Here is a 72,089-nt window from a genome sequence, read left to right as displayed (position 1 = left end):
ACTATGTAATAAGTAAATATATTAAATATGTGATCGACTTAAGCTTGATGAATCTCTACTCGTAACAATTAAAAAGGTCCCCCTGCTCTTCCAACGAGAGAAGATTGGAGTCTCCTGCCATAACTTCAGATATCTGTCGGATCAAATGGAATGAACAGCCGAGGATTGCGGATCACTCTCGGAACGTTAATCCGATTGATTTGATTTTTTCCCCCGTCGAGCCCGAAAACTATCGCACATTCCCCTTCTTTCACTCGGGCACTAACTCGAAGAAGAGATGATATCCATTTCAGCGCGTGTTCTGGGCTCAAGGAGGGGGAAATGGAGGGTGGTGCGAGGACCCCCCATTCGGCTAGCAGGCCTCGTACGAATCTGTCAAGGGGGAGGAGAGCCCTGTCGGAGCTTGCGACCGGACCATCAATTCGGATCTTCATCGCAGCACAAGATGCCCGGCCCCATCTCTTCCGCCCCTCATATGTATAAATGGGGGGTGAGTCATTCAAATATCCATCCTTTCATCTTCTTTCTCCCCTCCTCGAGACGCCCTACTCCCCCTTAGGACTATTCGCCCCATTTTCCGAACCCTATTTCACCCACCCCTGCCCACCCCCCATTGTTCCGGGGCACTTGCATCTAGTCCACAACTGCAATAGGGGGTGGTTTTCCGCTTCTCCCACGCCAACAACACCTCCCCCGCCCCATTTAAATTGGAACGGAGGAGGGACAGAGAACGGAGGAGGACTGTTCCGTGAATGCGGGAGGGGTGTGAGCCGGCTGATTCCCCAACCCCCCCCCACACCGTCCCCCGGCACGAGCCGGCCCTTGTTTTGGAAGTGCAAGTTTCCCCACCCCCTCGGAATGGATGCTAAACGGAGCGCGGTGACGAATGGGATTAAGTAATGAGAGGGAGTTACGGAATGGGATGGAGGCGGACCCTTTTGAGCGGTGTCTTCGAGATATTTGGGGAAATAAATACCCTTCGGAGAGCTCCAAATGTCATCAAGGGAGAGGAAGGAGTGTGGAGTGGGCTTGTACTTACCATGCTTGCCGTGGGTCGAATGTGCACCTGCCACATAGGTGCAGTGGTGCCTCATATAGGGGACATTCTCACTGGCGTGCGCCATCAAATAAAACTAGTAAGTACCTTTCCCGAACTGAGCCTCTCAGGAACTTAAATGAATTTACCACTGATAAATTCTCAACAGCGGCCAAGGTCAGTCAGTTCCCACACTCATCAATGCCCAATACCTCCCATTAGCGGTCATTAACGGAGTTTTCTAACTGAATTGTGTGTAACATGGTTAACGGTATTAAAGAACTCTTATGTTAGATTTTGGTGCAAATATCAACGAGGAAGATGTGCTAGAGATTGTGGGAATTTAACGATGGAAATAAATGGATTTTCAAATGTTGCAAAGATTCTCTCTAAGTAGAACGAAAGTGAAAGCACTTGTATTGAATGATACAGTCACGAATCGCCTGAACTATCTAGGTAAGCGAAAACAAATCCAAACAACGAAATGGTACTATATACATATTTGGTAGTCTACCGTTTAAAGTAGGATTTTGAACGAATACAGAATTAACATTTACCTTAACTTAATTTCTGAAGCTCACCTGACAAGACAAAACCTTGACACACCACACTATCTTACAATAAACTGTTCTTTAATTCCTCACACATTCTCTTCCTTGATTCAATTCAATGTATCTAACATTTTCCTACCTTTACCTGCCTTGCCTTACGTCCTCCCTCCGTCAAAGCCTTCAGCATCTCATCTTCGATGAAAAATGCTATGCAAATGCTTTCCTGACTTCTATGAATTTCTACCCACAGCATAAGCTGCAGAAAACTTCTTCTTCTTCGCCTTCTCTACATCTACATAATACCCCGCAAACCGCCGCAAGGGCGTGTGGCGGGGGTGTTAGGTCACCAACCGTAAATTACCGTATGCCTCTTCGTGTCGTCAACCTTGCACGCCTCAACAGCTTTTTTACGAGACACCATCAAACTGGCCCACAGGAGTCATACTTTGCAGCCGCCTCATTGACGAGCGCACGCTTGCGAAGTATTTACTCTCTCTTGCCTGACTCTTATCAGATCCAAAACTGATCAATGTGGCATGGATAAATATTCCAGATGCAATTACCATTGGTATCGAACACGTACCCAATGAGTGAAATTGAACAAATTGAAATCAAAGAAACGTGGATTTGATATAAATCCGCACAAAGGAATTAAGAGTTGAAAAAATGTGAGAAGAGACCATAAATGTTCTTCTCCATGGAATGTATAAAAGAATCAAAATTACAAAATTAAATCAGAATGGAATTCTTTGAAAATGTGTTAGTTTTCTCGGCTTTCTTAAATTTCGGCTGATTAATGAATGTTGAATTACAGAAATGTGAAGCTCGTCACCTCTTGCTTACAAATATAAGTTCAGATTGTAGCTACTTAGGCTCAATAGCATTATTCAAATTACTACACTCAAATAAATTGCGACGAGATTTCTTTTCAGTTACCCTCAATTTAATTCAATCTGGGTATTTTCGAGAATATCAGATTTTTTAGTTTTACATTCTCTATTAGCTGATATCATACTAAAATTTCAATTTCCTCTATCAAAAAATGCCATCGAATAGAACTGCACGACCAAATGGGGATTTGAATACAGGTCAATTGAGTTACCCCAAAAGTAATAGTAAAAGAAACCAATAAATGACTTACTTGAAAAAATTATGACTCACTAACTGGATAGGAATATTTTCTTCCAAATTGTATTCCGACAATTTTTAGCTGTAGTAGGCCAAGTTGTAACTGGAAATTTGGAATGTCAATAATAAATATATAATAGAATCATGCTGCTCTAGGCTTTCAAATATGCGAATTATAATTTTATTTTATAATCTACTTGAAGTCCTGCAAAATGTACAACCATTTGGGGCACCAAATTACAATAAATTTTCAACGAATAGTGTGAAAATATCAATATTTCACGACTGATTTTCGAACTTCCTAATATATTTAAACCTGAGTTTTTGCGCGTTAAAGACTTCATGGTCATGGAACTCTCATCTATGCTCATCAAAGGGACTCACATCTATGCTCATCAAAAAGTCTATGTAATAAATTCGACCAAATTGATTATCATTAAAATTCCTCAAGGAAACACTTTCAAAGAATAAAACTAATTTGCGATCACGATGCGACTCGGATCTCTCGATATCCGGCCGAGTGCTTTAACCAGTTGAGATACCGAGGCGCCCTCTTACACATCAGTGAAGGTAAATGATTTTTACATTTCGAAAGCGTTGCATTGTAATGCGCATTAGCGGATAGCTCCGTAAAAGTTACTGTTGCGGCTTCTCCCGCCATTTCTTAGAATTCGATAAAGACAAGGTTGGCTCGTCACAGCGAGTTAAACGTAACAGAATTATGGACAAGTTAGATGTTTAACGTTCGTTGACTTAACTTGTGACTTCCGGCGTTTTGATAATCGAGTTTTTTAGACGTGACCATGTGCCCGAAGTCAGCATAAAACGAGGGCTAAGTTGGTGAATTGCTTGTTGGGAAACAACTTACTTCAACCCAAATACCCTAGGCTTACTTTTCCAGTCATAAAACTAATCCAGCATTACTGACGCACGACACGGAAATGAATTCTGCCTGCATGCGTGAGAATAGCAATTCTGAGTTCTGTGGGCAAGGGAGTGATGCTATGGGTGTAGGGAGGGGTGGGGTAGGGTCTCGCACCCCCCCCTCCCATTCAATGCTATTTGATCTGCCATACCACACCAAGTTTGGTCCTCTTGACATACTGGGGAGGGAAGTGGGATGGGTAACGTCATCTCTCAGTCGTAGAACCCATTCGAACAGCAATACTTGGGCGTCGTAATCTTGGAAATATATAAATTCCTCATCCAATGGCCCGAGGGGAGCGTTATTATCCGAATTCCTGATTTTGCAATGAAAGCCATATGTACCTACTCAAACTGAACAAGCAAGAAGCTCTACGCAATTAAAATTATTTCAAATGTTCGCTGGAGAAAGTAACATTATTTATGCTTGTATGAATCGTCAAAAAAATTATATATTTTCTCTAATTTCTCCCTTTGCCACCAATTTAGCAAACTTTCCCACCACGAAGTTGGCCTCTCTCAATTTTCGGCTTATAAGCTCTCCATGAGGCCATTCATAATTGATGAATAACTCAACTGATGAATAAATATAATTATTTCCGTGAAAAAGAACACGTCAAAAATATTTTAGATTTTAACCGAGGAGACAGTTTTAAACGTCATTAAAATATTTCCGTCGTATCGAACAGGTTTCATTTTTTGCGGGTCGATCATTCATCCATAAAAATATACTAAAAGTAAATTTAACGATCCATAATAATTATTTCACTTTCATATCCATTCGCTATAAATATATTCGAAAGAAAGAAATATACTCGTCCTCCATGTACAAGCAACCTAAAAATTTTGATTTTGGAAATTCTGAATGAAATGATGACACTGAAAGCAAAATATAACACCAGATTGCGAAGTCAACCGTTGTGGGATTTCTGGAGACATTTCGACATTCAAGGTTGGAGGGCCCCCCGACATACAAGAAGTTTGGAAGAGAAAATGGATGTGGACGAAGGCTCGGCGCGGCTCTAATAGAAGATCAGTCAACAGTGACGTTGCCTTCCCAGGGGTCCAGAGTTGTGGCCGCGTGGGCTCTGGAGAATATTGTAGGCAAGGAAAAAAGAGAACGAAGACGGGACTTTGGAGATCGAATTGGAAACATCTACATCTTAAAGTGAAAGTCACCAGAACAGAGTGTGGCGTGGGGTGTTCCGGCAATACCTGTGAAATGTTTGCTCAATGTCATTGAAGTTTTATATCACATAGAATACCTACATTTACTCTTAAATACCTATAGACTTCTGTTATTCGAAACATATCGGTTCAAGGCCTTTCTGTATTATTTCATCGCAAATTACCAGCTATCTCGGAGCAAGACTAGATCAGAAATTCGTTTTTCCTAGCGCAGCCCTTTCGTTCGCGACGGAGGCGATCCAATCTTAATCATGGAAATTTTGCCAAACAACGGCTTTGAGGAAAACCAAAAATCATTATACCAAATGAGATATTAAATAATTCTGTATTCAATCGGTATACGGATGAAAGCAATCTCCGAAACGATACCATCGCAACTCTATCGCCCACAGTTCCACAAACTGTGGGAGGATGGGAAGAAGCCCGCGGGCTGCTGGGAAGGGCACTGGCACATGAAAGGGGAAGGAGTAAGATGAAGAAAGATGCAGAGATAGAAGGGTTAGTGGGAGTAGGGTGAGGGCTGTGGGCTGGAGGGTTGGATGGGGCGAAGGTCCGTGGGTCGGGGGGTCCCGAAGTTTTTTCCTCGTGTCATATAAGAAAGAGGGGGAAACCCAAGGGGAACTAACACGACGGGTAATGTGTCCAGCACATGTGTGAAAGACGCTGCAACTCTCAATTAACTTTTGGGAATCTGGAAGTCCAAGCTGTGACCCCTCTGTGTGATGGATGGCCGCGTAATTCCTCTTCTCGTTTAAAGAAGTGACCTTTCATCGAATGGGTTCTCTTTGAAAAATGCACGTGGGCACAAGGGGCTAAGGGAATCGGAAGAGAAACGCATTTTCTTTGACGACTGACAGCGGAGAGTAGCGATAATCAAACAATTGTCTTTAACTATCCTTACCCCCCTAACTCAGAATTAAAATAGTGCTAAATATGTTGTACATGATTCTTCCTCCACATAAATTAGTTGAAAAAAGGACGAATACAGTTCTTATTTCATATCTTTTAGTAGGAATTAACATACAGTGCACGCGGGATTTGTAACCATATGGAGAGTAATACATGTATGTTCAAGCGTCAATTAAAATCAATAACGGTCCATTATTCCGTAACCATTCATTAATACCAATCAGCATTAATCTAATGACAAGAGATTAACCGGGGGAATAACATGGGGCCAAAATTGAATGAGCTAAGCGATTAAATAAATTTCGGCGGCCGCTAACTCTCATACAGTCAGCGGCAACTAATTGATCATTATTAATTAGAGAAGTTTGGCGTTATTACTTGCGAGTTGCAAAAGCTTCATAATTATCTGTAGGAGCTTAATTATAATATAACATATCATTACGTGTACTTACTAGGGTAGAAACACGAGCCCATTTTCAAATAAAAAGCACAAATAATACTCGTGGAAACGAAGTGTAAAAATTTGAAGCCGTAATTCATGCATGAAAAAGTTTCAAACAGCTGTAGTCCATAAATCATGAAGTATTTAGTCACTAAAGTAATTAAAACTCGTCACCACTCCCAGTATTTAAAGCTTAATTCGGCCCAATTAGCATGTAAGCAAAGGTGATGCCAGTTTAATGGGAATTGATAGGTTTTTAATGTAAATTCATCTATTAAACTCCTCACAAGTCGTTGAATTACTTGGAATACCATTATATCCGATTTTACTCTGTACCCAGCAGTCTACCACTAGAGTGTCTGGCAGGGAATGTAATGAAACCAGCAATGAAATAGCAGAGGATGAAATCTGTAGAGGAAACATCTGATTTAATATGAAATTAATTGCCGCAACCGCAGGGTAAGAGGCAAAATGAAGCCTTGACGCTATTAACAATCATTTTCTCACCAATATCTAATTTCGCCTATCATATCCAATGCAGCAAGTTGAAATGAGTTAAATTTACATATATCCACAAGGGTATCAGATATGAAGTCTTCTGGTGAGTATATTATTAAGCAATAAACACAAATAGTACTTACAGAAATGCATATTCAACTTTTACAGAGGGAAAGTTTTTAATATTTCAACGTGAAATGAGAAGCGATTCGGTTATTCAGTAACTGAAACATTTCAAACTATTATAAACACCAGAAACAGATACGCTATTTCTCCATCTAATGCTTCAGGCAACGTGAAATCATGCTTTTTAAGTTTAAGATCGTCAAACAAATCCCTTTTAAATATTATATCTTTTCTGCCTCGACGACTTTCTGTACCATTAGTCTCGAAGCTGTCTTGATGATCATTCTGCATAAAAATTCATCGGGTGGAAAGTGATTTAAATACTGATCTTAGATTTAACAAGCCTGATTTCATATTCATGTATTAACTTTTCTCTTTTCATTCCATGTCATCTGCAGAATATCCAATAATCCACCGCATGGACATACTTGAACTGCATAGGGGCTTGAGAACTCAATAATGAAATATGTAAAATGAGAAAGCTTCAGCAAAGGAAAGCTATGTTCAATGTGTACTCGTTTCTCTCTCTTCCCGTTGTGACAGTGCGAGATATGGCATATCACTTCTGTAATCAGATGTGATTTCACGTTAACTAGGTAACCTAGGGACGTTTAAAAACGATATTAAGAGCAAGTCAGCGAACACTTTGAAATGAAGCATAGCTTTTGCAGCACGGAAACTTGATCGTTGCGACAAGACGAAGAGCCGTGAGTTGGATACTTTTGAGATATGGGTGTGGAGAGGCATAGAAAAAGTACAAACGGTGGAAAGGAAAACAAAGGAAAAAGTAGTATGGATGATGTGGGAGGAAAGGGGATTGTTAGAGAAATCCAAAGGAAGCAGGAAATTTGGATGCACAGCGTATTGATTGGTGATGGAATGGTGAAGACCGTGATAGAGGCGAGAACGTTAGACAGCAGAGGTAGGGGAAGAAAAAGGTTAGGCATATTGGTCTGAATGAAGGGAGGGTGTTTTTCAGTGGAATAAAAGGGTTTTTAAGTGTACGGTGTCCGTTTGTGTTTTGTCATGCGAGGCTTGGAAAGGTAACGGTGCTTTGTCAACCGAAAACCTACTTTAAACCGTAGGCTACTAAATAATAAGATATACCCAAACAACTGGCAAAACCTTTTCGAAGACGAACTAATGTGCGAAATAAAAAAAGTCAAGTACCACACCCGTGGTTGTATACACCAAGGGCACACAACCTATGCCGGCAATAATGTCAAAATAATCCTGGTCATCCTGTTGGCTCCGGTTCATATACATATTTTGTCCAGGGGTGTCAGCGCGGGCAGCGTGGGAGAGGACGGAAAAGAGCAACAAGAGAAGCATGGCATCACATCCATCGAATTTTGTGCTGCTCTCGAAGTGTCGTCAACACCACAATAATCAATGGCTGGAATATTACTAAAAAAATTCCGCTGATCCGCAACTATTTATTCAAGAACGGTTTACGACATTTACCTTCGCGTCATCGGTCTTCATATTGTGTGGCTTTTAAAATGATTTAACCTTTAGAAAACATGACAAAGAAAAAAGTAATATTTCGATAGCCATTTATCACCAGCTTTCAATTTTGCCCATCGAATAAGCTACCCCATTACAAAGCAATGGGTTAAGTACTAAACCGCAATTCAGATTCTCATCCAACTCCCATGTTCTACGCATATTATTCGACGGAATGTTCCAACTAAACAACCATCGTTTCACTCAAATATCGGTATTATTACCGTTCCACTATTCAAAGGGAGACATTTGCAAAACTACCCTTATAGAAGAAGTCACTGAAATGCTTCATTTTCCGCTTTGATGTCTTTCCAAACGCGTGATGACCCCGGATTTTCATTGAGCCCGTATTTTTGAGTTCCCTTTGCCTCATCCATTCCATTCATATTCTCTCGCTCTTTGCCGTTCACAAATTCTCTTTATTTTTACCTGGCATGTTTACTCTGCAGTCTACCGGAAGGTTTCTGGTTTGTGAAAGCGATTCATGGCGAATTAATACACTACACACACACACACACACACACACTCTTATATCCACATGAAATAACGTTTAATGTAAAAATGAAATGAAATCATGAAAAAAATGAAATTATGATAAAAATGGAATCATGTTAAATCTAACTCTTAACGTAGAAATACTGTGTTTTGATTCGCCACTGCTTATTAAGAGTTTGTAATTCGTAAGAGTTATCTTTGACCAAACTTGACCGTTGCCACCAGGAAAATCGCCCAATTGCAACGTAATTCTAAAATAATAATAATAAATAATAATAATAATATTAGGTCATAGAGTTACTTTCAATTCCTTCTAATTCCAATATTTTAATAGACTTTTTAATTAATAAGACAGTTTCTGGCGTGACTTGGTGGAAATCCTTCATGATGAAAGAAGACATTTCGATTTTCCAAAAAATGTTTCTATGTGAAAAAGCAAATACTAATTATTTATGGTTGATGGTTTCTCTCGTGCCATCGTCGTAGCCAAATTTGACAGAAATTGAAATATTTGAGCCTAACGACTGAATTCCTCGGGTGCTCCCTTTCATTGGCTTATGAATTATGCGATTAGAATTATATATGCATTATCAAAATTATGTATATCCAATTCAGGTCAGGATCTGAGTTCAAAATGTAAAAAATCTCAGTTGAATACCAAAGGAGTGATTTAACGAAGAGAAAATATGACTCCGGCCATACGGCTCATAACATGAATGTAACTGGATTCTTTTCATTGGAAACCAAGAACGGCGCCGTCTTTTGAAAATTGTTTTCTTAAAGAAGCATTTGGGAATGAAGCCGATCAAAGGATTCCGACTTCCAGGAAGGACGGAACAACCCTTTCGGCTTCCTGTGACGAGGAATTTCGAGGAAAAATGACTCACTAAGCGATCGCTGAAAATATTCGAAACCCTAAAAAAAAGGAGAAATACCAAAGGAAGAGATTTGGAGGTGAATATATTTTTACAAGGCTGTTGCAAGAGGTCTTATGGCATGAGACGACGGACTTAGGCTTAGAATGGGACGTCACAGAAGAACGGAAACATTTCGGGAGAACTAGATCTGATAAAATAAAAAGTGGACAGATATTGCCGACAAAATCTTACGTTTAACGAATTCATGACGTTGTGATGAGAAAAAAAATCAAAATGTATTCAATGAGCTTCCTTTGAAAAATGTATGCAGTTCATCAGCACGAAATAAATTAAAGCAAAGACCAAAGAGTACTGAATGAACTGATGAGTTGTCTTTGAAATTCTTACCTCATACTTTACTTAATGCAGAAAATATGAAAAATAATTTTTAAGAGAACATCCGGTGACAAAGACTTGACCACTATCATTATGTTCATTTTCAAAAGGCAATTCCCGAATGAAAAATTTTTTTCTTTAAATAATATACTCAGAAGTGATTTCTCTTTAACTTGGTGGAAATCCTTTTAGTCTAATTTTAGGTTATCAATTAGTATTAAATAAAAGTAGGGTGCATATGCATGCACTTCGTGAGCATCCGATATTTTCCATCAACTCTTCCGGTAAACATAAACTTCACCAACATTGACATGAAGCAATCTTGTTCATTATTAGAATAATTAAATACGATATTAAATATTTTTCATGTGTTTTAACGCCCCATTGCCAATCACCACATATTTGCTTTGAATCCATTTTTCCTGTCTCCTTTTGATTTCTAGCAAAACTCCCCTCTCCTCCTCCACCATACCCAGCAGTTCTTCATTTGTTTTGCATTCTGCCTACACCACCTTCTCCATCCTTCTCCACATCCACATTTCAAAAGTTCCATTCTACACCTATGATCCTGCTTCAATGACCACGTTTCCGCGCCGTATATCACCACGCTCCATATCAAAGTTTTAACAAGCCTTTTCTTTACATCATTCCTCAATGTCCCTGTCATCAATGCTCTACTCCTTATTAAAGCTTCTTTGCCTAACGCAATTCTTTTACTCAGGTTCCAATTACTATAGATATTATAATCTATATATATACACATATGTATAATTTTGACCTCCTCTTATATACATTATAATTGTGCAACATTGTCCCGATTAAAACAGTTAAAAATCTATGGTAATGAGAGGTGACCGTAACCAAAAATGTAATACCTAGATGAGATACCGAAAGGACGTAACTCATCTAAACATAGTGAGGGATTCGTTCCCATTTCTCTGGGGTGAAATTTCCGCCCTCCCGCGCCCGGCCACCGCACATTTCCTGGCCGAGTGTCAGGGCTAGCAGTAAAATTCGAGCGGAGAAGACACCCTTCTCGAGTGAGAGGAAACCTCGCTCGACTTGCGAGGGTCACCGCCGTACCGGACTCCAGAAAAAGTGCTCAATAATAAACATCCGGGACAACCACCAACCCTCCCCCACCTATTTCCCCGCCGTAACTTGAAACGTCTCTGATGGATTCCCCCCCCCCCACGTCGGCCTCCGCGAAAGAATAAAAGATGTGAAGTTAAAGAAAAAAGCCCACCCAGAATCATAAAGGCATCACTTATGCGGTCGTTAATGTCTCCGGAAGAGATAATAAGTCATGGTGAAAACATTTACCATGGTGAAAACGTTTACGCGTTTCAAGCCTTTCTTTGTGCCCGAGCCGAAAACCGAGAGAGACACTCCATTCAAGGAGTGACGATCCTTCCACGCATTGAAAGACACACTTTCGGATAATGCCGAAAGATAGTTTTTTCCCTCGTAGGACTTGCAAGTGAATTGTAACTTTTTCCAAAACATCGGTTCTTTCATTTAAAAGTTGCAGCTGTGTTGGAACGTTGACGCCATAACCCGGGTAACTCAACTTCAGGCCCAGCTGCCGACATTCTAACCGTTCCTATCGAACATTATTTCTGTTTAAGAAAGCCATAAACGCCTCGTCACTAGAAGGCCTAAAAAAAAGTGAAATAAAAGTAGGGAAGTGCAATATGCGCCGTGTGCAATTGGAAATGGGAAAGCGGTATATTGTATGTTGGATACTAAAATCTTTTCAAGGCCCCCATTTGGAAAGTCTGGTAGCAGATATACCAGCAGCCAGAGGAACAAAATTATGCCTAAATATAAAAACCCATGGATAATCATGTATTAATCCTTAGTGCCGGATAATGGAAGTTGGATAAAAAATCTCAATGAAACTGCGGAAAAAAAATTAATTACGTCAATAATATCAGCATTTCACTAAGAAAAAATACAACACAATGCGATACGCGACGTATTTTCAAAGTTATAATTTTTAACTTTTATCAATTAATGAAGTGGTCATGGGAAAATTAATTTAGTCTCTAAATGGAATAAGGGCGCTGAAAATGTATCATGTTATTTCATTCGTCGACACTTATGCGTGGAATTATTGAAAAGTAGAGAAATAATTAAGCGGGATTGTTAATTTTTACGAATATCCACACAGCCATTTGCTACGGTGATATGAAGAATTAATATTGACTTCATCCACACCAAGGAAAAGTTAGATGAACCGACTTTCTGCGTTTTATTCGAAAATTTTGTTTAAATTTCATTTCGTGTCCCAGCCAAACGCTTAGGAAGTTTGTATCAATTAGTTTTTTAACCGTTCGAGATAGATTCTGAAATCTGAATTGTTATATTTTAGCTCAAATCCCAAGAAACTGCGGGAGATGCCGCAACAGTATCTTTTAACAGAGTCATTCGTTAAGTGTGCCTTACAATGCCACAATTTCAGGGTAAAAACCATCCCGCTCAAGGCGAATGATTTTTACACTCTGAAATGCGGCCCATCTTAGCTCGTTCGTTCTGTCACTAGTACTACACGCTGGAACTTGACTGCATACGACTCGATCGATCAGCAAATCTATCCCTCCTCCCTCTAACATCTCCTCTTAGTGGATGATTCGTACTTACGGCATTTGGATAAAGCGGTATGCACGAAACTACAAGACTAGAGGTCAGTGGCTGGCACATGAAATATAATTCTTTAAAGATCGCAATCCTCAAAAGTGATTGCAAACAATACCTTGAAGTTTTGTTTCTCTTGGTTTTCGTAAAGACAATGTTCGTCGCATATTTTTTAATATGTAACTGCTAAACTATAATTCCTCATTGAAATCCCTCCACATATTATGTCATGCCCAAAGTGATGGCCCATTATAAATGCTTCGAATGGGGATGGAGAAGACGTAGGAAGCATGACTTAATGCGGAAAGTACCCCAAACATGTTCGATAAACATAGCCGGATAACAAGTTGTTTTAACCCACCATCACGAGGCACTGACTTCCAAATTTTCCCCTCGACACTACAGATTCTAATTTTCAATACCGGAAATATGTGAAAGGGTAGTATAATGGGAGGCGACCGACTGCTTAGGTCTTTTACGCCATAGGGGATGGACAGGAAAGGATGAAGGGTGGAGAGAAACCCGGCGTCGGCATTACCCTACTCTTATCGAAAGGCACCAAGGAGTCCGCACTATACGCCCCATCCGACGGACGGCGTACTCACTCAAAGTGCCACCCATAAAGCACCTCATTCAGGGATCGAGATACCTCTGAAAAACACCGCCGGGATTTGAACCCGGGCCCTCTGAGTGGGAAGCCAGTACGTTAGCCCCCGCACCAACTCGATTCCCAAAATGTGAAAGGATTCACGTAATATTAGGTGGGAGTTGTAAATAATGTGAACAAGCATAAAATGAGGGTGGACGCGCATTCCATATACAAAATAAACTACAACAGAGAGCATTAGCCCGAACTTGAATTTTCAATTTTAAATATAATTTTTTATAACCTAAAATATCAACGGATTACGAAAAACCTCTTTTAGTATAGGAAGCTCAAAAACACAAACACGAGGTGACCGAAGCCTTAAAAATGATGAAAAATACGAAAGATGATAAATATAATGAATAAATATAAGTTCCGATCGATTGAAATATTTTAGCTTTTAATTGGGGGACCAATTTTTCTTCCAACACGTGAGTAAAAAATTGATATTGTGTCAATGATCAATAGCTACCAACACATACCGGTTAATTAAATGGTTTAAATCCAAGGAAAAAATATTGATTTAGCCTTGTGCTCCAAATCACTCACCTCGTCATGTATTTTTCATCGTATCTCCTTCAGTAAGACCTTGATGTACAAACCATGGAACAGGCAACGTTGGTGTCCCATTCCATCTACTGAGCTTCGGGTTGTCCATTAATCACTCCTTCCTGTTAATTTAAAATGTGTCTCAATTATTCTAAATATACCAATAATCATCCCCAACTCCTAAGCACCAATCTCCTAAACTTTCATTGATACGAACCACCGCTACATGTCTACGCTTGGACTGCATTCTTCGAAGTGGTGGGTCATAACAATTCCCGAGGGAGGGGCAGAAGAGGATCGAAGTTCTTTCTGAGAATCCTACCTTCCCCTTCAACCCTCGAATTGCTTCTGCACCTTTCTAATATCCAAGACCATACCTTTTACCACGGATATTTTCGAGTGCAATGACTTACGTTAAAAGTTGAAATCGTAAACGCTTATCTGCTCCTCGAGACAACAGCTATGATAAGCGGCATTTGACAACAAAATCGCCATTTTTCCCTTGAAACCTATTAATCAAAAAGGTTCACGATATATGAGGGGCTCGTAAGGGGCTCCAAAGCTGAAATTCGAATGGTGCTGTCGAAATAATAGATCGGCGTTGGCGTCTCCACTCTATGTATATGGATAGGCCAACCCTGAATTCTTACACATGCGATTTCCTTCATAATCGTTATCATCTATCCCATTAGATTCTGAAATTTCATCTTATTAGAATGTATTAATCATTACAGCGTCGCCGTGAAAAAATCGTCCTCGGGTCAGCGAATTTTGGACCAATGTCTAGAGCATCGTCAGCAGTTTCCTAACGACTCTACGGTGAATCTTGTTCGATCGAAAGCACGGTCACACGTAGTTTGGTATCACTGAATTATTTATCATCTCATTGGTGAATGGCCAATTGGCATATTTGCCAAATATTGGCATCTTTGCCAAATATAGGTCATGTCTTAGCTACAAATATTCTTGTGATGGTTCCAAAGGTGACAGACCAGTAATAGTGTTTTTTTTAATAAAAATATATATCTTTGAGGATATATCTATTTAATTATATCTATTGTCTTTCCAAAACTAAGGAAATTGCTCTGCTTAATGGTTTGTATCCACTAATTCATTTGTATTCATTCAGCCATCGATTATCCATTGGACCTTGAATACTGATATTATCTATCCTTGCAAATGCAATGATTTTTCTTAAAATTCATGATGATAAATAGTGAAAGCAGACAAAATTATACCGCATTTACTTAACCTAAAATATTTTTAACCAAGAATTTAGGTGAATATCAGGGAATGTCACTTCAAGCCCGTTCTCCACATATTTTTACCATTTTTCTCCATGTCGCAAGCCCTCAGTCAACTCTAACGAGGGAAAAGTTCCCAATTCAATCATCATTTAATATGGGATCTTCCCATTGCATAACGCATAAAGCAGTACATGCTGTCTTTCCTCCTTTTTACCTCATTATCTTCATTTCCTTATTATTCAACGTCCATCTCCAGTTTACCAGAGAAATGTGTTAATTAATACATACAATGTCTTAGATTTTTTACTGACTGGTGCATTATCATCCACAAATCCATCTGATTTCATTATCTTACCTCATACTTCCATTGCCATCTCCGGTCTTCATCGTGCCTCTCTTATAACACGCTTGATTATCTTAGAGAGAAAAGAGAATGCAACATGGGAATAAAAACACCTACTTTCCCAACCAATTCCGATTCATTCTGATCCTCTCTCATCAGTACAATCTGGTCTATGAAAGGTTTCCATAAAAAATACCTATTTCTTGACTATACCTCCCACTATCTACTTTAACGTTTTCAGTAATGCTGCTAAACCCTATAATTATCGAGTCTTGTCAATAGCTACGACGTGAACGAACGCATTTCCATCAGTCTACATCATAGGAATCTCGGAATCTTTTTTCTTTCCTGGACTGAATGTCCCCTTTTCCGCTTCACATTCCCTATCAATTAATCGTATAAAATATTTCTGCAATTTACATTTCGTTGAAAATTTATGGATCGCGGTTTCCTTCCTCTGAAAGCCTGCCACTCAAATATGGCTCAGCCAATGGGCGAGCTGAAATATAGTATTCATTCACAAAAAAAGCAAATTCTCACTCAAGCATTAACTCCTTCTCCATGACACAAATAACAATTAACATAAATCCAATTCTACAGTTACATAGCTCTCTTTATTTTCAATGATCCATTATTCCTATACACTGGAATTACACCGGAAATACACTGATACATGCACGCACACATACACACACACATATGTGTGTGTGTGTATATATATTTCCGGTGTAATTCCAGTGTATAAATATACATTATACATATGCATATATATATATATATATATATATATATATATATATATATATGCATATATATATATGCATATATATATATATGCATATATATATATATATATATATATATATATATATATATATATATATATATATATATATATACATATATATACGTAGATCGCGGTAGTCCAGGGGGTAGAGCGTTGGACTGCTGACCGGAGGGGCCCGGGTTCGATTCCTGTGCAAGGCACTCTGGGCACCTGCAGCTCCACCCAAACTATGTGATTTGTCTGGTACCAGATCTACCTGGGAAACCATAACCGGCACAGGGAAAGGAACTGGCCTGATGTGTGAATTTCACACGCCGTCGGGCTAAGTACTGGGTGAACTCTACCGTCACCTACCAAACCGACCTTCGGGCTGATTACTGTGTTTTTGGTTTATATATAAACCTCAAATACTTCTTTGACGCGGTGCAAGCATCTCGACTGTTGCCAGACCTACTAAATCTAAATTTACGTAAAATGTGATCGAAGAAATACTAGAAAGATAATATGATTTTGATTTGATGATTTTGAACGCCTCTGCTTAATGTATAGAAAATAATCAACCAAAATATTGGTATAATGGGCGAGAACAGAGCTTAACTCGTGATAAGCTCTTATAGGGCATGTGAAAAACATAATAGGGAATACCAGAAGGTGTCTTTTCCTATGCCGCCTCGGGTTTTCCAGGAAGATCTAGCACCAGAAAATCCCCACTGCTTTAGTGGATCTGAGTGCACCCAGAGTCACTTGGATTTCATTCCGTATCTACAGGTCAGTAACCAAACGCTCTGCCCGCAAGATTACTACGCAAAATCATATTGAAATCATACTAAATCATTGAGCGAAAAATCACCATGGTATTGCATTTGATTAACAATGAATGATATTTCAAATCAACAACGCCAATTTCGTAATTCCGGACGAGCGTGATTTTCTCCTTTCGTTAACCCTCCGTTAGGCTTCAGTGTCCCAATCACTTGGATATAATCCTCACACGATGCAGCGCGTCCCCGCTCCCTTCGTATCGACAAAGGGGACTCACACACGGCAGAGGAACCGTCATCCTCGGGTAAACTCCCTCCAGAGTTTTTCTTTTAAAATGATTTCGAGGCCCCTGACTCCAGAGCGTCCCTAACATTGACTCCGCGTCCGGAGACGAGGAGTCAATATTTAAACCCTGTCCACTTGGCCCCACAAAACCCTCTCCGTCCTCTAAACGCGCCGTTCTGATTGGACACCCAGGGAACCAAGCCGAGGCAACTAACCCTTTCGGAAGCCTGAGACTACTCGCGGGTCGCACCAACTGCGTCCGGTCCGAAGGGGTGCGAGCAGTGTTGGAGGGGGGGAGGGAGGAGTACAGGGGGAAGGGGGAGTGAGCGCTAAAGCGAAAGCCTTCACTTGTCCAAGCGAACGTAAACAAACAAACAAAAGGGGATGCAAGACGAAGTCCCAGCCATCCCCCCGGCCCCTCAGACCAACCCATTATCCCGTCTCCCTTCTTGCTCTGTTCCAAATCCGAGAGCGCGGTGGCAGGATCTTCCGTTTGGGGTCTTCCCACACGGAGGTGGGCACATTGTTGAGTTTAGGACTAACAGGGGCAGAGGCACAAAGTAAAAGGTTTTTTTCTATAACGCGTTCGAAAGCTTTATCAAAGTCCGATGCTTCGCCTTACAATCATTCAGAAGTATAGTAAGAGGTACGTAATGAGGATTAATTTTTTTATGTGAAGCATGACAACTAGTCTGAGAACAAACCATACCCTAAAAAAGAAAAATTAGGAACTATGGCTATGAATATATTCAAAATTAAATAACAAGCTCCACAAAATATTTCACAGCAATAGCATTGCCTATACCAATTAAAATATGCTTAATAATCCTGCTATTTAAGACAGGCTATGGATGGGCACAAACACAGCCACGTCTTGTCCTCACATGATCTGACACCTTACAATACACCCTTTTTCAATTCCGTATACCTTCTACCTCCCTTCATTCCGTCCATCATGCCTATTCACTTCCTCTCTCCTACCCACTTTCCCAACATTCTCACCACCTCACTTCTTGTCACGACTACTTTCAGCATCTTGGTTCATAACACTCCCAAGATTGTTAACTTTTAAACTAATAATAATGAAATTCAAATTCCGTGACATTAGGTTCAAGTTCTCCCAGTTGACTTGTTGGAGAAATTGCACAAGAAAAAGGAAACAGTTTCTATGTACTAGGGGCTGATGCAAAAAAGTATAGTACAAAAGTTTTAAAATTATGATATATGCACAGGCTCAGTTAATGATTGTTCTAGTTCTTCCCACGATTCATCAGCTTTAACTTGATGATATGTTAACTATATCTATATGTGTCCATCTAGTCAACTGAATATATTTTCAACCAGGCTCTGTGGTATGCATATATGCTGACTATCAAGATGAAATAGAGATCCAAAAGGTTCTAGATGAACTTCCAGAAGTATTCTTAAAGACTGCTACCACCAAAACTGCACACCGCCAATAAAAGCTAGCAAGATTCAATGCATCAATTGTCAGATTAATAATAAAATCAGACCTTATTTTTTCAGTTTGGATCCTGGAGGCATCACCCAGTCTTGAACCAGGGACCTATCAGTCAATGGGAGAATTCTCCAACAAATAGCCCACCGGATTTGGTCCGGGTAGACTGAGGAGGCAAAATAACAAAGAAAGACTCATTAGTCACTTTCAAAAAGTCATAGGAGATAAGAGTTCTGTAATGAAAAGAATTTGGCATTGGCTATATGTTGGCAAAGACATAAATAGTAACCAAAACCAAATGGCCATGGAGAGTCATCTGAGACTCAAGAAGACAGAGAGGGTAAGACAGAAGTAGTAGTAATGATGGGAGATGACCAATAGCTGAGGTCACCAGGGGATAGTTGGATTTTTGGTAAAGATAGGATATCCACAGAATGGGGGAAGGGTGGAAAGAAACCCAACACCGGTATTAGACTAATATTAATCAAAGATTGCAAGGGATCAAGAAGTTAACGCTCCATTCAATGGGTGACATACTGCACTTGAGTTTACCCCATATTGCTACTAAGTATAGATAGATTATGTGAAAGTTATAGATAGGATAAGTGAAAAAATTTCCATCATCAGGATTTGAACCTAGTCCTTAAGCCATTGCGCAAGCCACTGGACCAACCCAATTACCGTGGCAAAACAGGAATTATTTTAAATGAAATGCAAGAACAGTGTAGGAAAATCAGGAAAGAAAATCATTTCAATGCATTGCAACAGCATAAATGTGAATGGAAACATGAAAGCAGAAAGTAGAGACCTAAGAAATAGATGAAATGTGTCAAAATAATTTTCCAAAGATCAAAGCCTTTGGAAGGGGACTTAATGGAATAGATATAGATGAAATCATTAAAACTAGCTTCTTTGAAACATTGTGGCAATTCATTCATTGAAGCCCAACTTATATAAACAACAATTAAAGTCACACAAACTGGGTTTCAATTCTTCGGCATCATAATTAAATGATGCAAAGGAAACAGCAAAAAATTTTTATAATCAACAAGAAGGGGAGGGAAAGGGGGAGGAAAATAAGGAGAGAGGAGGGACTCTAGTATGTAGCATTGCCAGGATATGGGAAAAGGCAGAATACAAGTATTCAGTCCTCATGTACATTTCCCTTTTTTCAGATGGAACTAACACTAATATGACAAAATCTTTCAGCCAAATTCCTCTCACAAAGATGCTACAATAGATCCATAAAATCTCTTCCTCTCATGTTCTCCAAAACCTATAAGTAGTTCTGCAGGAATTTTATCAAACCGCACAGCCTTATTTGAATTCAATTCCCTTAGCATCCTTTCCATCTCACCATAAAGTATGTCCAGACCTAAGCCATTCCTATCCACATATTCCTATGCCTAAGCTTGCTAGCCTGATATCTTTACCATATAGATACTTCATGTATTCATTCCATCTCTCCCGAGGCTTCCTGGTTTAATAAATTATTTTATTGACTTATCTTTGATTGTTTGCATGAATTTTCCCTTCTCACTTCCTGATAGTGCTTAAACCTTCCTGTACAATGCGCCAATGTCACCTATCCTTGGTATATGTCTGTATAATTGCACCACATTCTTCATCACAATTCTTTCTACCCATCTTTTTCATGCCTCAGTTTATTATAAAGCTCTTTATCATTCCTTCTACCTGTTTATATTCTTCCATTTTATTCTATCTTATATATTCCTAATTATCTAATCTGTAATCCATGATTTCCTTGTCCTTTTTTATATACCAGTGAGACACCTCAATATTCAAGGATTATTGATGAAAAACCAGCATGATTTCCAAACGGGTAATTCCTGCAAGATGCAAGTTGAGCTTTTTGTCCATGAAATATTTGGCCTGGGAGATAGCTTTGTTCATTTGGAGATTTAAAAAAGCTTCCAACAAAGTACCACATAGTAAACTACTCACAGAACTAGAACCCTGTGGTGTTGATACAATATCCTGAGCTGCATTAAAAACGTGAATGGCCAGGTAAAAAGGATAAGTATATGCAAGTATGGCAGTTTATCAGACCTCTTTTATTCCTTCTTCATGTTAACAACATTAACTTCATGGTCAATAGTAACACAGGTTTATTTGCCAACGATTTAGCAATTTACAGAGGTGTTCATAGTCCTGAGGAGAAAGCAGCTTTAGCAGAGAACATTAATGCTATAAAATTCTGGTGCGACACTGGGAAATTAGATTTTAACTTAAAAAGTGCATAGTGATGAATTTTTGGAATTAGAGCAGTTCCTGAAAGCCTACTGCATCATGAACACGGAAATAGAAAGTGTCGACTTGATTAAATACTTAGGTATTACCCTCACTCACTTCTCCTGGATGAAACACCAATGCGGAATGTGTGGACAAGCTAAGAAAATATTAGGATTTATTCAAAGTGTCCTAGGTAAATGTGATGGAAAGGTCAAAGAGAAGCGTTATATTTTGCTTGTTGGGCTTCATTAAGAATCTGCTCCTAGTATATGGGATCCTCATGAAGTTGGATTGATTGCCAAATTGGATTGCATGCAGTGTAAAGGAGCTAAATTTGTAAAACCTTTTCATGACAAACTAAGTAGCAGATCAAAATTAACAGAGGAGCTAGGTTGGAAATCACTCGCAGATTGAAGGTTAAATTACAGATTAAATCTGTTGAATTAAGTGGAAGTATGTCTCTCCAGTGCTGATGTTGAAAATGTATTATTAGCCCATCGTACTATGGTAATTCGTACTAATCTCTTCATCTCCATTCCTACACTCCACACAATAGTCACATATTCCTTTACATCAGCCAGAAGTAATCTCCGCTATTTGCAATCTGATATTTTCCCTATCCACAGCCCTTACCTCCCACACATATACACATTGTTCCCATAATCATTTCATTACTTTACAAATTGCATACTATTATATGATTTTATATGAAACAAAATGAAATGTCATGTGACCAAAAACCTATTTACTATGAATGACTCTACATAATTAGGTATTATATGCTGATACTTTTAAAAATCCTAATACTTTTTGATATTATAACTGAGCTTTTAAAAAATAAGAATTGAAATCAAAATAGACTGTAGAACTATATACAGATACACGATAGCTGTATTGGAAGAAATATGACAGACAGTAAACCTTAATCAAGAAAGGTGAAAAAATAATTATACTAAGTTTCACTAATTCTTATTGCAATACACATCATAATATACTATTATATTTCATTGATTAGTTTCATTTTGGATAAAGTTAAAAATTAACCATTTTTGAAAGTTGATTTTTCATTTGAATTATAGTTCCCTTTGTTAAAATGATGGATTTCTATAGAACCACTCATTGAAAAAAAAATCAATCACAAAAGGGTCATAATGTAAATGAGTTAATCAATTAACAGTAAGGAATATTTAATGGAATAATTAGGGCATATCTGTTGATTACTTGAACCACATTCCTACTACAAACCACTGGAATGTCGGTCAGCCAAGGGGTGCTAAGCATTGCTGAGTGAATTGGAAACCCAGTGCGATTCTCATACCAAGCATGGTATGAGAATCACTTTAAAGAAAACAAAGGTTAAGCGGTTTTCCATTAAGAAAAAGGCTAAGCTTAAAATTAAAATAGGAGGTAAAATACTAGAGCAGATGCAACAGGTTACTTATCTTGGAAGTGTTTTGGATCAAAATGGTCCCGTAGAAGGAACGTAAGGAGAAGAATTGCACTAGGCAAAGAGGCTTCCACTAGAATAGAATTGATGACTGAGATGCTGAATAAGAATGTTAAGAAAAGGCTTGATATAACTTTGATATAGAGCATAGTTATGCACGGCGTGGAAACATGGTCACTGAAGCAGGATGATAGATGTAGATTGGAGGCTTTTGAAATGTGGGTGTGGAGAAGGATAGATAGATAGATAGAAAGTCATATTTATTTTGGGGTAAGATTGTGACTATGGAGTCTCTTCTACCATCTAATACCTAAGGATGGAAAAGGTGAAGTGGGGAGAAAGGAAAACAAATGAGGAAGTGCTAGGGTATGGTGGAGGAGGAGAGGGGATTTTTGGGAGAAATCAAAATAAGATAGGAAAAATGAATGGAAATATATTCATAAAATACTGATACAGATGCTGTGGACTGTGGTAGAGAGGAGAATGTTCAGCATACTAGGAAAGGGTAGGAAGAGGATAAGGATGTTGGAGGGGATGAAGGAAGTATAGAGAGATGAAGAGGGGCCTGTAGTAGAGAAAGATGTTGGGTTGTGTTTTGTTCAGGAGAAACAACATATTTGTTAGGTAGTTATGTCCATCCAAAACCTACCTTAACTGGTAGATTACCTTATAATAATAAAATCAATATGTTAGATGTATATTGAAAGCCTTTGAGACAAGAGTATGGAGAAGGACGGAAAAGGTATAATTGATGGAAAGGAAAATAAACATAGAGTGCTATGCAAGGAGATGGAAAAGAGAGAATTGTTGGAAGAAATCCAAAGGAAGCAGAAAAGGTGGATGCAGAGCATTTTGATAGGCAATGGAAGACTGAGATAGATGGAAGAGCATCAACTAGGCAAGCTAGGGGAAGGAAAAGGATAGATTAACTGAGTCAACAATTACAATCCACACACATCCACCAAACCCAGATCTTAGCTTATATGCTATTCTGCTTTCAATGCTGAAAACCTTAAAGTCTACTGGTTGTACAAAAAAAAATAATATCCTTCTCAAAAAAACCGGTTGCCTTAGACTAGCTAATAAATAGTAAATATAACAAAAATTCATATATTTAAAATGGATAAATAACATGAATACACATACAATTTGTAATTTTGCACAATAATAACAAAAATTAACAACATTAGTAATCTCCTTTGTAATAAGAAATCCAAAATTCAAACTTGACACAAGTATGATATTAGATTGCCCAGGAAAGTCCCAAGTAGGCGTTGCAGTGGATCTCAAGAATATTAGTACGATGGAGCATGATTCTGAGGAAGTAAAAAAATAAAAACTTATCTAACTATATGAGAAAATAAATAATATTCTTCAAAAGTAAAGATTCTGAAGAACATAGATCACAGTTAAATGCAGCAATATAGTTCCAGATTATCAACTGTACACACAATTGCATTACCCGATGACCATGTGTATACGTCTTCTCCAATTTTTTTTCTTTTGCAATGAGACGGAATCATTAATTCTTCATTCGCACTGAACAACACAACATCCAAAATGGTATATAATCTGTAAATACGAGCTGTTATATGATAGACAATTTACTCGACATGAGTAAATGTTTATAGTTGTATATATGTACAAGAATGTCCTCAATTTCTTTTTCTTCTCTCAAATATTCCAGCTAGCAAAAATAATATTATATTTTATGCCAACACAAAATCAGTTCTTCCATCTGATGCTCTGAAATTAAAACATAAAACTTTTAGTTTTTTTTCCTGGAAAAAAGTAACTACAAAATGGTACAATGGCTTAGAGATATTGATGCATAACATTTACCATCATTAAGCAAAAAATTAATTTCCCCTGAAATGACTGAAGGTGGCATGAAGGTGAACTTACCTTGGACGATTTTACCAGCTGTGGTTCACAGTGGTATGGAAACAAGGGATTGAAAAAGTATCAGTGATTAATGGCCACAGGGAAGAAAATTTGTGAGCAATATGTCAATTATAACAAGGGTACATGACTGAATCAATGCCACCTCATTAACAATCACAACAGCAATAAAATTAGCAAAATATTTCATAAACCAAAACTGCAGAGGTTGGCGGCTTATGGATGGCATAGAAAACAAATCTCTTTATATTCAACCACTTTGTTGATCATTTCAGACATTATTTTATTTTAAGCTAGGAACATTTTCCAATTCACCTGATTAATTATATTTAACACTGAGGACTGCTCCAAATTGTGTCCAAATAGATGCATTTTAAAGAAGGGTATCCTAAATTTTGACCAATAAAAAAAAATCATTTTGTACCCTATTTTAATTTACCAAGATGCATTTTTCTATACCATCTGTTTTTTATATTGAGTAGTCCTTTGTGATTAGATGACACTAATAATAATGGTACTCCCTGGTCCTTGTTCTATACCAAGAAGAGATATTATGCGGTGATTTGGGATGTCATCATAGAATTTACTCAGAGCAGATCAGAACCAAAGACTTTCTTCAGATCATTATTTGTCCCATCATAAAATAGAATAATGTAGGTATTCTCAAGAAAAATATGACCATACATTTAATTATGAACATGGTAAAGGGAATGGTAAGAGTCATAAAAAAATTTAAAAAGTTCAAGAGGAGAGATAACAGGAACTTGCAAAAATATTTATCCTATCTATTTTGAGAATTCTATTCAACACCAATGACCCAAATTATTTCTGGACATATTTTGGCACCTGGACAAGTAACTCATTGCAAAATCTCACAATTAATTTAGATTGATATCTTTCCTTACTTCTACTTCTTAAACATTTAACTTTTGTTGGTAAATACAAGTTCAATATCGCCTGTAATTATGGACTATTGTAGTAAACCAGAGAGAGTAGGTTTTCATCTTTCAGATCCATAACCACCATACCTCCAGGGGTCATTTTAATGGTCATATTTTTTTATGCTATATACATGTACAATACCCTCAAACAAAAAAATACTCATCATCTGCCCTTTATCATAAATGAGAGGATTTTATGCCATGAAGAAAACTCTCATTTCTTATTAAAACTTACACATGGGTGGAAAAAATATTTTTTTTCAATTCAGCACCCTGGTAATTGCAAGAAACTTTTCTAGGCGTTATCAGAATACTAGAAGGTATTGCCAAAATTAACTTACAGAACTTTTAAGAGCATTTTCCGCATACAACTGCTCTTCGGAACGTGGAGGAAGTCTGTCTTTTAGCCTGCATATTCCCAGTCTATCACCCTGTGACTTCATTATCTGCAACAATGAGCAAAAATAAAGAGCCATAAAGTCATCAATGTCCTAAACAATATCATATACAATAACAGTAATTTTTATTGAGTCAGGTTCCCATTTAAAAATGATGGCAGAGATACTTACATCAATAGCAGCTGTGTGGCATTGCAATCTGTTGGCTAGGGATATTCTTTCCTCAACACCTTCCACAAGTTTAATGTACTTCACAACAATGTCCTCAGGAGCACCCAGAGCATGCAATTCCGTGGCCACATCAGCCATTGGAATGCTATTTGAGCCGCCAATCAAGCGTATTCCCTGGAACCAGCCCTGCACATGAAATTGGTCACAAGGTTGAGAGCTGTTTAAGGGTTTTTTATGTTTTAATAATCAAAGTTTAATACCTTAAAGTTGATTCATACATTGAGAATAAATCAAATAAACTTATATTACAATACATATGATCACATAAGCAGCTAATTGATGCCTCAAACACAAACACACAACAATGAAATAAGCATCACGGCTATGATATCACAGTCACATCAGCATATTTTTTTACAGGTTTCTCAAGTAAAAGTTAATTTTAATTGAGGGTCACTTGATAATTTTAATGAAAATACATATTAAAAACAATTAGCATAACTGTAATTTCAATCCTTTTAAGTTAAAGCCAGTGAAGTTGTTCACACAGCAATCTACAACTGAAGATTCAAGAGAAATGGCAAGGAAAACTTCATCAATGGCTCTTGCTCCTAAAGTGCAGCATGCAAATGTTCCCTCTTTATCAGAAACTACTTTATGTTTTTATGAAAAAAATTCAAGGTCTATCGAAAAAGAAGAAACAGCGAAAATTGAGCTATTGTCCAATGGCCTAAGCTCACGAAATCAGTGCAACTAATGTTTTTTAAACAGATTCTGAAATGACAGCCTTTTCTCAGCTTCCTCTTTCTCCTGCTACTCTTGCTCAAGTTGAAGTGGGTCAAGTGACCTATTTTCTTGTCCCACAGCAAGATTCTAATTCATTTACACTCACAGAAAGGAACCCTCTGCTAAGTCGGCATTGACTTTCGTATCTCCTTTAAGCATTCCACCAGACATCATGTACATTTGATATTTATGCAAAACAATGCCAAATTTGGATGAAAATCAGATGCACATGTGTTGGAGAATACTGAAGCGAAGTATGGAAGCACCAAAATTAATGTTGACAGTTGTTTCATATTGACCACATTGTATTGATCTAATTAAGGGGTGATGGATATGGGAGTTCCAGAATGGGGCTAAGGGCAGAACATGGTCATCAATACTGTCATTCATGGAAATGAGTCATACAAGGTTCCTCAACATGAATGATGAATTTCATCAACGTATTTTAAGTTTCGTCCAAGTTGCTACATAACCTCTTTACTTTCCAATAAAGCATTCAACTTCCCAAATAACATGACAGACAAAGACCTATTAGAGACAAGCTAACATCACAGGTGTTTCCCTCACCTTAGAAATAAAAAGCCCGTCCACAGCCTCCCAGGCTTGTTCCTGAGCTTTTGTTCTCAGTGCTGTCCATTGGTAAGCACGTTGGTTGATACCTAGACTGAAAGTTTTTAAAAAAATCTATTATTACCATTTACTGGTACCTAGATAAATAAAAATTTTCTAAAAAACCATTTCTGCAATGAAAGTAGCAATTTAATGTCTGCATTTAACATATATTTTTTTTACTTTTACAACTGTTTCCTATTTCTTTTGTGCACGAATGGAGGTCTATTCATAGGTACTGCATTGAATTTGTTCAAAACACACAGCCATGCCCATTTGGAAATCTGAATTCAATTGATGATATCAGGTGAAATTCACTCAAATTTATAGTTCTTATTTAAAGATAAAATGTATCCTCCAGGTCAATTATTAAAGGATGCCCATAAATCAATACTATTCACTAACCTTTGACAGAGAACAGAAGGGGCCAGTGGATCAGGTACGGTATTCTTGGATTTAGGATTTTCCCAGTGGTATCTACAAGCATGAGCAACAGACAACAATGCAGGTGCCCCAATAATGTTCTCACCTACTTCTTGCACTGAGTTCAGGGATCTAAACTTCTCATCAGCAGCAATCTGCCATTCTGTATAAGAATACAATAAATTAGACCAAATTAAAATATACCCACTTAAAAGCCAAACATATTTTCATCTAGCATTAAACTGACACATATTTCATTTCAAATATTTGAGATCATATTCAATAAGTGTTGTAATATATAATTTAGATTAGATCAGCCAGTGCAGCATGATTTGAAAAAATGAAAGATAATGATACTGAAATACTCAGTGGAACCTTGAACATTATTCATCCAGCTATTCTGAAAATTTGATTTTTTTAAATAGAACCGAATGAAGTTGATTTATAGACATTTCAAAAACCACTTACATCCTTTACATGCACTTCAGGACAATCTGATTTAAAACAGGACACATAAGAAAAATACTACCTAAATTTAATCCATATTATTACCATTTTTGTTATTGGTATCATACTAATTAAGGTTTCGGATGTGGTATCTCAGGGGTAGCGTGTTGGACTACTGACTGGAGGCCCAGGCACAACTCTCTGGACACCCTCAGCTTCACCAAACCTGTGTATTTTTTGGCTACAAGAGCTTCCTAGGAAACCATAGGCGGCACAGGGAAAGGATTTGGTAGGTCTATGGATGATGACATAGTGATCGAAAAATCAGCAGTTGAAACCTTGGCCCCAAGGAAAGCCCACAAAGGTAAGCCCACCCTAATCATCTGCTGGAAAAGCACCAAATCTTGAAATATTTTATCACTTACTTACTCTATGTTTACTATGCTTCTTCCTACCTTCCTTCCTTTCATGGTAATGAAGTAAAAACTAGGACAATCCTCTCACATCTTTCTGACCATAATCCTACCTCATAGTTGCTACTTTTCTAATGAATGCTAACACTACTTTGGAGGTTATGCCACTCGATTTTTCAATAGCTCTAAAATTCATCATTTTATAAATCTCTTGTGGCTTGAGGAGTGGTACAATGTATATAACACTGCCTCTTTTGATGAAAGCTTTGATAATTTTTATACTAAATTTCTGCACTATTTTAAATTGTCATTTCCAGTTCAGTACAAAAAAAGGACCAAGTCTCCTATGTGCAAACCTTGGATAAGTCATGAAATACATTTCATGGCTCAATATGTTAAAGAGTTGGCCATCTATAGTAAAAATAATAGTAAACTTAATACTGAATATGTAGAAAGGAAAAAGCATTACTGTCAAAAGTCAGCTAAATGTTCTTATAATGACCATAGGATCATTACCTCTGACAATAAATCTAAGGAAATCTGGAAAATTATTAATACCTCCAGAAACAAACCCAGGAAGCAGTCTCAAATTCAAATTAATTGCTCATCAGTAATTATCATATTGGACTTTTCCAAACTTGCCCGTAACTTTGCAGATCGCTTTAAACCATCTTCTATTGCTAAGCAAAGCAACTCTCCTAATTTAGAAGCCATTTCTGCTACCCACTCCCTACTTCTCTATCCCCTTACAAAATCTGAACTGAAAAATATAGTGAAGAATCTAGCAACAAAATGAAGCTCAGGTTTTGATGGAATTCCCAGTTCCATTATTAAGTAATCTATCGACTTCATTATGCAGCCTCTTCATTTTCTCATAAATGGATCTTTCCGATAAGGAGTGTTTTCATCCCCTTCGAAGGTGCCAAAAGTCATTCCACTTTTCCAAAGCAAGGGGGAGAGACATGATATTAACCCCTAATGTCCAAATTCTCTGCTGAACCAATTCAGCAAAATATTTGAGAAGGTATTCTATGTTAGGTTAATTTATTAACAAGAGGTTTCTAATCTCCTTTCACCATCTCAGCATGGTTTTAGAGAATATAAATCTGCATCTTATGCTAACTATCAGTTAATAACACAGACTTTAAACTCTCAAGATAAAAATGGAAGTCACCGCAATTTTTTCAATTTCTAGAAAGCTTTCGACAGTGTTGATTACCAATTAATTCTCAAGAAACTCCACAGGATTAAATCCTACCTATTTGATAGAATACAACACGTGGTTATTTCTAAAAATGGTGCATCTTTTGTTTCCCCAAGTAAGGTCCTAAATCGAGGTGCTCCTCAAGTCTCTGTCCTCAGACCTGTCTTGTTTCTTTCTTATATAAATGACCTCGTAGATAGTTTTCAACACAGAAACGGTGCTACCTCTTGTTATTTGCTGATGACACCACCTTATATGGCCTACTTTTGATGAATTAACAGTTGAGTGTAAACAGATTAGTCACACCTTACTTTCCTGGTATCATAATAATTTCCTAGATTTGAATATAGAAAAGTCTCACCTAATATACTTAGCAAACAAAAATAAAGCAAGCAAAATACTTTCTATTGAAGTTGATTGGAAGGTGATCCCACAGGCAGAAAATACCAAATTTTTGAGTTTCCACATCAATTTTCAAATCTCTTGGGATGAACACATAAGTACTTTAACTAGAAAGTTAAACTCAGGCTGCTTCTCAATAATGTCTATTAGATCCACTGTTTTAGTAGCTGTTCTCTGTGCAGTATACTATGGAGAATTTCTTTACTGGGGTCATCATCTAAAGCCTTGGCCATTTTCAGGTTCCAAAAATGGGTTTTAAGGGTCCATGTTTTATATGTACGCACAAAAAATACATGTGCTGGTCCAAATTTTATTTGCAGGAGCTGGTTCAACTTTATAATAAACCTCCAGCTGAGATTAAGACCCAAAAAAGTGTGGCTGCATTCAAAGTCACTTAGATCCTTAAAATTAAAAATGTTTTATTCAATAGAATAGTTTCAGGCATCAGTTTGTGGAAGCGATTCATTTCAGAAATTAATACATGGCTATTCCACATATATTTTTTATTAAACACGACCCGGGTTTCGACTTACAAATGACCTGATGATGACTTTGTAAGTCGAATCCTGGGTCGTGTTTAATAAAAAATATATGTGGAATAACCAAGAATGAATTTCTGAAAAGTTTTATTCAATCACTGAATTTCTTAATAATGCCTGATTTGTGTATTGTATCCATTGTATGTGTGATTATTTTGTTAATTGACCCTGACGTGTCCTATACCAAGTGTAACAGTTGTAACAACTTGATCTCTGGACAAATAAAATATATCATTATTATTAACTTTTTTTCAATACTATTGCACCCACTTGGCTTTCTTCCCCTCTGTTGTATATCACTCTGCATTTAGCAGTCCAATAATCCAGGCTATCCCTCAACTTAACCTCACTGAGCCCTAAAATATCTATACATCCTCTCTCTTTCTCTCGCTTTATATTTTCTAATATCCATCTTCAAAATCACCCTTACATTCCGAGCCCTTTCTCTAACTGGTTCATTCCTCTTTTGTGTCTGCTGTGCTGCTGATATTGATTTCACTTTGCAAAGGTTTTGTGAGATAATAAACGTGGAAACCTTGCCTCTTCCACTGTCAAGCATGACACACAGCCCATCCGGCCAAATCCCATATTTTCCAGGACTGATACTGTGAGATATGCCCACCGTAGTAGCATGTGATATTTCATTGAGGCGGTTTCCCACTGCATTCCTCAAGTGTTTTTTACCTGACATCATCAATTAAATGGGTCAGGGCTCCACAGGGGTCAGATGCCTTTGTAACTGCCACACTGAAGAAAAGCTGCTGTGTGGACTACCTTTCATCAGACTTATGCCCTTCCATCTATCTGTCATTGGTAACCCTACACAGAGAAATTATCATTGCTACTAACAGAATAGCTCTAAGGGTCATCAGAACACACAAGCCCAACCACCACATTAAGTTTGTAGTCCATGGGAAGGGTATTCAATATTTAAGTCATGAGTTAACTGGGGATCGAGATGGTGCGGGGGCTAACGTACTGGCTTCCCACCCTGAGGGCGCTGGTTCAAATCCCGGCGGTGTTGAATATTTTTCAGAGGTATCTCGATCCCTACTTGAGGTGCTTTGTGGAGGGCACTTTGAGTGAGTACGCCGTCCGTCGGATGGGACGTTAAGCCGCGGACCCCTTGGCGCCTTTCGTAAAGAGTAGGCTAATGCCGACGCCGGGTTTCTCTCCACCCTTCATCCTTTCCTGTCCTTCCCCTATGGCGCAAATGACCTTAGCTGTCGGTCGCCTCCCCTCAAAACTACTACTACTATGAGTTAACTCATCCATGAAGCTTAACCAATAAAGAGCATTTTATGGGGAACCTAACAGGCAAATAAACTGATTAGATATATTGAATATTCATTGATATCATCACAATTCATTGAATAAACTTCCTATTTCACACACCCCTGACTAAACTTACTTATATAACCAGATATAGCCAATCACATTGAATTACCTATTCAGTGCAAATGTAGATTAGGGTATAATTTCCTGTACTGCAGTGTTTAATAATTGTTTCACATCAATGAATCCCCAAAATGTTTTAAAGCTGCTCCACATCTTTGCTCAAACTTTCAAATGCATTGTCTTGAATATTAAATCTGTTGAATCAACAACTGATGTGTTTTGCAACAGATGTAAAAGTTTGAACTAAAAGTTTATTTTTGTCAACCATGGTAGTCTCCTTTCAAATAAATGACTATTCTTTTATTGCTCATCCAAAAGGTTACAGTGAAACATTTGATGAATAAACTGAAATAACATTACTCCCATATCAAACTAGCACATCCGTATTAGATATTCATTGCTGTAGTTTTATCTTTTCATAGCATACCAAATTTAATCATAACTAACATGATTTTACAATCAAATGATCACACAGGGTTCGTTAAATAAGTATCGTGACTGGTTTGCTGTAGCCCCAACGGAGCAGTGGATGGGGTTGCAACCCGTTGGCTCGGTAGAGGGGTGCCCCACCACTCAGGCGCACTTTAGCCTGGGCATGCGTTGAGACATGGGGTAGATTTTCATGAGGTGTGATTGTTTGTGGTGTCATTGCACCAGCATGGAGCGCACTATCGAGCAATGCTACGCTGTGAAGTTTTGCTCTAAACTCGGGAAATCCATGTCGGAGACCCTTGAACTCATTAAACGGGCTTATGGGGATGATGCCTTAAGCCACACAAGAGTTTTAGAGTGGCACAAAATGTTAAAGGAAGACCGGGAACTCATCGAAGATGAGCACCGTGTCGTGTAGGATGCCCGACGACCACTTGAACTGATGCTCAGGTGGTCAAAGTGACAAAAGTTTTGGACAGGCATTTAACCATTGCCCTTATCAGTATGGAGAACAGCTTTTCAGTCGTAACTGTCCACACCATTATAACAGAGGATCTTGTGATGGAATTGGAATCGGAGAATTGGAAACTTCACCATGACAACGTGCTGTGCCACAGTGTGATTGTTGTGCGGCAGCTGCTAATGAAATTTGGCGTGGCAACATTGCTTCACCCCCCCTACAGCCCCGACCTGGCTCCACCTGACTTTTTCTTGTTTTCGCAAATAAAAAGGGAGCTCAAAGGATATCGGTTTGACTCCATCGAGGCAGTTCAAGCAGCGACAACAGAGGCTCTCAACAGTATTCCACAAACCGACTTCCAGCGGGCTTTTGATGAGTGGCAGACGCACCGAACTAAGCATATCGATGCAGGAGGAATGTATTTTGAAGATTATTTTTAAGACTAAGTACTTTTAATGATAATTGCAATAAATTTTGATTTTTGGAACCAGTCCTGATACTTATTGCACTGACCCTTTATGTTTGGAAAATAACAGCTGGTTACAGTATGCCAATAAAGGAGCAAATTAGCTGAAAAGTCTCTTTCATTAAATGATGTGATTTTTTACATTAAGGCCATGATGGTCACTTACCTAGAAGTTTAATTGCATGTATTACAAATGGTCGGTCCATTTCTGCAGCCCCACTTGAGAAATGAGAAGCCAAACAATTTCTGAGAGTTTGCAAAGTTCGCTGACATCTCGAGGGGCTGTCAATATTTCCAATAGCTAATCCAAACTGCTTTATCTGTGGAAGACAAACAAGGATGAAAACATTAGTTCCTTAAAAATGACGCTTCTGATTTTGATAAAACCAATTTTTTTACATCGTAGACAAAGGAGTTCAATTATGTAAAACATTTAAAAGTTTCTAAATTTATAATAAAATGTTTCAACCATCAACAACCTTAGCAAAACTAACTAACCTAACATAAAATTACATGATAGCAATGTCATAACTTTAATGGACAACAAATTTTCGAACATTGAAATGGTTTAACTTCTCTGAGCTTCAGAGTAACTGAATCTATAAATGCAAAGAATTGCAGGAGACGATGCAACAGTTAATCTTATGAGTCATTTGCTGATGTGCACCAAAATGCAGAAATTTAACGGTGCAAAAATCATTTGTCAATCCTGGTCCCAATCCCCTAGCATCAAAAAACTCCAATCAGGGTGAATTATTTTCACACCGTGGAATTCCAACGAAATTCATTCCATAATACTTAAAGAAATGCCTAAAATACCATGGCATGAAATATAACTAATCAAGAAGGGCACTTAAGTTTACAATACAAGGTAGATTCAAGTCTTACATTTTTATATGAATTAAATATATTTAATTAGCCTTAAGGAGTTAAAATATCTTATACATGGGGCACAAATTAATTTACATATGTGAAATAAATTTAATCATGCTCTTTTTTCAATGATGTTTTTATTAATCTTCAGGAAAGGAAACCTAAGCTAATTTAATGCACCTAAAATTTCTCCAAATAAATAAAGGGATCGGAACAACTTTAACTAACACTAAAAATCAATTCCTTATTGTGCATGAAACAGATATTACATTTTATGGCATATAAGACATTCTTAATTTAAAATATTAACAAAAGTTTACCAGAGGATAAAATGTACGATTGCAGTTGTTGTGAGTTGTTGAGCATGACTATTTTGCAGCAGATTAATTTTCCATTTCTACGTAGTACATTCTACCTTATCTACATTTATATTGAAAAATTCCTCCTTTAACACACAATATTATTACTTCAGATATTTTTTTAACCAACACATATGAGAACATTTAATTGGATTGCTTCTTAATAAGATACTTAAAGGGAATATCTCTTTCCTAAATTTTCCCTTCCATCATACAAAAGGATGGAATATGTCTGTGTCTATATGCTGCAAAATAAGAGGGAAAAGATGAAAATGTTTTGGGAAGGAGTGAGACAAAAACTAAGGAAATATACGGCTTCATTCCCTTGAAGCTTAAAAGAGACCAAATATTTAACAGTAATAAATCCTGAGCCAGTCAAGGGTACCTGATCTAAAATAATCTAACTGAAGATTATTTTGTGAGATTACTGTCAAGCAATAAAATTGTTAAGCCATGCCAATTCAGAATGAATCCTACCATATCACAAATGCAGTCAATTATACATAAATTACCATAGGAAAAAAATAAATGAGATTGGTAGATCATTACCTCCCTACTTTTCATTTTGCAAGCTTTGATTTTAAGGGTTTCTTACAGAGGTTATCATTTAGTTTTAAACTGTTTCTTCATATAAGTGGTACTCAAACAATTGGAAAGTGATAAGCTGGTCTGTTTAAGGGTGTTTATTTTTAAACAGATAGATATTTCTTTGGTGGAATTTGAGATGAGAAAGTTTTTAGAAAATAATTACTAAAAACGCTGCAGAGGATGAGAAATAATCTCTAGAGATGTAATCTAAAGATTCCAAACAGTAAGCTTGAAAGCTAAATTACTAATTCATACTTAACAGAAGTCTCAGGTACTATGTGGCTGTCATTATTTGCCTTCATAATGGGAATGTTTTTTTAAAAATTAAGTTTATATAATATATAATTTTTATTCAAGCATACCAGCAATATTATTAAATAGATTGAAAACATGCTAGGGTCAATAAACAACTTAGTTCACTACTCATTTACTTTGCTGAGTGCTTTTGCTTGTTTCACCATGAAAATCAATATCATTTTAATAGCATAGTAACTCAATGAAGATAAAATATGGCAACTCACAGAGGCATCTCGGCTTTTTCCAAGACTCCTGAAAAAATAAAATGATAAATTTATTGTAGCCTTTTAAAAAATATGAACCACCAAATTGCTATTAATAAGCACATAAAAAAGCAGCTCTGATATTCAGCTATTTCATGTATTACACATACACAACATAAAGTCAATCAGGAACTTTATACTTTTTCCATATGTCATATGGGGAAAACATTGTTTACATTAAAAACTTTGACCTTGAGATTTCAATGGAAATACACATTTTGAATATATTTTTAACATTTTCTGAATAATGCCATTTGTGGGTAAGTATAGATTTTCTACAGAAACAATAACTCAAATAATACTACCTGAAGAGCAAAATATATTACATTTAACTTTTTTATTATGAGTATATGAACTAATTACACGATGGACACAACTGACCCATCTGAGTGGTTAATCCAAGACTCCCAATTTCCCAATTGAAAATGGCATCAGTAGTTATTCTGTAAAAGCCCCCAGCATCAGCATCGGTAAATGGCTTCCATGATGGCCAATGCCTTTTATGGTGCCATGGAAGCTTGCAAGAAGAGTGAAGTAAAAAACCTAATGTACGACTTAACAAGTTGATGAAAGGTGGACGAAAGAAAAATGTTTTCTTCCAATCAATGTCATCGGTTGAAATTAGTTCCACGCAATTGAAAAATGGCAAGTGTGGATTATTAATGTTCACAAAAGGAATATAGGGAGCTCTCTCTATATTCATGGGTACACGATATAACTCAAAGTAAATCAAAAAGTAATTGTAACACTAAAGGTAAAATTGAAGTTTGGTCATTTATTTGATGAAGTTTTTAAAAACTGTTTTTCGGTCTAACTGGCTCTAACTTATTTATGAATGAAGATAACTGGCACTAATCTGTGCCAGTTACTTTCATCCATGGGCAAAGGCTGTTTTTAACTTAATGCAATTCTGTTGAATGTGTAGAACTACAATGAAATTCTATTTCCATTCCAAAAAAAAGGAACCTATATTACAGAGCCATATTTCATCACATATAAATAATTGATTTCCTTCCATTTGTCAAATAATAATGGCATATAGTGATAATGTTACATATTATCATGTGCCATAAATACCTTTGTAAGCTTAAACACATTTATGTGCCAAAAATTGGTGATAGGAGGCTTGTGATTAAGGTAAATCTCATCTAAGCTCATTTAAGGAAAACCTCAAATTTCTGAAATAGGCAAATATAGGTATTCAGAGCAATACTCATATGTAATTCAAAAATAGTGGACTAAATCTCTGTCACAAACTTAAAAATGATTTGATTGATTCCATAACCTTCTCTTTTGAATTACTACTGCCCATCATTTTACATCCTGTAGCAGAGTAAAAAAATAAACTGCATCAACTCCCTGCATTCTTGTACAATTTCATGTTTAAAGTATATATTGTACTACAATAAAGACAAATTATGACCACTGAGCAAAGAGCCTGTCAACACTTTTCAGAAATTGCATTATTTTACAGCCTCAGTAGCCTGATACTCAGATAGTACCCAGAAATGACACTGGGGACTTTTATGACATACCTACTGATTCTATCCCATTTAGCTGATGCCAAATCATTAAGCAACAGCAATGGGCACTATCATTAAGAGAATAACCTTTATAATTAACCATGAAATTAATTTCAATATATGAGAGAGGCATTACCACATTAATGACCTTCTACCAATTAGGTCAACTGGACATCATTCTGTTGCATAGAATGGAAAGACATCATGAGATCCACAGCCAATCACAAGCATTCATTAGTTTTACACTTGGCTTCTGAAGAAATTTGAATTAGCAGGGCATTTCCAAGATTTTTATGATATGAGCCAACAGGTAAGTAAGTTAGTGTTTGCGTACACATTAATTAATTACCTTAGAAATATTTTTTTATGCTCAATGATTTTGTTGAATCAATGAAACAGACAATGGTTGGTAAATAAATGAAGGAAACATCAGGTTCTATTTTGCTTTACCTGTATGGCAATAAGTGTGTGTTCCTGATATAAATCTAAAACTTATTAAATTAAACTTGTAACTTTCCTAAGCACACATTTACTCTTTTATATAGGTATTCTGATATTTGAAAATCAAAAGAAATGGCAAAAAGAAAAGCAACTATCACTCTTTCAGCTAATGAAAATGTGTGAAGATGAAAAATCAAAGATGGAGCAGGCCATTAAGTGGGAGAAGATATGAGATGAACAGGCAAGTAACTTCCTACGGAAATTAGCTGAGAATATTCTACTGGCTTTAGGTAAATATGAAAAAACTGAATCTATTTTCACTGTGATAGTTTATTCCCATGTTTTTACACTTAAAAATAAATTTCCCCCTTGTGATTTAAGAAACATGATTTCGCCTTAAAGAAAAGCAATACCAGGATCTATCATCTATTATGGTTCCCAAAATCACCAAAAAATGTGATGCACCAAGCTATATTACCTGGTAAAAAGCTGGCCATTGTATTAAAGTATTTGGAAACTGGGGAAAGATTCCAGTCAATGGAGTTTTCTCTTCTTAGTCAGCCAAATTTCCAATTCCAAAATAATTAAAGTAACAAACCAGGCAACTCATAATTCCCTAAGGGAATAATATTTAAATATTCCATCATCAGCAGAAGAATAAGAATGGACTGCTAGGCAATTCCGAAATCACTGGGATGCCCTAAATGGCAAGCATATTACCATCTCTCCACCATCAAATTTAAGAGCCTTCTATTACAAATGATTCAAATCCATAGTCACCATGGCATTTGCACATGCATAACACTTCATTCTCTGAAAATAAAACTATTCACAGCAAATCAACAAAACAATAATGGTACAGCATCAAATATAGGTGCACCACTTTTGACAATTTATTATTTAGGGAATTCAAAAATAAAGATTAATGCATTCTTCTCTAGAGGAACATTCCATTGTGCTACAACTGAATGCCATTTTGTTCCTTAATTTCTAATTTCTACTGTGAAGTAGGCTCTGTATTTCATAGGGATTAAGCAACTGGTCACATGACAAATAGACACTTCATGATTGGTGATTGAGCATGATGAATGAGTGGAAGTTCAGCTCTCTCAAGTTTGCTCGAGACGTTGCATGATAATCGAGTTCAGGTTTTCTTCAATTATTTACTAACAATTGTCTATTGCAGTGATTCAACCAAAACATTTTGCATATATTAATATATTTCTGAGGTATATGCATGCATGCATGCAAAAATCAGCTCACTTATTGGCTCAAATCCCAATCCTGGCAATGCCCCACTCATGCAGATTTTTCCACAGAGCCAAGAGCTGAACTGATAAAGACTTGTGATTGGCTATGGATATAGAGATGTATTTCCATTTGATTAAACAAGAAAGATATCAAGTTGATCTAATCAGTAGGAGGTTGAGTCATCTTTCATGGGTAGAGAGCAATCTCCATGAACAAGGTCACTTATCACACTTCACGGGATTGTATGTAAATCGTGTTACACGGGCTAACGGTGGATTTTAAAATTTCTAATGTTTTATGACATTTAACTGCGGTCACCATAAATAACCCATTGCTGCCACAGTCTCATTTTCCTTAATAGGTAAAATGCCATATCCATTCCACTCCAGAAGGAAAGAGACTTTTTTAAACTACTCATTTCAGAATAAACAGCAACGAAATTATTTTATTCCTATTTCATGTGCTAGGGGCAAAATGAAAAACTTTTAACAGATCTGAGTATGCAACAATTTACCACCATTATCAATTAGCAACGTGGTCTTTATCATGGTCCATATAAAAGAAAACTGTGTGGAGAAAGAAATGTACTGACCACATTGGATTTTTCTACTAATATGCATGCTTGTGATTTGCATGATACTATTAAGGGAGGTGATTATATATTAAGTTCATTAGTAATTAATAAGAATTGGTGATTAATTTGGGAAAAAATTTAAATGATAGATATTCCACCTCATCAAATGATGATGATGGCAAATTATAAATTTAAAAATAAAATCAAATAATACTTCAAATACTTAAAACCTCAGCAATAATTTTATGTTTTCTTAATGAACTAGAAAACTGCATTCTTTTGATGCCAATAATACGTCCATCCCAATCCCTGGACCTTCCAAAACCAAAGGAACAGCATAAAAATGAGCATTTTCTGATTTAATTTCACTACACTTTTACAGAAAGCTTTCCTGCATCCTATAAGCTCGACTGTGGAGATTTTTGGAAATAAATCAAAAACCTTATTCACACATTCATCTCATACATGGCATTGTTAGTCAAAGCCCACTCAAGAAATTTCTTAATTACAAACAATGTTAATGTCAATGCAAGAGTAAATATATTTATCAATGATTTGATTTATTCATCAATGTCAATTCAAGAGTCAAAAGAATCACAATACAAGATATAATCTATTATGCGACAAAAGAAATTATGGACAGAATGCATGCAATGGGTTATCAAGGAAGTACATTTATCATTAACAGCAGAGCCACTTCACAGAGCCAGGGATAAAGTCAATCATTAATCCATTAATGTTTTTCATTTACAGTAGAGAAGCTAAGAAGCAAACACTGATTGGTTATCTATAACTGGATCAGAAATAATTTGATTGTTAATAATGTATATACAAGTTTGTATTTCATACACTTTCAGGGCACAACATGCATTTGTTTAGGGCTATCTTTCCAGCATTTAATTGTGTTATTTATTTTCTACTAAAGTACACCTAATCCACCACTTTGCACCCAGAGAGTAATAAGTTGGTGTATATTTTTTCATATATTTTTAATAGCCATGGAAATAATTTTCAATTACATATAAATCACGAAAGGTATATTCTACTTTTTCATGAAGTAGACAAAACTTACTCAAGTAGATTGTTGAGCTCTGTTAATTGAAAGCGAGTGGAGAGATGAGCAGCATAATGGCTCACAGCAACAGGCCTGTGAGAGAGCAAATGGGTAAACTGCGCCCTCTTCAAAGTTCTTGATAGAAATTGTACCACCTAAAAAAACAAGTCTTTCAATTATACATGCAAGTATGCACTTCAATACTTCCACGAAAATTTAAAAAATATTGTCATATTTTGGTTAGTCAATTTAATCCTCAGAAAAAATGCAAGCGTAGGTGCCACATTACATATGCCCTATAATTCAGGTACAGGAAAATAAGTTCCCCACAGCACCAACAAATCAAGATTCTTGCGCTGCAGGGAAGTGTACAGTATGTGCCTTCTTGCCTTTTCATAATTTATCAAGTATATGATTGTTGAAAGATATTCATATCTCCAAAGGCTAGATGGGGGAGGGAGATATATGGCTGCGTAGGTTTTCGCGGCGGTGGTTTGAAGGATTCTGCATTATCGGGTTTCACCACATCGTTGTTTGATGCTGACAACAGTTTTGCCGAGGCTACATTCGGCATCTTCAGGTCGAAGATGAGGAACTCGGATTTTTGCCCTCGGAGGAGGGGGATTTTCAATTTTTTACGTGAAGTGAACAAAGTGCTTTTTGGGACATTAGATGAGGCTGATACCTCCTTTTATATGAACAAGATTGACCAGCTGGAGAAGAAACACTCTCAATTCCTTACTCTAGTTGAACAACTGTAACCCTGATTAAATCAACCATTTCTACAATAGTACTTTAGCAGATGTGGAGACCAACGAAGGTATTCTGTCTGAGGGGTTAGAGAAATGGAGATATTATGTGAATGAATCAACCAGGGAATTGAAAGTTCAAAGTATCTATCATTCACTGACATTGACAGTTAATGAGCATTTGACTCTATTAATCCATCCTGTGGAGGATGCAATTCATTACTATGAGATCCTCTTGGACGCTATAGTTGGCACACATAAAAGGGTGCGGCAGCAACAAATAATCAGCCCTGACAAAGTGATTAATAAATTGATGAATAATCATATTCTTTAGTCTAATTTTAAAGTATACTCACACAAAGAATGGCATCACCATTTCCTTGATCCAGGGCTGCATCAAGTATTTTTATTTTATCGTCAAGAGAACGATAACATTCCAAAGAAAATGGGAGACCCAGAAGAATTCGCCGAAGAGTCTCTTCAACAGGAGGAGGCTGCCAGCGCATCTAAGTAATTGAAATAAACTGAACTAATTCCAATTCACATAAAGAGCATCAAGTATTCATAAATACATGTTAGGACATACTTTTTACACAATCCATGGCCGAACTCAGATTGGCACATCTATATTAGCAAGCTTCAAGGCCATTATATGCCATAAACTGTGTTTTCTGGTGAAATTAAAACAAAGTTGTTTTACTTTAATTCCCAAACCTTGTGATTACTCATTCCCTAACTTTCTCTTACCTTTCAGATAAGCTGTAAATTTTCTGGCATAATTTTTTGTTCATACTAATCTTCTATTCCCTATTATGTTATGGAGTTTCTTTGAGACCAAATCGAATATTCAAAATTATTAGAATAGGTATACTTAGTTGTTCAGACCATAATGAATTAATTTTTTAACCTCAGCATACTGCACATATTACCAAATAATACAATTAGGTAGTTATATTTACATTAAAGGCAAGTAAATGTGTGACTATGTACATACATTCATGGAACAAAGTAATTTCAAACAAGGGCCTAACTATTGGAAAATGCAATACACTTTCATTCACGTTTACCAAGAATCCTGGCAGCCTTTAACATTATCTACTGAGTGAATCGCCCAAGAAAACTGATGAAAATGCTTCATGTTTATACCGGCAAAAGATGTTTACAGACAACACAATGAAAATAGTGTTAATGTTTAGCACAGAAGAAACATACTACAATAATATTGTCTATTTTCTTACACAGATATGCATCCATATTTGGGTAACTACATGAAATTCCATGTAGGATCATATTACCTTACTCATTAAAATATTTATGGACTGGCTTAGATGCAAGAGACTATAACTGATGGATGGGTTGAAGGATAATCTTCTGTTTATATACTATCAAGCACCATTGCAAACCTTACCAAGAAATCCACCCAAACATTAACAGTGAACAATTGTTTTTCTCATTATTGCTCACCATGTCATCAATGGATTGAAAAAATTGAGCAGTTTCAGGCGTGATGTGGAGAATGAGTTAATAAAGAACGGATAGCAGAAATTTTCCACTAGATGGATTTATATAGGAAAATTGCTAAAATCTATGTTCCTTACTATCAATGGATTGCTCTAAGGAATTCTAATAATAAAAAACTAATAGTATAACAGAGATCTTTCATCAATATTTGTGGTAGAATTTACAAAAGGAGTAAGAATAAACTCATGATTAACCCAAGGCCCAGGTCAGTGAAGATGAATTACTTTACTGTTGCATTTACTGAAATATAAGCTCATTATACAACATGTACAGACCACTGAATTCATGAACCACCTGGATTGAATCACCACTTTAATCTAAGGTCGTCATTATTAAAATATCAGTTAAGCAGAAAGGCACTATTAATGTCCCATAAATGGGGCACAATGATTTATTCTCACTGTGAAAATATACCTGGTCTTTTCTTCTTAGTATTTTGAGCTCCTCTTCAGGCAAAAGTTTTCCTCTTGGTTTTAATTCCTTGCTCATGTCAGCATTGATAACTGAGAAAATGAAATGAATGGTACACGTTATGATAATATAAGAAAATTACTCACAAGGAAAAAGGTCAACCAAGTGAGAAAAAGAAAGGGAATCCTGGAGAATGCATGACATGGGACTAAGTGATATCAAACCTCACGTTCTATGTCACTTGATGGCATTGGATTGTTTAGGGGAAACAATGCACCAGCATCAGCATCATAGGTATGGGTGTTTTAGTGAAATTTAACATGGCTTAAAATCGTTCTTGAAAAGAACTGATTCCATCGCACTTTGACTTACTTCTTTGAATCGTAGAGTCAGACACGGCAGAAGACGGCAGGAGTCCATCTGTCAATGTCGCCGACGCAAGGGACGTATTTGCAGAGAACAATTTATTAGAGTCGTTGCTGAACGTCGACTCACTAAGCAAAGAGCCTACAAAAACATTAGGTGAGCAAAGGAGAATAAAGGACAGTTATCACCAATAATAAGAGATATTTCATACAACTCAATGAAAATTAAGAGTGAAAAATGATCGCCCATAGAGCCACATTTTGAAGAAATGAAATAAAATAATGACTTACTTTCAGAAAGAAGAAGAGAGGTGTCGGCTGCATCGTTAGAAATTACGGAACGTATTTGACGAGATAAACGTGAAGTACCCGCTTGTGAAACTCCAAGTAATCGGCTCCCAGAATTCTAAAGATATGTGCACAGTGTATTATTATTATTGATTGGGGAAACGAGAAGCATAGTTACGATCTCAAAAAATGAAAATACAAAAAATTGAAGCCTGTTAAAATGTTTACTAACCTCGTCTTCATCATCGAAATTAAAGCGTCTGCTTTTCGTCTCATTCCAGTACGCTTCATCATCTTCAAAAGAAGCCATTCTATAGGCAACAACTAGTTCATAAAAAATAATAACTAACAACACATAACTCGGAATTCATTAATAACGTAGATTTTGTTATTTTATAAAATCGAATTACAAATTTAATCAGGAGCACATAATTTAATATTTATCCCATAATAACAAAGGCATGATTCAATTTAAACTAAAATATAATACCACTACCTAAACATTCTACCAAAACATGCGAAGATGCGCAGAGTTTATCTACTCTTTCATAATAGGTAACTTTGCGGTAACTCGTGAAATCTAGTGGCCAAAAAAGCATACTATCGGTTCAACCATGTGATAAGTGTCACAAATATTATCAATGAGGCAATATATTCTTTTAATTTCAATTTTGAATTGAAACTGAGAGTCATAAGTCATATGCCCTCAAATTCAGAAACGAAGATGAAATCAAATGATATTTACACAGTTGGTACTTCTTAACGTGCCACATGAGCATGAGCCGGCTATTTTAAAATATCATTTCTGAAGCCCTTTCACTTTACCATGGTAGGAACTGTTGCAGAGTTTAGATTAGTGCAGTTATTATTGGCTGCGATTTATTTACTTACCAAGCCTTGGTTATGTATCTTGGATGCAGTGCGAAGCTTCTAGTCGGGACTTCAAATATGATCTTCTTGTTTAAGTCAGCAGCCACTCTGTGGTACTTACCTTCCTTTTTCAGCAAATACCATCCCCTAACTTGTATAGACACATGGCCAATAAGCGAACTTGTTTGTGTCCACCTTGCAATGCATTTTTACTAAGTGACTAATTACTCCCAGTATATTTAACTAGCATCGGACGGGCATGCATTGTAACAACTGGTATAACTCTAATAATATACGACTAGTCATATTCTATGGAATTTATAGGTCAAGAACGTCTAGTCTGTAACTTCCCTCAGCCTGTGATGCACAACAGAATAGCACGATGAAAAATGTATTCAGAGTTCTCTGACGTAAGAGTACTGTCTACAAGTATATTTAGGTTAAGTATACATCCGTTACACGTTCCCTGTTAATATATATGTATTCATTGAGCCAAGACGTGCAGCAGGGCCAGAATTTGACGGCCACCCAACCATACAATTTCTACATTTAAGTCTTTGTGAGATTAATGCACTGAAATTCACGTTTAAAACTTGATACATATATTCCAACTGCAAATAAATTTGCTCTTACAAACTTTGAGAGGCTTTGCTCACTTGATATGAACCCAAGTATTACACTGTAAATTTCAGTGCCTTTCTGTTCACCAACTAATACATATTTCTCAGGAAACTATTGTTAATGTGTATCGCTGGAGGTTTCATAAGGAATCATCTAGATTTGATAAGTAATCTCTCTAGCCAGTTTCTGAAAAATCTCTGCTATTTCTTCTCCAAGCAAGTAATAAATCATAACATTCAACCAAAAGGTAGGTTTGATGGGTGAGGGTAGAGCTCATCTAATACTAAGCTCGATATGGCATGTGAAATTCACTCATCAGGGCTAGTTCCTTTCCCTGTGACAATTGGTATCAAACACCTTTTGATATTTATACAGCCTGAGTGTATGAGAAAGAATGAAATTGTCATTGTCACTCATTTTTTCCTCTTCAGGCTGACTGTAGTGGTGGTATCCTTTGAAATTCATTTTTTGTGGACAGCATAATGGCTTTAATATATATAGCCAGGGCAATATCTAAATGAAAAGAGTATGTTTCATTTTGCAGCATGTTATATACATTAGACCAGAGTCACAAGAATGAGTAGGTACCTACTTAAAATGTTTTTGGATGTGCATTTCAAGGAATATTCTCATATAACTATTTTATCAAATGTCTTGTAATCATTAAACAGTCACATCGTCAGATCAAGAAATTATTGGAGAGTTAAATATTAAAAATATCCCTTAATCGATATATCACATACTATCTACAGGTGAATGATGAAAAGTCTGAAATAGAGCAATGTACTGAGTTTTGCAGGTGAATCTCATGACAGATCATTGTAGAGTTGGCAATGGTACATTTTCAAATTTTTAAACTGAAAATTGGGTTGGAAATAAAGTGTTATACAATGACTCATATCCCTTCATCCCCATAGTCTTAGCAATATTAAGCATTAATTCTGTGGGAAACTCAGAACTACTCATCTTAAAACCTGATAAATCTGGTGGTCTGAAATCTAACATGATCTCAGGTACAATTAATCACATTCATTGTTACTGTGACTCAGAAGTCTTCAGAAATATCTCCACTGAAATCAGTGGTGGGGAAGCAAGGCCTGCTAAGCACAAGCTGAACACTTTATTTTGACAGATGAAGGTATTTCTACATGATGCCTGGCAGGATAAGGATACCTAAATTACTCCCTACCTCATTACATCTGACCTACTTGCTAAGGCTGCACATCCACATTATCCTATTGTATCCCATTTCATGAACAGCCAAATTTCAAGCACCCTAGTTCAATGGAGCCCTTGAAGCTGGGGAAAAAATTTAAGAAATCATAAGATTTGATGTAAATGAAACCTTCATCTAAAAATGCTCAATGGTAGAAATATAATAAGGCTATGAGATCCAATCATGTTAGCAGTAACTTATTCTAATTTGCCACTATATTTGTGAATTCATTCATTTTAAACTTTACATGAATGCTAAATTCATTGCAAATTTTCCACCAGACATTTTTACAAAGCCAATGTTTGAATGAAATTCAGCGAGCATCATTTTTACCCTTATCACTACTCTGAAGTGCAACTTAAAAGATTATTTGTCAAGAGGTGATTGATAAAGGGACTTCTTTCGATCTTACTGAATCTGATTTGTTCTTACTTTAATCAATGATGGCCACAAATATTTACACATAAGATAAAATGATCCACAATCGAAATTATACGGTGAATGCTCCCACCTGTGCCACAAATTTAATTTTCATCCATACCATTGGTAGATACTTGACCACAAGATATGTTGAATTGCAGCACTCCCTTGTTTTTCTCTCTGAGAACATGAAGGTTCAAGTCTAATGTGGAAGCAATAAATATTCTCACAATAATGATGTGCAATTTTCCTGAAATTTGAAGGAATTACCCAAAACTATGATAGTCTCCTCAAATATACACTCACAAAAAAGTGCAGAGAAAAAAAGGCATTTTTAGCAACAAATCAAATAGGCATCCATTTTGGCAAACTTTTTATTTCATTTATACTCAATCATTTTGATAGCAGCCCAGTGTATTAAACTTTTTGAATCATTTTAACCCTCATTGACATTCAGTTGGAATATGCTGGTCACAATCATTAATGCACTTATTGCTTGTCTTTATTTGAAGATAAAAGTGCAAGTGATTTTTCCAATGAACCAAGTTTTTTCCTCATCTCCTCTAGAACAGAACCTCTTGTCTCAGCATCAGCAACTAGTGAATTGATCTGTGAAGATATATAATCTAATACTTGTCCCTGTTGCTTTGCAATTTCCATTTCTTCCGCATCATCCTGATCTGTGATGGATAGTGTTCTTCGATAACTTCCAAAGCTGCACTGATTAGCCCATGATTTGTAAGCATTCCTTCTTGACCCCGGTCCTGAGTTCCTACTGTTATGATGCTTCTTTCTCTCCGAGCGAGATGCTATTAAGTCATAAACAGCTTCAAGGAGATGACGAGGCACACGGTTTTCCCGTGGATCATTTGGGCGGAGATGTATGGTCCTGTTATATGGAGCAGATGACACCAGCAGTGCCCTGCGGAGACATGGCCTAATGAACCCAAGAGGAATCAAACATAGAAGTAACCGCGAAAACATTATGCTTTCCATATGTGCAATCAATTCAGCCTGGCGCACCAGTCGGTTCAACCTAGCAGTTTTCTGTAGTCCTTGGATGTCGCTGACAGCAAGTCCAACCAGTAAATTTGTAAGGATTACAGTGACTAGGATCACAAAAGCCAGAAACATGACATGGGAAGTACCCTCGTAGAGAAGCTTATATGAACTATTAAAAAAGATATCCTCATACTCAAGCTCTCCAGACATCATTATGACTGACTTCAGGAGTGAGAGGTATGGCATCTTGAAAGAGGGATACATGGGGAACAAAACACCAAAACCAAGACCAAACCCAATGAGGAGACAACAGTATGCCAGAAGAAACTTGGAAAAATTAATGGACACTGTGGTGAACATCTGAACATACACCCCAAAAGTAGGAAAACGACCAATCAAAACCATGAGATCTGTCCACGTGAAGACAATACCTAAAGCTGCTACATGATGCTGAAAAGTGGCAATGTCACACACATTCGCATGCCCAAATCCATGACTTGCAAAAACACACAAAATGATGAGCCACTGTAACCAGTTTTCCCAGTGTTTTACATATTTGATGAACCCATGAGCAACCTGAAATATCTCTTTAACCATGAACACACTGTTGAACCCCAGTAAAACATATCCCACTATGATGAAGAGAAACTGTATATCCGAGGCAGTCAGCCTATCGCACTCACCTGTAACATTTATTTTAGATGAGTCCGTTCCAGTATCACCAGGCGGTCTGAAGAAAACACCGATTATATAAGTAGTATACAGAGCCACAAAAATAAGGTGAAAAGTGAGACTAACAAGGAAAAACTTTCGGATTCGACGCCATTTGAGAAAGAGGAATATTTCACACAAGGGGTGCTTGAGGAGATGTCGCATCCCTACTTCCACAAATCCCAAAAGCATTCCGCTTTCCACTTGGCGTTCATTACTCCACCCTTTGGGAGCATCTACAGGGGACACCGGTGGTAGGAGGGCACGGAAGTCGATTTTTATCTCACAATCAGCATCCCCTATGTCGTGGTCATGCAAAGTCACTGATGAGTCCAGTCTCTCAATGAAACATGGTAGGGTGTCAGGAGTTCTCCTCACCACAAATGTCAGAGCAGATACACCTCCTTTGGTGCGGGCCATTACATCAGCTCCTGAATTAATGAGCAGTCCCACACAGCTAGAGAACTCATGCAGGGCTGCTAGGTGGAGCGGTGTGTATCCAAAAGCATCTGCACAGTTGACATTAGCACGTCTCATCAGTAGCAACCTCACACAGTCGCTGGACCGGGACTCTTTCACAATAGCACAGTGTAAGGGAGTTCTCCTATCAATGTCGACTGCATTCAGGTCAGCTCTCCTCTCAATTAATAGCTCCAATGTTTCTGTCGACTGGGCTAAAGCTGCTAAATGCAATGGAGTCTGCAGGCGGTGATTGGTGGATTCTATATCAGCCCCTGCATCCAGAAGCAGCCGGGCACAATCGGCATTACCATCCTGGGCCGAAAGATGCAGGGCTGTTGCCTTTGTGGGCCCAAATTGAACCCTCACATCTGCTCCACTCTCCAGGAGTAATTTGATGCAGTCTGAAAATCCAAATGCAGCTGCCACATGTAATGGAGTTTCAGAGTAAACCTGGGGAGTATTTGGGTTCGCTCCAGCTTGAAGGAGCATTTTGACACAATCCTTAGAGTTGACTTGGACTGCATAATAGAGAGCTGTCTTCCCTTCCTGTATCCCAAGATTGACATTCACACCAGTCCTCACTAATAGACCAAGACAATTGGAGGACCCAGAGCATGCAGCACAATGGATTGGTGTGGCTTTATGTGCACAGTCCCATGTGTCAGTCTTTCCTCCATGGTGCAGTAATATGGCCACACTCTCCTCATCTCCAGCACAGCAGGCAAGGTGCATTGGAGTCCTGTTTAAACAATAAGGAGAAGAATAGAGATGTTTTTCAATCTTCAAAACATGATAATTTTCCAGCTCAGAATTCAGTGAAAAATATGGATATTCATTTTATTATTCATTTATATATTCATTCCAATATTCAAGTTATTGAGTTTGGACTATGCTACTTTTTAGGTACACTAAATTTGTCCAGTATCTACTCGATTTAATATTGGAAAATGGAGTTACTTGAATTATTAACTATTTACACTGAAATCTTGAAATTAAAAAAATGGTGGATGCAGTGGGGGACGAATATTCTCTTGCTATTCCCATTGACTCCCATGAAATTAAACCAGAGAAATGGAAATTTGAAAAAATTTTAACTACTTTTGATTCAGAATGTTTCCTGTTTATGACATTTAGAATGACTGTTACTTCCATTAAGATCAAAAGTATTTCCTAATGAATTTTTCAATGCAGTTGTACAAAGGTATTTATTATAATTTTAACAGTGTAATAGTTCAGATAGTTGTCATTTTAGGGTAACCAGTTGGTTACTCTACGACCTCATGGAAGTGGAATGTTTCTTTCTGTTGTCTGCAGTACTGACAAAAATAAAATGTGAAATATAAATGATTCAAATCATAGAGAACTGTCCAGATTTCAGGGCTCATTAATATGAATAATGCGGACTTTCTTTCATAAGAAATATATATTAAAGTATTATTAAATTTTATACCATAATTAACCATTTGGTTTCATTAACATGATTCAACTGTAGTGAAATTACTGCATAGTCATAGAACACTTCGAAAGGATACTTAAGCTTGATAAATGAAAATAATTGAAGGATCCTTTTTTAAATGTCAAATCATGTTTTTGATCACATTTTTTGGTTGTATCAATCACTTTAAACAAGTCTGTTTATCACTTTTAGGAAAGCCTTAGAGTCAATCTGTAGAAATGTTATCTAACCTCACATGCTGTTACCTTTAAATTTCCCTAAATGATGTCTCTCCCTTGTTGTCAAATATGTGTGCATCTTAGCTATAATAATAATTCATTTAACAACTACAGGCAATCCTAATTGTATGTGTTATAATGAAAACAAAACATAAAATGAAATAGAAAGGTAATATAATACAAATACCACAACAATTACTGCCTCCTACAAGAGGAAATAGTTTTTTTCCTAAAACAATTCAATGATTTATTAGAAATGTCAGGGCAAGTACTACAGTCTAATTACTTATTTCTAATTGTAACATCCATGTCAATGGTTCAAAATTCTCATCCTTCACCCTCTAGAATCAACTATGAAAAAGTGGAGAATGCCATGTTCTTCATGTAGGAATGCTAACATTTATCTAATAGGTTTTCTCATTGACTTCATTTTTTCCTTCTTTATTTGACTTCACGGGCCTAAAATATTTATCAGATAGCTCTTTTATGTATTATTTCCATCTTGCTGGATCTCCAGGTCCGATCAATAATTTTCCTACGGTAACTCTGATAATGAGGAAGTTTTCCCTTTTCTTCCTCTTCGACAGTAAATTCATATCCCTGTAGAGTGCCCCCATTTTGTCCCGTTATGGTTTCATCCTCAATGCCCTCACACTACCCTTTCCATCACATATTTTCACCCTCTTAGAGTCTGACTACTTTCTTTATTATAAACTTTCTTACTTCCTTATTTCTATTTCTGTCGTTATGTCCTATCAATTCGTTTTCTCATCTAACTTTTTTATAATTTTTCTATATTCCATGGCTTTCTCTTCCTGGATAATGCGTCTACATTTCACTTTTCCATCACTCCCCATTGCTATTCTTTTAAATTTGATGTTACATTTCAGAAGCATTAAATTATTTTTATAATTTATAGTACCCAGCCAGCCACCATTAAGGTGTGTATTATGATATGTTCCAGTGAAACTATGTAATTTGATGTTGTCATTCCTAAACCTATATCTAACCATGATGCAATCTGATATTTCCCAAAATTTTTAGTCTGCCCACTCTGGGATCTAAAGCCAGGGAAATTATAATTAATCCACATCTCCTGCAAATGTTTGTTGTTTTCTCCTTATAGTCATTTTTTTTCCTCAAGTGTTATCCTCTTCAAGCTTTCCATTCACCTAACACAGAATTCCAGGACCCCCATCATTATCAAGAGTCTCCTTCCAGGAATACTCACAATACAATTCACTTCCACTAACTAGAGCATATGTTACCTACTTCTTCATCGCTATAATTACTGTTTAAATGTAAACATGAATGAGAGTTACATTAATTGGTTCTGCTTTGTATCATTATTAATCTATCACTCACTCCCTCTTTCTTTAATACTCTTTTACTTATCTTTTGTCTAACAACACTGCTGCCCCTTAGCTTTTATTTTCCTCCCCACCCCATATTGATCTGTAACTTAGCTCTCGGGATCATCAAAACATACAAGCTCATTAGCTAGCACATTATGGTTGCATTCCATGGAGAGGTTGAAAACCTTGAAGCAGGGAACAGACTTTATTGCAAAACTGGGAGGGAAGATAAATTTTTGTGTTGAAGCAATATTTTCGGATGAAATTAAGTTAAACTCTTGGAAAACGAACATTAGGTTTAAAATAAACTGCGTGAGATGACGTGACAGTGACTTTTAACGGGGTCATCCGCGAACGCACATTACAATGCAGCAAAGGGTTGTTTTTTGTCCGGGGTGGCCGGCAAATTCTCTACGAAATCACATTTCCTCGGGTTCCCAGCGTGTTCCCGGTTGTTAGAAATCCTGTAGCGTGTGTTGCTGTTTGTCACGGTACTGAATTAGTAGTTTTTTCATGAGATACTTTTGTTTTGAACACGCGTAGTAACAGAGTACCTGTTACAGTTTTCTGCGCCCCACACATTAATGATGGTATCATCACCTCCATCGGAAGGAAAGACAAAGAATTTCACCTGCCATCTCCATCCACGGCGCACGCGCTGATCTTGTGTCGCTCCAGGAGCCTCTGGATGAGCGCCGACCTTCCGCACCAAGCGGAGATGAGGAGGGCCGTCTCGCCGTGCCGGTGGGCCACAGCCTCATCCATTGCTTCGACCAGCACATCTGCCTCGGACGATTCAGCCTCTCCCTGCAGCTCGGCGCCCTCATCAAGCACCACGCCCGCCTCCATTACTGACCAGAGGCCCTCGCCCCCCGGGAGGGCCCGCAGGGCGCTGGCCACCTCGTGGGCCGGCCAGATGTATTTGCACGACTCGACGAGACGAGACGGCCGCCTGCTCTCGAACACCGCCGAGACGCTGGACGCGATGTGGTCGTCGGAAGAGAGCTCCTGGAGCTGGATTCCATTGCTCTCGTGGACGCCGAAATCCTTTTCCGAGTCATCGCTGGCCTCGCTCTCTTTCCAGCTTTTCCTCCAGAAAGGCTTCGGGAGAAAACAAAGGGTTAAATACTAAGACCATATATGAAAGAAGGGGAAACAGTAATCGAGAATGATGGTTCAGACGGAGAGGGGTCGCAAATGGTAAGTTCTAAAAAAAGATGAGTTTTGAATTGACTAACAGACTAACTGCATTTCTGTCTAGCGCAACAAGAAACAACCTTTTAGTAAAATAAAACCTCCAATTGCGGTTACTTTCTCCCTCCCTTTATTCCGTCCAACATAGCTATTCTTTTCCTCTCCTTACCTGGCTTGCCTACCGTCTTCCCCTCTATCACTGTCTACCACATTCCACTTCCCATCGATACGCTGTGACTCCACTTTTCCTGCCTTCTTTGAACTTCTCCCAACCGCCCTCTCTTCTCCCCTATCATGCAAAGTACTTTTCGTTGGTTTTCCATTCTGTCTATTTCGCCACATCTCAAAGGCCACCAATCTACGTCAATCTTGCCTCAACGACCAAGTTCTCACGCCACAAAATCCACGCTCCTGTCCAAAATTTTCGCTAACTTTTTCCTAACAGCCTTAATCAGTGTCCCTTTCATCATCTCTCTCCTTCTTTTAAAGGCTTCTTTGCCAAACGCAATCCCTCTCTTTACATCCCTACTGCTCTGGCCATCACGATAATTTCGTGAAATTAAATGTGTACCTTTTTCAGTTGCTGGACGATTTTCATTGTATGCGGAATAATGAGTGCGTATACAAAATTAGGTTACCTGATAGAATATCGTAAATAATCTTCTCAACTTTGTGGAATGACGTGATATCTATTTTTACTTATTAGACAAATGTTTCAGCATCGGGTAGGTCCATAAAATAACACGCCAGATTTCGCTTTAAACCCTAATCTTCCGCTCTTAACCACCGCCTGCCCTCTCCCCCTTTCACTCCAAAGCAATGCATGTAGGACTTTTCTACAAAGTTATTTCAACTCTATGTTAATATGTGGAACTCCATCAGAAAATTAAAAACTGCGTGGAAAATTAAGATGTTACCACGGTTACGGCTTTCACATTCACTAATGAGTAATCCTATTTGTTCATAAAATCGGTTTTAACGGTAATCTCCACGAGAAGTTAACGTTCACATTAAAAACGGCTGTATTTAACGAGACATTACTATACCGAAACTTTGTGTCTAATTACCTGATGTTGTATCAGCATGATGCCTCAGTAATTAACCCAGAGGTTGGTATGTCATGTGAGGGTAAAGATCACCTCGTACTAAGCCCTATGTATCGTGTGAAATTCTCATGTCCGAAAAATGACGCAGCTTGGGTGAAGCTGAGGGTGCCCGGAAGCGTCACTCAGAATTGAATCCGGACCCTCAAGCAGCCCAACGCTCAACCCTGTCGACTACCACATATGATCACCAAATCTCATCCGACCACAGCGGCACAAACCTATACGAGCCGATGTCATGAGGTGGATGAAACGGTGGGGTAGAGAAATTGGAAAGGAAATGAAATATGCGGAGGGGTGACGCTAAGTTGGAACAAGGATTAAACAAAAAGAAAAGAGATTGGACGAAGCCAGTAGTCTGACAGACCAACCGTAAGTGAGGGTTTCCACCGGGGGGAATTTCCACCCCTAGTTCCCCTAAGGACGAAGGTAACTTTTCGCGACCGTTCGCGGACATGGAGGTCATGAATTTAATCAGCTGTATTAACCTTCGACACTTCTCCCCCTTACTATCCAAACAAATTTGATCCCTAAATGTTCATGTTTTTTACCTATTATGTCAAGAATGAACAATGATTATCGCTCAAAATGAGCAGTGGGTAGTAGCCCGAATAGAATATGAAGTAACTCCAATATCTCGATTTAACAAGCATTGTATGAATATAATTACGGTGTGACGAAGTTCCAAGGGCTCAGTTCTATTTGGACCTCCTTTAGTTATCAATATCATAATCATAAACTGTGACGGGATTTGAACCAATGTCAATAGACTGTTTTAAAATCATCAGATCTCCATGGTAAAGCCCATAAGTCAACCCAGTAGATGTAGTGCGAATCAAGTGATCTTCAATCTACGTGGAGCAACTTCTAACAAATTAGCAAGAGCAATTAATTTTCAAATGAAAAATTGTATGGCCAAAGGTGTCTCACCTGGGAACTAATGTGAGAGGAAATGTGTTGAACCTTCGTGAGAATGAATGCTAAATCAGTTAGTATCACAACACTAGAGAAAATGATCTTTATCTTCATATTTATCTCTTTATTTATCATTTGATGTACCTTTCACTTCACATTTATAATTTTTACGAATGCTAGCTTCATCATCAACCAGTTTTTTTTTAAATTTCGACCTATGGGTAGGTAAATAGATATTTATTTTACTTTTTCCCATCACTTATAACTGCTCATTCTCAATATTGAAAACGAAAGGAAAATGGAAATGCTGGATCATTTTTCGTAATGAGAAATCATTTTTGTCTCAATGCGAGCCATTAATTTAATTGAACCGACATGTAGGGTGAACTAATCTAATTCGTATGAGAAATTATTCGAATAAATAAATTGTGAGTTATCTCGTACCGAGTTCAAATTCAGCATAAGATACTAAAGTATTATCTGGCAAATTAAAGTGGCGCTATATATTTTTTCTAGACCAAAATGAAGTCGCCCGAAAATTATCAAAAACAAGACGAAGACTCAGCAGTCACTGCAGTTGAATTTCGGGATGATTATCGGATTCGAAAATACAGTTGAGCTTGAGCATTACCAAATGTTTACAAAAGCTCAGCATTCACTGTGGGAAGCAAATGAGTGAGAAAAAAAATCAAACCAGTTTCCTCAAACCAAGTCAGTTTATAATAAATTGAGCCAAATGGTGGGTCCTGCGTCGCGTGTCACATCATACGACGGCCTCTTTCGGGGATATATCTTTGGCTCCCCCCAGAAGAGAAGTGACTGTGACTGAGTGGGTGGAAAACGGGATATGGATGAAGATGGAGAATTAGATGAGGTGGACAAGTGAATGGGAATGAGGCGAGGTTCTAAAGATAAACGCGAGAAAAGAAGAAGAGGGAGGGAATTAAGGAGGCGGCCGAACGTGCCCGAGCGGAGAGAAGAGGATGGGAATAGCGAGGGGACGAAGGTGAAGCTGAATACGAATTTCTGACTTAAAAAAGTAGGAGTGGTAGGGAGCGATTTGGGTGACGATGCCAGTGATGCATCACTTGAATAGCATCCGACGCTTAAAGTATCTCTTGCAAGTTTTTTATTTGAAAAGTGCCTTGTTTCCCGAAAAGAACTCTTTTTTTCCGCTAAATCAAAATTAGTGCCACGAAATTCCAAATTTCCCCGATTTTTGAAACTTAAACTGTAGCACACGATAGAATCTGAAAGAATACGCAAACAAGACCCTTCGATCGCTTGTTATTTTCTGTTCGCCTCACTTGAAGATGACGATCTTTAAAGTTTCGAACCTCAAATTCATTACTCATTATGTTATGTACCACGAAAAACAGATTCTTTAAATGGGTGGATTAATAACTTTCTATTTGATTTTCATTATTATTAACAGTAGCCTACCGACTTAGGGTGGATTTTTGATGGACCCTGGCAATACAAACTACTGTACATACTCCTAAGTACTAACTAACATGATAATACAGATACGTATTCGGAGACCAAATACTTTTAACCACCAGGGCTGATGACATCGTTAGCTACGCGTAAAAGGAAACCGTGATCAGAAATCACTACTCTCAGGCCCTCGGTGGAATTCGAGTCCAAAACCGTAGGGTAGGCCGGAAAATCCATTACCTAGCCAGGCTGAATCACCATTTGAGTGGAGGATTTTTTGAAACGGAAGATAAAAATGCGAGGAGAGAGAGAGGCTGGTGAGATACAGAACTGAATTTCAGATTTCTGAGGGGAATACTGGTTTTTGCGGGCCGCTGTTCTGTTGAATACATTCGACGGCCCAAGGAAAGTATTTTAACTCAAAATGTAAGGGATCAATTCTTCCAACGCAGCTACTCGTTGAACTTTTCACTACAAACTTTTTCGAAGCCCCTTTTTTCATAGCAACAACGACACTCAACCACGTACAACATTCAGGTGAGTACCGCAGGGCGAATCAAAATATTCCTACCTAATACTATATATCTGTCCTATCCCAGCCAAATGAACGAATGTGTCCATCACTCTAGATTCTCTCTGCCTTTTCCTAGGACTTAAACCTTGAGTTTCTTTACACTTCGGTAATTTTTTCATCAAAGACGTCGAAGAAGAAGCTATATGGGAGTGGACAAAAGCTCAGGAAGTGACGAGCCAAGGTCCTGACCTCTCTCATACGTGAACATTTCCAAAATCAGAAGAATCAGAAAAAATTGATTGGAGATGCCTATACTATGTGAAATTTACACCCGTTGACAGAAGAAAATGAAAGCGTTAAACAATCCAAACCGATTAATTTTTTGAAGTTCAGTGCATAAATAGCTATTGAATGGAATTATTAGAATGTAATATTACATCTCGTCGACAACTCATTTTTGTGTGGGTTCAGGTCTTGCCACGATTTTTTATTTTTCGTTCAATATTATTACCTTTCCCTTAATTAGATTTATAGCACCAAATTTATGAATAATTAAAACGAAAACCAGTGAAATCATCTTCCCAATCCACCTAAAGCTGAGCATTATATGTGAAATTTTTTTATTTGCGTATTTATATCCTTCCCTTTTTAAGTTCGGCTGTCTATAGGGGAGCCGTAGGGTGTGGGAATACACAACGCCTCCCCCATAGACAGACCTCACCTTGTAGTAAAACTCACCAAAGCACGCGTGCTCCTAACTTCTCTGCCTTTGCACCAAAGAAAATATTATCTCTAGGTCGTAAGAGGAGCCAAAATGGGTAAAGACTTTTTGTTTTCCCTTACGTTTCTGTCATTCTCCAAATTATTCAACATCAAATGGTCCATATTTCATGCATATTATCTAAAATTAAACATGTCATCAAGGAAAAAATATTTGGATCGCTCTTAATTACATGCTTTGGTACTGCAATGTGGATATGAAAAACGGGCGTAGTACTTGGACACGAAGAGCTAAGAAATGCTCAGCAGGAATATGATATTATTGATGGCCTTAAGAAAAGTAAATTGCTTTTATAAATTTAGCACGTGTCCACCTGGCTTGGTTGACATTGGCAACAGCTAGCTAAACAAAGTTCTTTAAAGTCAACTGTTCATATCTTCGGCAAGCAATACAGACATATTATTATTGGCATGCTTTTATCAGTGATAATAATTCGTAAAACTTAAATGCCAAGCTGTTGATTGGTAATCATGCCTGTCGTAGCGACACGAGGGATCCAGCGCCTAAAATAAATAATTATTTTTAGCGTGCTCCAAAATATTTCTTTCTTAAACAATAAGGTGCGATGGATTATTTATGTGCATTGAAAAATTAGCAGTAGAACCTTTTCCCATTCACTTAAGCGAATGGTTCATTTATAATAAAATAATGGTTTTCATGGACATATAAGCATGTTAATGATATAAATTGTAATATTATGCATCCTTTAATTTATGATTTCAATTTTTGCATTGCTATAGTTTGCCCTTTTTATTTACAGAACTAATTTAAACCTTAAATTAAGAGAATCGATTCCTACAAGTACTCGTGAATCAAAACAAAACTTTGCTTAAACGCACGGGAATCTCACAGCGCCTCTCTTTTGGAAAACGTTCTGCTGATAGGATTATCTTTAACTAAAGTTCGCATTTTTCATGGCATTTGGTTGGAATCTGACCTTAGAGTTCCAAACTGTAGGCAAATCTACTTGATTTGAGAGCAAATTTCTTTTTATCCAAGGCGTAATCGATACTTTGCAAAGAATTCTAAGGCAACGACACCAAATCGTTCGCCTTTATTGCCCTATTCCCCTACAAATTGATACTTAAATATTTTGCAGTATTTTGTTGAGCTGGATTACATTTGAAAGTCTCATTTTAAAAATTTTCTCATTATATATTTTACCAATAATTTTGGTTAAAAGTTAAATCATGCTCAGAAATCCCTCTAAAATATTTAAATTTATGATGACTACCGAACGTAGTACGGTACATTAGAACACTCGCCTATTTATAGGTCGTGGTTTTGAATTCCGCTTTAATTCGTGATGCGCAATAACGTTTCCAAAGGGAAATATTCTCAGCAGTACGATAGTATCAAAATCATACAGGATGACAACAGCATTTCAAATCGTTTACAATAAAGTAAATACCGTCATGACGCTATTTACTTAATTTATGTCATTTTTGTAACACTGTCATTGATTCTAATTTATTTCATCATAAGTAAAACAAACTTGTACGTAGGTGCAAGTGCTGTCAAGGACTCCATTGCGACCCGATTTGGTGAGAATTACTAATTACTACGCCAAGAAAGCAATAACCACAGGGGGTTTCATGGAAGCCATAGATATTAACTGTCTACCATGACTGGTGCTCCACAGAGCGCCAGGGAAGGATGTCTTTTCATTGAGTTGCGATAGTGATTCTTCCGAGATATGTGCACTGTATCGAATCTCTACTTAGCAGATTTGCTACTGACTGACCCGAAGTTCACAAACGGATTTCCTATGGTCAGGTTTTACATTAGCGCAGCTCTTAATTGGAACTGATCACTCCCATTCATTGGTATAAAATATCGAATATATAATTCCTGTGGGAACAAACGAATTTTTTAGATGAGCCTGTTCCTAACCTGTTCCAATCCAAAAGTTCTAAAACGTTTTACGGCCAGCAACATTTTCCCTCGATGTTCATTTGTGACAAAACTCATGATACATTGCGAAATATTTAATTTTTCAACTGGGAACTCATTAATTTGAATAAAATGCATTTTTAACTAAACGGCGTATACTTGTAAACGCGTCAGAATCAAAATTGCAATTTATCTACGATAAAATCCATCAAATTTCTATTTATCATTCTTTTTCGAGTATATCTTATTTCTCCTGAAATTATAATACCGGGTAACGTAAGTAATTTGAATATTGATGGGCATATGTGGCTCTTCTGTATTTCTCCCAGTAATCGCCTCTCTACTCCATTACATGTGTACATTGTACTCCGTTTCTTTCCCTTTCCGTCCAATGTACCTTTTCCATTTTTTCTTTTTTCCTTCCATTTTGTAAAAAGATGCTTTGGAATATATTTTTTGGAATTATTTTCTTGTTGACCTTCAAATTACGATCAATCTTATTTGACTGCTGTACCCCACTGATCATTACAACAACATTTACCACTGCTCATCAAATACGTTTGTACAAGGACTGTTATATAAGAATGATCATTTTTAGCAACATATCTTAAATTAACCTCCAAATTTTGACGGTGCTTATCAAATTGATCCCCATATTATTGCTCCTATCCCAACTTTTTTCTAGTCATCCAAGACATGTTGGAAACAATTCTTCGAAGGACCTTCATAATCGTCTTAGCAGCCTTGGGCCTGTTGCTGATGATGAAAAGAGCTTTCCAGGAAGTTATTTCTCCACAATGAGGAATCGAAAAAGTTACATATGACTAGGTCTGGACTAAAGGGAGGGTGAAGATAATCCTTTCAATTGATTTCCATGTGTGGGGATGCACTCTTTTGCGATTGAATTTCTATCTAATTTCTAAAAATATGTTAAATATTGAATTGAATATGGCCTTGGAGAATTTCTTGTATTTTACAACTGCGTGTACGAGAAGGATATGCTAATACTCCAACCCTGAATAGCGAATAATGACTTGAGCACAATTTTCTCGGCAGTAGCCACCACTTCCGCTTTTGGTAGTGGTGAAGCCGGAGATTGCCACACAGAGCTTTGCTGTTTGCTCTTAGGATCAAAATAATGTGACTAAGTTTCATCTGCAGTGATGACCTTCCAAAGAAACTCATCCTCTTCCGGAGGACATCAACTTCAACTGCGAGAAAATCTACACGCGACTGTTCTGTTGTCCTCGCACGAGTAGTCTCGGTACTCAGAGCGCAAAAACTAGTCTCAGGAGTATTTTTTCTGTTAGCCATATGTGGGTGGTACCCAATGATATGTTAAATACAGGGTTCGTCCGGAAAATAAGTGTACTGATTTTTTCCCGCCGCTCCAGGCGCGCCCAGCACCGCTCTGACGGGCTGCGATTGGAGGGGGGTATGTTGGCAAGCGACGCTGAAAAAGGCAGTCGGCTCTGAGCTGTGGTGTAGTGAGGAGCTCTGTTGACGCGAACCTCCACGCTCGACCCACGTCACGGAACGCGATGCCGAAGTTTTTGGAGCAGCGTTATTCCATCAAATTTGCGGTAAAGCTTGGGAAATCGTCTACCGAAACTGTCGGTATGATTAACCAGGCTTACGGGGAGTCAGCCATGTCCAGAAGCATGATCTTTCGGTGGCACAAGATGTTCGTGGAGGGCAGAGAAGAGATCGACGACGAACCACGGCCTGGACGCCCATCAACGACACTCACCGACGAAAATGTGCGAAAAGTTCACGATGTACTGAACTCTGATCGTCGTCTTAGTGTTCGGATGATAGCAGAGCAGTGTAATGTGCCAAAAACAATAGTGCACGAGATTATTAGGCACCAATTACAGATGCGAAAAATTTGTGCAAAGTTGGTGCCGAAAGTGCTCAGTGATGATCAAAGACTCAATCGTTTGGAAATCGCGACACAACTTGCGGATCACTGCAAAAATGATCCACATTTTTTAGAGAACGTTGTTTCGGGTGACGAGACGTGGATCTTTGAGTACGACCCGGAGTCGAAGAGACAAAGTGCGGAGTGGCACACCCCATCATCACCCCGTCAAAAGAAAGCTCGCATGAGCATATCTCGGATCAAGGCGATGCTCATTGTCTTTTTTGACAAAAGGGGAGTCGTCCACTACGAATCTGTACCTGAACGACAAAGTGTAAATGCTGCATTTTACGTCCAAGTGCTCGACAGGCTTCGAAAACGAGTCGCCCGCGTCCGGCCAGCGATCAAAAACATCTGGCGGCTGCATCACGACAATGCGCCGTCTCACACCGCGCTTGCCGTGTCGGACTTCTTGGCCAAGCACGGCGTGGCAACGCTGCCGCACCCGCCCTACAGCCCGGACTTGGCACCACCGGACTTCTTTCTGTTCCCGAAGATAAAGAGGAGTTTGAAAGGAACGCGATACGGGACTTTGGACGCCGTCAAAGAGGCCGTGACGACGTGTCTTCGAGAGGTTCCCGATGATGCCTTCGCGGGAGCGTTCCAGGAATGGGAACGCCGCTGGAACAAGTGTATCGACTCACAAGGGTCCTATTTAGAGGAATATTAGCTTAAGATATGTAAAAGTGTAAACATTTTTTTTCCTGAGCTCAGTACACTTATTTTCCGGACGAACCCTGTATTTCTAATAGTGCTCTTCGGCAATCTCCTCCCTGACGGGAGCTTAGGGTCCACCTAACTTGGACTTTAAACTTCTCCCCATTTTTAAATATTTTAAACCTAATTCTAGCTCACCTCCAGGAAAGATAGGCTCTACGTAAAATCTCCCTTAGCATTACTGAGGTCTCGGCTAACGATTTTCAACAATGCACTCAATTTACTTAAAATTGTATTTGTATAATATAAATTATACCAATATTATTGATAATTAATGTACTGTTTTCACATTAGATTGTTCAATAAGAGGATTTATCAGTTTCCCATGAGAATACAATGAGGTCTTCCTCCCGTAAGCATTCTGCCTTTCAATAAAGATATAGATGACGCCTACAGCACTTCATAATTAAGCTAAGTATTCAAATATATAATTATTGGTTTTATGGGAATATACTTGGCATCAATTAACTAATATTTATCTATGTAATTATGAACACCTGTTCGAAAGTTCCTGTCCAATCACATCGAATTCTATGGATTTATAGAGCTGAGTTACATCGACCAAAATCATGGCGCAGTCAAGTCACACCAAATCGAGTTCTCGATCCAGACAAACACTTTAGATTGAAAACTGACTGAAACTTTACACACATTGCAACGTTTTGAATTCATCAATTGATAACTTAATAAACATTCGTTCGTAGACTTAACGCATTTCTTATTTTACCAAACCACGATCTTGAGTTATGCAACACAATCATGTTTATTTTCGCTCCGAAACTTAAATGCCAACAGCATTTCATTCCTTCTTTAATTGTACGAGTTTGCTAAACCATCAATTTCAAATTCACTGATCTAATTGATACATAATTTCAAATACGAACAGAGCCTTCGTTTGCATGTAATATGAAAGTTCGCCGATTTTGCTGACGAGAAATTACGTTACCTAATTAAACGACGATAGACGGGAATAGAAGAATGTGCCAGTGGCAATGAAACATTAGAGGAGATAAATGATAATAAATTAGGACTTCTAAAGTAGCTGTAGTAAGTCAGTTAAACCCCAGACTTCCAGATAATACATGTTGAACTATTGTTGATTTTACCATTGGTCTGCTATCTGTTTTAACGACTAATGATATTGCTCTAAGACGACACTCAGGTCAGCGCTAGTAAAATTTGTTTACCAATTACTTTTATAATTAAGGTATGTGCATCGCAATGAATATTTGATCAAGTAGATGTTTAGGAAGGGGACGCAGAACCTACAGCATAAAATTGTTATACTCTGAATTCAGCAGTTTCCAGCACAACATTGTGAAAATCCATTATCACTATCCCACACAACTATATAATATTTTTGAAATTAAAGATTTACATACCTGTGCCCGATTACATCGCATAGGCGATATCCTGAGGATGTCGCCTTTGTGACAAAACCGGTCATACATAATTACATAAATCAGTGAAAATATTATGCAGCTGTATTCTTTAGTGAATTAGTACATGTTTGTGAATTGTCATCAGAAATCAATTTTATAAGTAGTAAGGGAATAAATATCTAGTATATGCGTACGTGTACAATAACTTAGCAAATGTTACAATAACTTAGAAATTGTGTTGTAAAGCGACAACACAATTTGTTGCTGAAAGAGAAAAATATTTGCACCCAGAAAACCCAAAAAAAGGACAATCACGCTAACGCTTCGGTTATTGCGTCGTCTTCACCAGGCGGAGAGAAGAATGAGGGACTCATGATCGCTGGCTCGTCAATGAACTCCCATGCGAGTGTCCTTTCTTCACGTTTTTTTGTGCAAATATTTTTCTTATGTATAACTGATCATAGCACTTTTCCACTCGATAAAATTTTATCAAGTGGAATAGTGCTGCGATCGGTTATTCATTATGTTCGACTTCCACCACATCACGCCCGAAGCTATTCAGTTTACTTTTCTTATGTTGTAACAAATAAGGAGTAGGCCTGTACCACCCGTTATACAAGTTGTGCGTGTGTGAATATGGATATATATATATATATATATATATATATATATATATATATATATATATATATAGTATATATATATATATAAGAATGGGAAAAGATTAGGACTTGGACTTACCAAACCGAAGCTCTTTTACGTGTTTTTTCTACATCCGTTTGAGTATGTTTTCGCCGAATGGTGGTCGAATGCATAGTATAAATGCACTTGTGTACATACACACACATTATAACACGAAATTCCCCATACATAAATACATATATGTACATGTATAAATACTATCATTATAATTGCGGACTGCTCTCGAATTCTACGTTACTGGAATTTTCCTGAGCAGGAAAATTCCAGTAACGTTCCAGTAACCTGAGAGGTTTCACCACCTCGAAGGCCATTTAATTTAGCCCTAGCACCCACCACCACCAACCTTCTTCGCGGGAACTTCCTCCAATCTTTTTTCCGGGGCGTAGGACACCTTCTTGTGCCGATGAGCTCCGTCGTGGGTCTCCCTCCCGCCCTTGGGCCTGATCCACCTCCCCCCACGCGCCTCCCGCAGGAACGGCATCTCACACTCAAACACCGAAAACGACCCTTCTAAAGGGTGGCGAGACTCGGGCACAACAAAGCAATCACAATTACACTGGACGAGTAAGCAAGTGAAAACAGGTCTCTTTCGAGGGGATCATCAGGTAGCGAACAAGTCCCTCTCTCCCTCGGCTTCCTCACACAGCCACTTGGTACACGTATACTCGGGTGGCGTACTCGAGGTAATGAGGTACGCCTCCCAGGCCCGTCCGGGCATGCCCTACCGTTATCGCCCCGATGATCTCACCCCACAGAACCCCTTCCTCCTCGAAGTTCCTGATTCGCCGACGGGCGTCAATCCCTTTTCCGGGTGCTATCCCCCGCCACAGGCCGAAGCGCGGTCACCGGACCCCCCGCGTGGACACCTTCGCTGCTTTCCGGAAACCCCGTCTTCGACGTGCACGGTATCTCGTTCCTCCGCGACGCCGAAGGACGAAGGCACATCTTCCCTCGCCGCCGTCTCCCCTTTGAACTGAGAGACTCGGGTCTCCCTCGACCGCAGGGTCTCCAAGATAAGAACTCGAATGAAATAAATAAAAAAATAAAGCAAGCGAGGTGGTGGAGGTCTAGCTTCCTTCTCCTTTCGAGCTGCGATCCAGAACACTTGTGGGACGTTTGTTTCCTGCGCCCGCGGAAAGTTTAGATTCGGGGAGGGGAGTGGACCGGAATGGTAGAGGGAGGTGGGGGTGAGGCGCGCCGGGTGTTTTGACAAGGCGGTTGTTTAAGAGGGGAGGAGGGCTAATATAGCATCATGCAGCGATTGCTTCGGAGGTTCTATTTCCAACGCGGTTTCGCACTGTTTCTTCTTGGGAAGTGAAATTTAAAAGATTCAAGAGTTTGCATTTTCAGTTGCACCGGCAAAACGCCCGTTGACCCTTCCGACACTTCCGGTTGCAAGATTCAGATAATTCTCTATTGCGTGTCCAAATTCTGTCATGCACAAACCATTTACTAATAACATGAAGTAAGTATGTGCAATAAGATGCTCTGCACGCGCCATCTTGAGATCTTAAGATCTTGCCATCATAGGTAATAAATAATAAACGCTACCTTGTTTGAATGAGCTAAGTCATTTTCATATGCTCTACAGGAATTCGATGAAAAGAATGAAACAAATGGCTGACAGTATCACCTCGGTAGAAGAAGCTTGGTTAATTTTTTACAGTTTAACCTAGGGAAAAATTCACACCACTTGAGTAATATATTGCAGCACATGGATAAATACCTAAATGCCTACTGGCCAAATTTGGCCAATTCTTACATGTTTTATCCATTTCCTCACTGATTGTATATTATCTGTTAGTTTTGAGAGTGATACATACATGATAGGTTGTGTTCTATCTACTAAACTTAGAATTTCCTGTTCATTTGTAAATTTGTTTCCAGTAACGGTTACTTTGTCGATTGAAAATCCATTGCTAATTAATAAGCTCGATAAGCGATCGTTACACCAAGTAAAGTAGTAATTGAATCGATTTGTTATTTTTTCAAGTGAACTATAAAGTACTAGTGTAAGGAAAAGTGCAGTTATAATCATGAAAGCACACTTGCGCAAAAAACTCCTATGGCTCCTAGTAACATTGTTCAACATCGGCTCGATCTCCAATATTCTTGTGGTGTAAACTATCTTTGAAAATAATTTTAATTAATTCATTAAAATCAATTCCTTTTGCCAATTTTGCAATTTCTGGTACTAACGATAATTCAGTAAAGCCAGGATGTGTATTTAATTAGATGAACTTAATCGTGACAGGATAGTGTTTGGTAAAATTAAAAAGACTTTGCCAAGATTAATTGAAGTTCTTGATCAAAACACTCAAGATATTCAAACTTCAAGCATAAGTATGGATATAAATAGTACGTCCGCAGTACAGGGCAACGAAGAGCATATACCAAAATTGGTATATTTCCAATCAATTTGGTACACATTTTTCATCCTGGTGCATAGCCATTGAACCAATGAATCGGATTTCCAACCTTGGATACAGATTTAAAATATTTTATTGCACATCCATTACACCAGCCCCGATTCACTGAAATCATTATTTAAAGCAGTAAGTTTAATCACACATTATGTTGAAAACTATCCTGTTAAACTATGTACACTCTTCGTTAAAATGATTACTGACGTATTCATGCATGTAAACGACGATGGTTTATGGGGAAGAAGGGGTCATCTAGTCTCAATCTCGCCCCGATAAAGACGTTTCATTATTATTATATTGTATTTGCTTCATTTCGGAGTTCAAGGATAGCGAATAAAGAGGTGAGTTCTCTTGAGTGTTAGCATCTCTTCTCTCAAACTTGAAAACCTTAATTTTTGATAATGATAGAATTGATACAATAAAGAGTTCGATAAAATGTTGACCAGTACCGAGAGTCGCCTATCTAATAAAGTTGCCTTCGAAATCGTTTGCCGTGATCGCCCCTACTTCGTACCGAGTTAGGAAAAAAAGCCTCCTTCGCATTCGGAGATTTCCTTTGTATGAGCTGCCAAAACAAAGGAAACTCTGAGCCGACCTTTTTTTACCTTTGACTTCCTCGCGTAGACTCCCTTAAAAAAGAGAGCTTTACGCTTCTCATACGTAAATCTTTCCTCTTCACGTGCACCTTGGTAAATGCTCGCTTCGTTGGAACGACTCTCGGTATGTACCTTAGTGAGTAAAATTAAATATGATATGAATATTAATGCAAGTGCTACAGTTCAAATAGAAAAACCGATCATTAATAACCAAATTATTTCATTATGAATGTCAAAATATTCGAAAAGCGACGTTTTTCGTATCGCCACTGGTGGCACAGCTGAACAGTGACATCGCAAACTCTGATACCTGGTTTGGTTACATCTGAAAAAATTACAAAAATTCAATATTGTTCAACATTATTAATGATCTCCTCCACGTTACACCTGAGAAAGTTAAATACATTATTGACGAATAAAATTAAAGAATGAATGAGCACCTTACTTTGCAGTGCGTGATAATCTAAATGGGATCCATAACAGTGGCAAATAGAGCCAAAACTAACATTTAACGTAAGCCATCTTGTGCTTCTGGTGTTCCTCGACCATTCCAAGAGACTCCTGGATAAGAAAAGGAATTCATCATTTAGACCACTGGAATTGAGGATGTTTTTTGACCGGAATTGAAATAGCATTGCTCTAGTTACATAAGTACCGGTATTATTAGTACTCGAGACATTTTCCATGAACAATATTAGCTAGTTTAACGTACTTTGAAAACCTGCTACCTTCCAAAACTTTTGCCCAAGAAAAACCGCCATTCACAAATACATTTCACTGGACAAGGATGGGTAAAGTCAAGTGATTTTTGAATTGGGGATTTCTACACATTAACGCGTTAACTTGAACCTGTGATACTAAACTTCTCATGGTTTTCCCTTGGAATTACTGCTAGGGCAAGCCCAGTGTTTGTATTGAATTTCCGTTTGAACGACCGAGAGCTATATCACTCATGATTCATACATGGACACCGTGAACTGTATGTTTTATCTACTGTGAGTCCATAGCTGATGTCATTTTTTCCGTTTCCTATAATACTCTCAAGAAAAACTTTCTTTTTTCATAAAAATAAACTCTTCTATCTATCTATATACACTTGGTGTGAGACGGGGGGTGTTAGGTCACCAACAATGAATGTACAATCCAAATCATGTCACTTCACAAATATTAGTTTAACCATGCACTCGAAAAATGTTAATCACACGAAAGAAAGTACCACTCATGCAACAATATTCAATAACACGAAAATTACATTCAAATCATGCTGCAGATCTGTTAAAAATATGGATCTATTAAATTCAAAAAATTACATACATGATATAGAACAAATACATTCACAGCCAATTCTAATTATACCCTACGCGATTACTGTCATTTCGATTTAGACTTCTTATGCTACGAGGAAAAACCGACATTATAAATTTATCCGTTCTACTCTCTATCTCCCTGATTTTACGTACGTGATCTGATCTACCATAGTAGATCCCCGGGTCCCGAAAATATACCAGCTAGTGTGATAAACCATTTAGCTCCTAATATCGCCCCGTACCTCGAAGTTATATTTAACAAATCCCTCGCAGACTGCAAAGTCCCTAAGAATTGGAAAACCGCGCAACGAACGCTTATTTTTAAACGTGGTGACAGGGAGGACCCCAGTAATTACCGCCCTATTTCTCTCACTTCTATCTGTTGCAAAATTTTAGCACATATAATTGTCAGTTCAATTATTTGATACCTTGATAACATTAACTTTTTAAGTAACCATCAACACGGATTCAGGAAAACTCGCTCATACGAGACCCAATTAGGGTTATTCACACATGACTTACTATTATCGGGAGAAAGAGGTAGGCAAGTGGATGCGATCTTTTTAGATTTTCTTAAGGCATTTGATAAGGTTCCCCATGGTAAATTTATTCATTAATTAAAGCTCGTGGGTATAAACAAAGGTGTGATAAATTAGGTCTACGACTTTCTTTCAGAAGGGGAACAGAGGGTAGTCCTTGACGGCGCTAGTTCCGACAGCGTACGGGTCACCTCTGGGGAGCATCAGGGAAGTGTAATCGGGTCGTTGCTTTTCTTGATTTTTGTTAACCATTTGAACCGCGCAGTGAAAAGTAAGATTAGGATGTTTGAGGAAGACACGGTGATTCATCGGGAGATATGTGGGAATGAGGATCGTTTAATTATAGCTCAGGATTTAGATTGCATTACTAAATGGTGTTCAAAATGGGGATTGTCATTAAATCTTAATAAATGTTCGGTGGTAAATTTCTTTAAAAGATCAACGGGATTTGTAAACGAATTGGCTGGAGTTGACCTAGAAGAAGTTGATAGGGTAAAATACTTCGTTGTTACATTCACTACCCTGGGGGGGGGACACAGTCGGCAGAAGTGACTCCAAGGTCAAGGAACGTTGTTGCCACGCTCTTGTAAGGCCTCATTTAGAATGTGCATGCAGCGTATGGGATCCGAGAGAAAAAGGACTCTTTCGGGAAATTGAGAAGGTTCAACGACGGGCAGCCCGTTTCGTCAAAAACTGTTACGATAAAACGAAAAGCGTCACTGAAATGCTTATAGGGATAGGTTGGAAATCGTTAGAAGAAAGACGATTTAATGCTAGGGTGAACTTACGAATTAAATTCAGATCCGCATTTTTCAGCAACGAGGTCTCGCAAATTACTCGCATTCCAACATACATTGCTCGCTTGGATCATGAATATAGAATTCGGGAAATAGATGGCAGAACTAGCAGAGTCGAGGACTCCTTCTTCCCATGGACAATGCGAGATAGCAACTATAGGGTTATAGATAGCAAAAATTCCACTCGCCACCCTCAGCTTCTAGGGAATAATTAGGTCTACTCAATTGCCTGCACTTTCACTAACCTCGTGTGTTTTGCTATCAAAAACCTTCTCGCAGAATACCATTAAAAATGGAGCACTCGTTACAATATTGCTTACTCTGCTTTGTTTGTTTTCAAGTTTTCCCTTCCGTCCCTCATCTCTTACTGTTGGGGGGGGCCCTCTCGCTGCCTGCAGGGTTGTGTCATATTCCCTAACTGTGATCTAGTGGGGAAGACCATTATATATTGCATGTCCATGTGGTAGTGGTATATCGCCTTCTTACACTTCAAACATTTGTACACAAAATGCATAAGTGAATCATGCAATAATTGGTGCATTCGACTAAATCAATAAATTTTGGTTTTTAAAGAAAAATATTCGGGTGATTGGTTTCGATTTATTTATCTTTTGCGTATCGCCCGAGGGAAGAACGAATATTTGAATCTGTCACTGACAGTCTCCATATCTCTTAATTAATCCATGTGATTGAATATACCAATTTAATTTCGTGCTATAATAATGCCTGAGGCATTGTAAGAAAACTCGTGTTAACTGTCTCTTTCTTTAAGTCTTGCCTAATCTCTTCGTGAGTCAAAGGGCTTCCAATCTACCCATCTCATTCCCTCAAAATACGAGTCACGCTTCCTCTGTTTTCTTCATCCTTATTAGACTCATATTTGGACTTTTTCCTTGAATCATAAGGACCTATGTATCGGCATGGCGCACGCTTCTTACTGTATTTTAATTACTAATATTCCTGATAGAGAACCGCAATTTTGATGCAACAGTTACAGAGGTAAAAATCATTCGCCTTGATCGGGATTCGAACGCGGATCCCTCAATGTCCGATCGAGTGCTTTAGCCAGTTAAGCCATCGAGGCATCCTTCTAAACTCTGAAATAGGTTAACTGGCTAATGCACTCGACCGGAAATTGAGGGATCCGCGTTCGAATCCCGGTCAAGGCGAATGATTTTTACACTCTGAAATTTTTGTATTGAAATGCACATTAGCGGGTGACACCGTAAAAAGTTACTGTTGCGGCATCTCCCGCAGTTTCTTTGGAACCTTACTTTTCTTAAACTAATAACTTCACCTCTCCTGGAGAGCAGTAAAGGAAATACGTTTCAATGGGAATACGTAAATGTTTGAAGCTGGTCGCGTAAAACATATATAAACATCAGTGATTGAGGTTATGAAATACAATTCCCTAAATCCTGGGCATTCATAATAAACTTCCTTCGAAATTTGTTGGCGTCAAAAACGTGAGGAGGGGAGTGGTATTCCGCCTTAAAAGCTTTCCACTTAAAATAC

General features: G+C 37.8%; 2 protein-coding genes across 4 annotated transcripts; both read right to left on the bottom strand.

Annotated features, from left to right (window-relative positions):
- Positions 1–23,602: 23,602 nt before the first annotated feature.
- Positions 23,603–44,519, bottom strand: Vps16B (Vacuolar protein sorting 16B). Of its 3 annotated transcripts, none has more exons than XR_011702853.1 (14): positions 44,252–44,519; positions 44,023–44,137; positions 43,739–43,873; positions 43,370–43,458; positions 41,791–41,940; positions 40,704–40,840; positions 35,804–35,831; positions 33,629–33,782; positions 27,684–27,864; positions 27,237–27,333; positions 25,884–26,069; positions 25,656–25,760; positions 23,923–24,217; positions 23,603–23,787 (listed from the first exon to the last, which is right to left on the bottom strand). XR_011702853.1 is itself a non-coding variant. In XM_071597080.1 (13 exons), exons 1-13 carry the CDS (start codon positions 44,327–44,329, stop codon positions 24,197–24,199), a joined length of 1,476 nt encoding a protein of 491 aa, XP_071453181.1. In that variant the 5' UTR covers positions 44,330–44,519; the 3' UTR covers positions 23,603–24,196. The 3 variants fall into 3 exon arrangements, 1 of the variants encoding a protein (XP_071453181.1); XR_011702855.1 differs by having other exon boundaries at positions 23,934–24,217; XM_071597080.1 differs by having other exon boundaries at positions 23,603–24,217.
- A 3,057-nt stretch (positions 44,520–47,576) lies between these two features.
- Positions 47,577–53,115, bottom strand: LOC139700243 (transient receptor potential channel pyrexia-like). Its single transcript, XM_071598865.1, has 2 exons — positions 52,982–53,115; positions 47,577–50,060 (listed from the first exon to the last, which is right to left on the bottom strand). The coding sequence occupies exons 1-2, from the start codon at positions 53,113–53,115 to the stop codon at positions 47,636–47,638; spliced, it is 2,559 nt and encodes an 852-aa protein (XP_071454966.1). The 3' UTR covers positions 47,577–47,635.
- Between the last annotated feature and the right edge of the window lie 18,974 nt (positions 53,116–72,089).

The sequence above is a fragment of the Hetaerina americana genome, unplaced genomic scaffold (assembly GCF_022747635.1).
Source record: "Hetaerina americana unplaced genomic scaffold, ioHetAmer1.1.p SCAF_10, whole genome shotgun sequence".
NCBI lineage: Eukaryota > Metazoa > Arthropoda > Insecta > Odonata > Calopterygidae > Hetaerina > Hetaerina americana.
The sequence above is the reverse complement of the archived record's forward strand: the minus strand, read 5'-3'. Positions and strand labels throughout refer to the sequence as shown.

Excerpts from the sequence above, each read along its gene's own strand:
- LOC139700243 (XM_071598865.1), bottom strand. The coding sequence starts at position 53,115 with ATGGATGAGGCTGTGGCCCACCGGCACGGCGAGACGGCCCTCCTCATC. Across the intron at positions 50,061-52,981 it reads GCCGTGGATGGAGATGGCAG|GACTCCAATGCACCTTGCCT; the intron begins GTGAAATTCTTT and ends TTGTTTAAACAG.
- Vps16B (XM_071597080.1), bottom strand. The coding sequence starts at position 44,329 with ATGGCTTCTTTTGAAGATGATGAAGCGTACTGGAATGAGACGAAAAGC. Across the intron at positions 41,941-43,369 it reads TACTAAGAAGAAAAGACCAG|ATGCGCTGGCAGCCTCCTCC; the intron begins GTATATTTTCAC and ends TCAATTACTTAG. Across the intron at positions 27,865-33,628 it reads ACATGCAATTAAACTTCTAG|AATGGCAGATTGCTGCTGAT; the intron begins GTAAGTGACCAT and ends ATTCTTATACAG.